Source organism: Hyaena hyaena, unplaced genomic scaffold (genome assembly GCF_003009895.1).
Source record: "Hyaena hyaena isolate Hyena2069 unplaced genomic scaffold, ASM300989v1 scaffold_536, whole genome shotgun sequence".
In the NCBI taxonomy this organism is placed as follows: Eukaryota; Metazoa; Chordata; class Mammalia; order Carnivora; family Hyaenidae; genus Hyaena; species Hyaena hyaena.
The window spans coordinates 157,049-229,137 of NW_024081168.1; the positions used below are offsets into that span (position 1 = coordinate 157,049).

The 72,089-nt window shown below is 38.3% G+C and overlaps 1 protein-coding gene across 2 annotated transcripts; it reads left to right on the top strand.

Annotated features, from left to right (window-relative positions):
* The first annotated feature begins 19,592 nt into the window (after positions 1-19,592).
* Positions 19,593-47,076, top strand: YIPF6 (Yip1 domain family member 6). Of its 2 annotated transcripts, none has more exons than XM_039255636.1 (7): positions 19,593-19,668; positions 32,750-32,878; positions 33,839-33,917; positions 37,295-37,337; positions 40,996-41,121; positions 41,749-41,906; positions 43,933-47,076. In XM_039255636.1, the coding sequence occupies exons 1-7, from the start codon at positions 19,612-19,614 to the stop codon at positions 44,049-44,051; spliced, it is 711 nt and encodes a 236-aa protein (XP_039111567.1). In that variant the 5' UTR covers positions 19,593-19,611; the 3' UTR covers positions 44,052-47,076. The 2 variants fall into 2 exon arrangements, with proteins under 2 accessions (XP_039111567.1, XP_039111568.1); XM_039255637.1 differs by lacking the exon at positions 19,593-19,668 and adding an exon at positions 19,675-19,775.
* The last annotated feature ends 25,013 nt before the right edge of the window (positions 47,077-72,089 follow it).

The window sequence follows — 72,089 nt, forward strand, 5'->3', positions numbered from 1 at the left end:
CACTTAATCAGAAAGAAATCAGAAAAAGAAGAGAGAAACAAAAATCAGATAGAACAAAGAACAAATTTTAAGATAGTATATATAAAGCCAACTATATCAATAATCACTTGAAATGCAAATGGCTTAAATATATCCATTACAGTAGAAAGATTGGTTGGGTAAAAAAGTAAGGTCCAACTGTATGCTGTTTACAAGAAACATACTTTACATATAAAAGGTTTTATGTTAAAAGTTAAAAGATAGCAACAAATACCATGAAAATACTAATGAAAAGAAAGCTGGAGTATCTTTATTAACTTCAGTAAAACTAGACTTCAGAACCAGGGATATTATCAGGAATAAAGAGAGATATTACATAATGATAAAAGTATCAATTCTTTGAGAAGACATAAAAATCCTAAATGTGTATGCACCTTGAAAATATATAAGGCAAAAACTGACAAATATGAAAGGAGCAATAGATAAATTCACAAGTATGGTTGAAGACATCAGCACTCTTTTCTTAGTACTTGATAGAAGAAGTAGGCAGAAAATGTGTAAAGAATATAGATTACATAAACAACACAATTAATCAACTTGACCTAACTGATATCTGTAGAGCACCCCATTCAACAACAGCAGAATAGACATTCTTTCCCAGTACACTTGAAACGGTCACCCAACATAGACAATATTCTAAGCCATAAAACAAACCTTAACAAATTTAAAAGGATACAAATCATACAAAATATGTTCTCAAACTATAATGGAATTAAATAAGAGATTGATAACAAAATATCTTGAGAAATTCCTAAATATTTGTAAATTAAACAACATATTTCTAAATATCTTGTGCATCAAAAGGAAGAAGCAGGGAAATTTAAGATATTTTGAACTAAGTGAAAATGAAAATAAAACATCAAATTTTGTAGGATGCAGTTATCATAGTGCTTAGAAAGAAAATTATAGCATTAAATTCTTACATTAGAAAAGATTTTAAGTTGGTAACTTAAGCCTCGAAATTAAGAAATTAGAGGAGCCTGGGTGGCTCAGTCGGTTGAGTGTCTGACTTTGGCTCAGGCCATGATCTCACAATCTGTGAGTTCAAGCCCTGCATTGGGCTCTGTGCTGACAGCTCAGAGCCTGGAGTCTGCTTCAGATTCTATTTCTCCCTATTGCTCTCTGCCCCTCCCCTGCTTTCTCTCTCTCTCTCTCTCAAAAATAAACACTAAAAAATTAAAAAAAAAAAAAGAAATTAGAGGAAAAAGGGCAGAAGAGAATTGAACCTTAAGCAAGCAGAAGGAAGAAAAGAATATAGATTGGAGGAGAAATGAATAAAATCAAAATTGGAAAAATGATAGTAGAAATAAATGAAACCAATAAGTAGATTTTTCAAAAGTTCAATACTGAACTTGCAAACTTGAAACAAGTCTGAATAAGAAAAAAAAAATGATACAAGACACAAATTACCAACATCAGAAATGAAAGAGCTCTCTACTGATAGCCCAGACATTAAAAGGATAATAAAGAATTACTATAAACAACTCTATGCCCATAATTTAACAACTTAGATAAAATGGACTGATTCCTTAGAAGATATCAACTATCAAAAATCACTCAAGAAGAAATAGATAACCTGAATAGTCCTGTGTCTGTTAAAGAAATTAAATTTACAGTTAAAAAAAAATCACAGTCTTCCAAAAAAGAAAATTCAGGCCTAAATTGTTTCACTGATGAATTTTACCAAATATTAACAAAGAAATTATACCAATTCTAAACACCTACAGAAAATAGGAGATTGCACACTCACTATCTCATTTTATGAGGCCATCATTTCTCTAATACAAAAAGAAAAGATCAAAAGAATACTACAGATCAAAATCCTTTCTTTTTTTGTAAAATTACATAGTAAAATTTACCATTTTTTAAAAATATAATTTATTGTCAAGTTGGCTAACATATAGTGTATACAGTGTCTCTTGGTTTTGGGGGTAGATTCCCGTGATTCACCACTTACATACAACACCCAGTGCTCATCCCAACAAGTGCCCTTCTCAATGCCCATCACCCATTTTCCCCTCTACCCCACATCCCCATCAACCATCACTTTGTTCTCTGTATTTAACAGCCTCTTATGGTTTGCCTCCTTCCCTCTCTGTTTGTAATTATTTTTCCCCTTCAAAATTCTTTCAACAAAATCTTCAATAAACCATTAACATCAAATCCAGCAATTATATACTCCTTTACATAAGTCGAACTTTATATAAGTGGAAAATACAATACCACTAGTAGGTTTCATCCTAGGATAACAAGACTGGTTCAACATTTGGAAATCAATCAATTTAATTCACCATTTAACAGACTAAGAAAAATCATATGATCATATCATATGGTATGTATTTTCTGGAATTGATGCAGAAAAAAATATTCAACAAAATTCAATACCCATTACTGATAAAAAAAAAACTCTCAGCAAACTAGAAATAGATAGAAACTTCCTTAATCTAATAAAAAGCATCAGTGAATAATCTACTACAATGTCATATTTAATTAGATTAAGAACCAAGCAAGGATGTCCTCTCTCACCATTCCTGTTCAGTGTCATACTGGAAGTCCTATAATGCAAAAAGACAAGAAAATGATATGAAGCATCCAGATTGGGAAGGGAGAAATAAAATTGTCCTGTGAATTCACAAGATTCACATGATCCTTCACCCAAAAATCCCAATAAATCAATGAAAAATCTCCTAAAACTTATAATGAATTTAGCAAGATCACGGGTTAAAAAGTCAATATACACCCTGCGATGAACAGGTAGAATTTGATATTTTAAAAATACCATTTACAATAATGCTGTAAATAAAACAAAATGCTTAAGTATGAATCTAACAAAAATATGTATATGTTTTGCTGAAGACAACAAAATATTGATGAAAGAAATCAAAGATGCAAATAGAGAGATATATTCTATAGTCATGTGTTTTAAGACTCAATATTGTTAAAATGTCAGTCCTCCCCAAGTGTACGTAGAGATTAATTGCAATTCCAATCAAAATTCCAACAGGATTTTTGGTAGACATAGACAAGGTGTTATTATGCCAAAACTAAACAAAACAAAATAAAACAAAACCAATCTTTAATGTCATCAAAAATATCATCAGTATTGAAATTATCCAGGTTGTCTCAAAAGTGTTTTTTTTTAACTGTTTCCTTTTTTTGAATTACAATCCAAGTAAAATTCAGACATAGCAATTGACTTTTGCTCTTTTAATTTGTATTCAAAGTCAAGACTGAAGAGGAGATGTGGAACTGTTGAGGATACACCACAACAAGTTGTTTGTTTGTAGGTTAGAGTTTCCCTCAGTTTGGATTTGGCTGATTGTATCCCTGTGGTATCATTGAATATGTTCCTCTACCAGAAGGTATATATCTTGTAAACAGGTACCCAGATCTAAAGCAAGAATTGGCAAACTAAGGCCGGCAAGTAAAATCCAAGCTGCAGCCTGTTTTCTGTGCTGCCCCATAAGTTAAAAATCGTTTTCGTGTCCTATGGTCTGTAAGTTTGTGTTCCCTCCCCCAAATTTATATGTTGAAATTCTGACCTCAAAGGTGATGGTATTAGTAGATAGGGCTTTTGGGAGGTTATTAGGTCATGAAGGTAGAGCCCTTATGAATGGGATTCACTTCTAGAAAAGAGAGCCCACAAAGCCTTCCAGCCCATTTCACTATATGAGGACTTAGTGAAAAGGTGCCAGCTCTGAACTAGAAAGAGGGCCTTGGTGCTGGTGCCTAAAGCTTGGACTTTGAGTGCCCAGACCTGTGAAAAAACAAATTTCTACTGTTTATAAGGACTCCAGTCCGGTATTTTGTTATAGCAGTCCAACCAGGCTAAGGCACACTTTTAAAGATCTGTAAAAATTCGGGGCACCCAGGTTGCTCAGTTGGTTAAGTATCCAACTCTTGATCTCAGCTCAGGTCTTGATGTCAGGGTCATGAGTTCAAGCTGGGTGCTGTGCTGGTCATGAAGCCTACTTAAAAAAAAAAAAAGGAGTTGTAAAAATTCAAAACAAAACAAAAGAATACACAACAGAACCATTAGGTCTTCAAAGCCTAAAATATTTACTATCTATCTTTTTACAAGTAATGTTTTCCAATCTCTGATTTAGAGAACTCATTCTCTGACTATTTAAAATATATATATTTTTTAAAAGCAGGGGACTGATATTATATCAGACAATATTAGATAAATCTTTAGCCAAAATCATCAAGAAAAAAAGAGAAAGGACCTAAATAAATAAAATAAAATAAAGACAAGATGCGCACCTGAGTGGCTCAGTTGGTTAAGTGTTCAACTTCATCTTAGGTCATGATCTCCCAGTCTGCGAGTTCGAGTTCCGCATCGGGCTCTGTGCTGACAACTCAGGGCCTGGAGCCTGCTTCAGATTCTGTGTTTCCCTCTTTCTCTGACCCTTCCCCACTCACACTCTGTCTCACTGTCTTTCTCTCAAAAATAAAATAAATAAACATTAAAAAAAAAAAAGAAAGAGAAGAAGTAACAACTGAGACCACAGAAATGCAAAGGATTATAATAGAATACTACAAAAAGTTATATGTCAGTATATTGGACAACCTAAGATAAATGGATAAATTCCTAGAAACATATAATATTCTAAAATGTAATCAGGAATAAATATAGTATCTGAACAAACCAATTAGTAATGACAGAATTGAGTCAGTAATAAAACCCTACCAAAACTTAAAAGTCCTGGACTAGATGGATTCACAGATGAATTGTACTAAACATTTAAGGAACAGTTAATACTTATTTTCCTCAAATTATTCCAAAAAAAAAGAGAGATAAAGGGAAGGAAATCTCCAAATTCATTCTACAAGGCCAGCATTACTTGTATACCCAAGCAAAAAAAATCACAAATGGGTTTCATTCTAAGGATGCAAGGATGATTCAATACCTGCAAATCAGTCACTGTGATACACCACATCAACAAAACAAAGGATAAAAATCATAAGACCTTCTCAATAAATGCAAAAAAAGCATTTTACAAAAGTCAACATCTGTTCATGATAAAAACTCTCAACAAAAATGGATTTAGAGGAGGGGCGCCTGGGTGGCTTAGTCGGTTAAGCGTCCGACTTTCGCTTAGGTCATGATCTCGCGGTTCGTGGGTTCGAGCCCCGCATCGGGCTCTGTGCTGACTGCCAGCTCAGAGCCTGGAGCCTGTTTCAGTCTGTGGTTCCCTCTCTCTCTGACCCTCCCCTGCTCACGCTGTCTCTCTCTCTCCTAGAAATAAATAAAACATTAAAAAATTTTTACATTAAAAAATTTTTTAAATAAAAAAAATGGGTTTAGAGGAAAGGATACCTCAACATCATAAAAACCATATGTTAAAAACCCACAGCTAACATCATATTCAATAGGGAAAAACTGAGAGCTTTTTCTCTAAGATAAGGAACAAGACAAGGATGTTCACTCTATTTTTATTCAACATAGTACTAGAAGTCCCAGACTCAGTAATCAGACTAGAAAAAGAAATGTGGCATCCATATTGGTAAGGAAGAAGTTAAATTGTCACTATTTGCAGATGACATGATACTATACACAGAAAACCCTAAATCACACACACACACACACACACACACACACACACACACACACACTATTAGAAATAATAAGTATAGTAAAGTTGAAGGATACAAAATTGATTCCCAGAAATTGGTAGCATTTCTATGCACTAATAATGAAGTAGCAGGATGGGAAATTAAGAATACAATTCCGTTTACAATTGCACCAAACAGGACAAAACAGCTAGGAATAAAACTTAACCAAGGCGGTAAAGGCCTTACATGCTGAAAACTATAAAGCATTAATGAAAGAAACTGAAGATGACACAAACAAATGGAAATATAGTATATGCTTATGGATTGGAAGAATTAATATTGTTAAAATGTTCATACTACTCAAAGTAATCTGTAGATTTAATGTAATCCCTATCAAAATACCAACAATATCTTTCACAGAAGTACACACAAATAATCCTGAAAATTGTATGGAACCACAAAGCAGTCTTGAAAAAGAATGAAGATGAAGGTATCATAATCCTAGATTCAAGATATACTAAAAACCTATAGTAATCAAAACAGTATGATACTGGTACAAAAATAAAAACATATATCAATAAACAGAATAGAGAGCCCAGAAATAAACTCATGCTTATATTTTCAATCTATGACAAAGGAGGCAAGAATATATAACGGGGAAAAGGCAGTCTCTTCAATAAATGGTGTTGGGAAAACTGAACAGCTGCATGCAAAAGAATGAAACTGGACCACTTTCATTACATTACATTACTGAATGGGAGAAGATATTTGCAAATGACATATTCAATAAGGGGCTAATATCCAAAATAGATAAAAAATTTATACAACTCAACACCAAAAATCCTCACAAATAATCCAATTTAAAAATGGCAGATGAAAGGGGCACCTGGGTGGCTTAGTTGGTTGAGCGTCTGACTTTCGCTTAGGTCATGATCTCGTGGTTTGTGGGTTCGAGCCCCGCGTCGGGCTCTGTGCTGACTGCCAGCTCAGAGCCTGGAGCCTGTTTCAGAGTCTGTGACTCCCTCTCTCTCTGACCCTCCCCTGCTCACGCTGTCTCTCTCTCTCTCTCCTAGAAATAAATTTTAAAAAAATGGCAGATGATGTAAATAGACATTTTTATAAAGAAGTCATATAGTTGGTGAACAGATGTATGAAAAGATGTTTCATATCACTAATCATCAAAGAAATGCAAATTAAAACCACAATGAGATATCCCTTCACACCTGTCAGATTGGCTAGTATCAAAAAGATAAGAAACAAATAGTGTTGGCAAGGATGTGGAGAAAAAGGAGCCCTCATGCACTGTTGGTGGGAATGTAAATTAGTTCAGCCACTGGAGGTTCCTCAATAAATTAAATATAGAAATACCATACGATCCAGTTATTCCACTACTAGGTATTTACCAAAAGAAAATGAAAACACGAACTTGGAAAGATATATTTGTATCTGTCTCTATCCCTATATCTATCTATCTATCTATCCCTCTATTTTTATTGCAGCATTATTTAATAGCCAAGATATGGACATGATCAAAGTGTCCATTGAAATACATATATATATATAACATATATACATAACATGTATATATATAAAACACAGCCCTAAAAAGGATGAGTTCTTGCCATTTTCAACATCATGCACGGACCTAGAGGGTATAAGTTAGACTGGGAATGACGAATATGTCACATGATTTCATTCAAATCTGAAATCTAAAAAACAAAACAAATGAATGAACAAAGAAAAAGTAGAATCGGACCTTCAAATACAGAGTATTGGTGGTTGCCAGAGGGAAGGGGGAGGGGGAGGTGTACAAAACAGGTGAAGGGGAGTGGCAGATATAGGTTTCTATTTATGGAATGAATAAGTCACGGGAATAAAAGGCAAACCATAAGACATGCAGTCAATGATATTGCAATAGCATTGTACAGTGACAGCTGCACTTGTTGTGAGTATACCATAGTGTATAGATTTGTTGAATTACTATATTGTATACCTAAAATTAATGTAACATGTGTGTCAACTATACTCAAGTAAAATATTTTTTAAAAAATAAAATAAAAGGGGCACCTGGGTGGCTCAGTCGGTTAAGCGTCCGACTTCAGCTCAGGTCATGATCTCATGGTTCGTGGGTTCGAGCCCCGCATTGGGCTCTGTGCTGACAGCTAATTCAGAGATTGGAGCCTGCTTGAGATTCTGTATCTCTCTCTCTCTGATCCTCCCTGCTCATGCTGTCTCATCTCTCTCTCTCAGAAATAAATAAAACATATAAACAAATTTTTAAAAAAATGTGTTATTACATAGTTATTGCTCTGATAAGGTTTTCTAAATCTTTCTGGAGCGGTTTTGATTTCTATTTTCTTAAGAATTTTTCCATCTCTTTGATATTTTTAAACTTGTTTGCATGGATAAGTACATAATACTCTGATATAAATAAGAAAAAAACTTTATTATTACTCTTGGCCTTAGTTTTAATTCCACTTCAATCACTAATGAAATTTCAGAGCAATTTGAAACAAATAACTTATCTTCTTTTAGTCTCATTTTCTCATAAATGAGAAGAATAACAAAACTTACTTCACAGAATTTTTATAAGGATCAGATGCAATAATATATGTGAAACTGGTTTCTAAAACAGTAGAGCCTAAGCAGAGGCTAGTTGTTATTTCTAACCTGCTAGGCTATTTTAATCAACTCATTTCATTTATGTGGACCTTCCCTTTTAACCTTTACATGTTATTCTTGAGTGGGAAGATAGGGGATTCGATCTAGTGCACAAGTGAAGGGGTTAGCCTTATATAGTAATGTCATTTATCAGGAGCAAAGACAGAGAATGTGGTTACAGATGCTTATAAATAAGTGGGTAGATGTAGTGGTGAAAGTCTGTAGATGTTCTCTTTTTATTGCTTTTACGTTAGTGAAGTTGAAGGCAAAGTTGTCATGTGAAATTCAGGACTAGAGAGAAAACGTTGAGGAGACAGAATGTATAATATAATCTTCTTCTAGGCAGTGGGGTGAGTGAACGGATTTACAAAATATGTGTGATCACAAAGCAGCATTAACCAAACCATAAAAGCTTTGTGGTCATTTAAAGTGAGTTCTTTCTGTCCACTGAGCCTAGAAATTATCCCACAGTAGTCCCATGTCCTCTTTCTTCCTAGCAACAAAAGAGGAGGGCATTGCTACTAAGAAGTAACATAGTGAAGGACCAGAAAAAGAGAAACAAGGAATAACCAAAGGAGGTGATGGAAAGAACACCTCTCCTTAGCTAGCGAGATACTTAACACTTATCATTCAATTTATCTGCTTTACATTCCACTCCTCAATTTCCCTCAACTCCTTGGCCTGACATTGCTGACGTATAGTTTTATGTCACCTTCCAACTGCCTAAGCCCAAGCCTTCCTATCTCAATATCCTTGTTCTCTCCAATCCCTCACTGGCAGTGTGGTTTGATTTTCATTCACTTGAAAACAAAAGCATTCTAACAGATACAGGACACTTTGTGTTTTATATACTTACGCATTTTAATTCTTTACAACAAACATGTATTTCTATTGTAAGTATTGACAGCTAATGTTTGACTCATAGTCCTTACAACTCTATAAGGTAGTTATTGCTATTATCTCCATTTTATAGATGATGAGATTGAGGAACAGAGAGGTTTAGTAACTTGACAAAAGTCAAGTAAAAAGTACATGGTGGAATTCAGCTTCATACCCAAGTGTTCTGGTTCCACAGTTTGTACTCTTATTCAATTCACTAAATTGCCTCTCTTTTTATAATTGTAAATATAAAAGATAAAGAAACACTAAAAGCAAAATTGCTTCCTTGAAACTCCTACTGCCACCACTGCTTTTCAGATGTCTATTATCTTGTGTTTAGGCTAGGCATCAACCCCTCTCAATCCCTGCCTGCTTCACATCATGTTAGCCGTCCATTCTGCCAGGTTGAACCTGGAAGCACTTGTCCATGCTGTGCTATATCTCATGTTCTGTCATAACCCTGTGGAAATCTCTTCTGGCATTCTGGATGTGCACAAGTTTGGAGATGCAAGAGAGTTAACACTCCACACAGCGATCCTTGATAAGAAATGTTTGACTATATTATTTACACTACTACTTTCTCATTTAAGCCTCAAAACTCTATTTTGAATTAAGTTAGTGTTGATAGTATATCTCCATTTTAATAGAGATATACTTATTCATATATCACAATATATGTGATGATTCCTTTTTTAAAAACTACAAAAAATTAAAAAGACCATCCTTAGCACATCAGCTTTTGTCCTTATCTTTGTCTTTTCTTCATTGCAAGATGATGGCTGCACCTCCAAACATCATATCTGTATTCAAGGAAAGAAGATTGGCTGGGGGTGGGGGGAAGCCATGCAAGCTGAATCTGTCTTTTCTATCTAATAAAGGAAATGCTTTTCCAGAAGCCTCCCTGGATGACTTCAGTTTTGTTCTCATTAGCCCAAACTGGGTCATATATTCATCCCTGTCTACAAAGGAAGTTGGAAAATTGGAGAACAAGATTGCCATGATGGACTTGAAATGATCAAGTGGAGTATTAAAGTCCCCTGCTATTAGCACATTCTTATCTATAAGCTTGTTTCTGTTTGTGATTAATTGTTGTAAGTATTTAGGTGCTCACATATTCGGTGCGTAGACATTTATGATTGTTAGTTCTTCCTGATGGATAGACCCTGTAATTATTATATAATGCCCTTCTTCATCCCTTGTTACTGCCTTTACTTTGTTTTTTTTTTTAAATATTTTTATTTATTTCTAGGAGAGAGAGAGAGAGAGACAGCATGAGCAGGGGAGGGTCAGAGAGAGAGGGAGACACAGACTCTGAAATAGGCTCCAGGCTCCGAGCTGGCAGTCAGCACAGAGCCCAACGCGGGGCTCGAACCCACGAACCGTGAGATCATGACCTAAGCGAAAGTCGGACGCTTAACCGACTAAGCCACCCAGGCGCCCCTTTACTGCCTTTACTTTAAAGTCCAGTTTGTCTGATATAAGTATAGCTACTCCAGCTTTCTTTTCACTTCCAGGAGCATGATAGATATTTCTCTATTCCCTTACTTTCAAACGGAAGGTGTCCTCCAGTCTAAAATGAGTTCCTTGTAGACAGCAAATAGATGGATTTTGTTTTTTCACCCATTCTGCTACCCTATGTCTTTTGATTGGGGTATTTAGTCCATTTACATTCAGTGTTATTATTGAAAAATATGGGTTTAGAGTCATTGTGTCCTTTGTGGGATTTATGCTTGTGGTGGTGTCTCCCATATCTTGCGTTCCTTGCCATCTTTCCCTCAGAGAGTCCCCCTCAGGATTTCTTGTAAGGCTGGTTAGGGGTGACAGGCTTGCTGGATAGACAATTCTTGGCTGCATTTTTTTTTCTGTTCATCACATTGAAGATCTCCTGCTATTCCTTTCTGGCCTGCCAAGTTTCAGTAGATAGGTCTGTCACCACTCTGATAGGTTTCCCTTTTGAGAGCAACCCTCAATAAATATAAAAGAATTGAGATCATACCATGCACACTTTCAGATCACAATGCTATGAAACTTGAAATCAACCACAGGAAGAAGTCTGGAAAACCTCCAAAAACATGGAGGTCAAAGAACACCCTACTAAAGAATGAATGAGCCATTCAGGCAATTAGAGAAGAAATTTAAAAATACATGGAAACAAATAAAAATGAAAATACAAAAATTCAAACTCTATGGGATGTGGCAAAGGCAGTCCTAAGAGGAAAGTACATTGCACTCCAGGCCTATTTCAAGAAATTAGAAAAAGTGCAAGTGCAAAATCTAACACTGCACCTAAAGCAACTAGAGGGAGAGCAACAAGAACACCCCAAACCCAGTAGGAGAAGAGAAATAATAAATCAGAGCAAAAATAAACAATACAGAAACCAAAGAAACAGTTAAACATATCAATGAAACCAGGAGTTGGTTTTTGGAAATATTAAACAAAAGTGACAAACCGCTAGCCAGGCTTCTCAAAAAGAAAAGAGAGAGCACCCAAATAGACAAAATCATGAATGAAAATCAACTTCTTACAACCAACCCCCCAGAATCATAAGCAACTAACAGGGAATACTATGAAAGATTATATGCCAACAAAAGAGACAACTTAGAAGAAATGGACAAGTTCCTAAACACACACACCCACTACCAAAATTCACACGGGAAGAGATAGAAAATCTGAACAGACCCATAACTAGTGAAGAAATCAAATCAGTTATCAAAAATCTCCCAACAAATAAGAGCCCTGGGCCAGATGGCTTCCCTGGGGAATTCTACAAGACATTTAAAACAGAGTTAATACCCATTCTTCTCAAGCTATTCCAAAAAATAGAAATGTAAGGAAAACTTCTGGACTCATTCTCTGAATCCAGCATCACTTTGATTCTCGAGCCAGACAGAGACACAGCAAAAAAAGAACTACATGCCAATATCCTTGGTGAAAACGGATGCAAAGATCTTCAACAAGTGAGTTGCAAATAGAAGTTAACAGCACATGAAAAGCATTATCCAGCATGATAAGTGGGATTCATTCCTGGGTTACAGGGCTGGTTCAGTATTTGCAAATCGATCAATGTGATACGTCACATTAACAAAAGAACAGATAAAAACTATATGATCCTGTCGATAGATGCAGAAAAGCATTTGACAAAATACAGCATTCCTTCTTAATAAAGACCCTTGAGAACGTCGGATAGAGGGAACTTATTTAAACATCAAAAAAGCCCTCTATGAAAAGCCCTCAGCTAACATCATCCTCAATGGGGAAAAACTGAGAGCTTTCCCCGTACGATCAGGAACATGACAGGGATGTCCACTCTCATCACTGTTCTTTAACAGAGACCTGGAAGTCCTAGCTTCAGCCATCAGACAACAAAAGGAAATAAAAGGCATCAGAATGGGCAAAGAAGAAGTCAAACTTTCACTTTTCGCAGACAACCTGATACTCTACATAGAAAACCCGACAGAGTCCAGCAGAAGCCTACTAGAATTGATCCAAGAATTCAGCCAAGTTGCAGGATACAAAATCAACAAACAGAAATCGGTTGCATTTTTATACACCAAAAATGAAGCAACAGAAAGAGAAATCAAGAAATGGATCCCATTCACAATTGCACAAAAACCCAGAAAATACCTAGGAATAAATCTAACCAAAGACATAGGAGATATGTATGATAATAACTATAGAAAACTTACGAAGGAAATTGAAGAAGACACAAAGAAATGGAAAAACATTTCATGCTCATGGATTGGAAGAATAAATATAGTTAGAACATCATTACTACCCAAAGCAATCTACACATTCAATGCCATCCCAATCAAAATTATACCAGCATTCTTCTCAAGACTAGAACAAACTATCCAAAAATTTGTATGGAACCACAAAAGATCCCAAATAGCCAAAGTAATATTGAAGAAGAAAACCAAAACGGGAGGCATCTCCATCCCAGACTTTAGCCTCTACTACAAAGCTGTCATCATCAAGACAGTATGGTATTGGCACAAAAACAGACACACAGACCAATGGAATAGAATTGAGAACTCAGAATTGGACCCACCAATGGATGGCAAACTAATCTTTGACAAAGCAGGAAAGAATATCCAATGGAAAAAAGACAGCCTTTTAAACAGAAAGTGCTGGGAGAACTGGACAGAAACATGCAGAAGAATGAAACAAGATAAATTTCTCACACCATACACAAAAATAAACTCAAAATGGATAAAGGACCTGAATGTGAGACAGGAAACCATCAAAACCCTAGAGGAAAAAGCAGGAAACAACCTCCTTGTCCTCAACTGCAGCAATTTCTTACTTGACACATCCCCAAAGGCAAGGGAATCAAGAGTAAAAATGAACTATTGGGACCTCATCAAGATTAAAAGCTTCTGCAGGGCAAAGGAAACAATCCATAAAGCTAATAGGCAACTGACGGAATGGGAAAAGATAGTTGCAAATGACACATCAGATAAAGGGCTAGTCTCCAAAATACATAAGGAACTCACCAAACTCCACACCTGAAAAACAAACAATCCAGTGAAGAAATGGGCAGAAGACCTGAACAGACACTTCTCCAAAGAGGACATCCAAATGGCCAACAGACACATGAAACGATGCTCAGCATCCCTCCTCATCAGGGAAATAAAAATCAAAACCACACTGAGATACCACTTCACCCCAGTCACAGTGGCTAAAATGAGGAAATCAGAGGACTCTAGATGCTGGCGAGGATGTGGAGAAACGGGCACCCTCCTACCCTGTTGGTGGGAATGCAAACTGAGGCAGCCCCTCTGGAAAACAGTTTTAGGTTCCTCAAAAATTAAGAATAGAATTCCCCTGTAACCCAGAAATAGCACTGCTAGGATTTTCACCAAGGGATACGGGAGTGCTGATGCATAGGAGCACATGGACACCAATGTTCATAGCAGCACTCTCCACAATAGCCAAAATGTGGAAAGAGCCTAAGTGTCCATCAGCGGATGAATGGATCAAGAAGATGTGGTATATTTATACAATGGAATACTACATGGCAATGAGAAAGAATGAAATCTGGCCATATGTAACAACATGGATGGAACTAGAGGGTATTATGCTGAGAGAAATAAGTCAGGCAGAGAAGGACAGATAACATATGTTTGCACATATAGGTGAATTAGGAGGAACTTAATGGAAGACCATGAGGGAGAGGTAGGGAAAAATAGTTGGGGAGAGGGTGGGAGGCAAACCATGAGAGACTCTTGAATGCTGAGAACAAACTGAGGGCTGATGGGGGTGGGGGAGAGGGGCAGGGGGGTGATGGGTATGGAGGAGGGCAGTTGTGGGGATGAGCACTGGGTGTTATACGGAAACCAACTTGACAATAAACTATTTAAGAAAAAAAATCAATCGCACGATTGCCTTGGTGGATCAGTTTAAGTCTCCGACTTCAGCTCAGGTCATGATCTCATGGTTCATGAGTTAGCGCCCTGCAGAGGGCTCTCTGCTCTCAGTGCAGAGACCACTTCAGATCCTCTGTCTCCCTCTCTCTCTCGAAAAAACATTTAAAAAGAAGAAAAGAAATAAATAAATTGTAATATTATTTATTTTGTTATAAAATTACAATTAGTATACATGCTAGGTGTGTGAATGTAATTATAGTAATAAAAAATCAAATGTCAACTGCCCTTGAAATTTCAACTACCATTGAAAATACCCATGCTTTGAAAGAGAATAATTCATGTCTGTATACACAATTATAAATGTTGCTGGATGTGCTGTTAACTAAAAAAAAAAAAAATACCATGTTTATTCTTATTCTGTGAGTTATTTATGTCCTTTACATCTTTTTACCTTTAAAAAGAGGCACTCCGGGATTTTGTGGAGTGCCTAGCCAAATTACAGAGCACTGTACTTCATCTCATACCAATCTCCTACCTTGTTTGTTAAACAGGGAACAGGTATGTGTGGCCTGAAATGGCACCCAGGTAATAATACTGACTGAACATATAACTGCTTTATAATCTAACCTCCTCCTAGCCCAGGGGCAAGGCAATCCTGAGTCAGAAGTGCTGAGAAAGCCCAAGAATGAGGTACAGGTTGGAGGAGTTAGAGAGATAACTTAGTTTGGAGATAAGTGTGGAAATAAAACTCATAAAAAGCTTCAGGAAAATGGTAAAGGACCAGAGGATGGGGTAAAGGAAGAGCTGGGCTAGAGCAGCAACTGGAAAAGAGGTGGAGGCAGAGAGATTAGGGAGGGGTTTATTAGTAATTCTTTACAACAGGAGAGAGGAGAAACTATGTTTACAACGGGAAGGGTGGAGTGTTTTTATAGAGAAGTACTATGCTTTGGGAGGGCAAGTGCCACCAAAAGAAAATACTAAAAGCAGGAAACATGCCTGTATTTTACAGTGCTGGAATGTTGCTTGTGTGTTAAAGAGAAAAGGTTAAGGTGGGGTTTATGGGTGAGAATATTCAGGGGGAAACAATGGCCTTAGAGAGAATGAGCCAGGCTTCCTCTGGCCCCAGAGAAGGAAGAGTCTAATTGCACTGTCTAGCACTTCCAGAACAGTGTCAAAAGATAGTGGTGATAATAAGCGTTGTTCGCTTGTTCTTGGCTTAAACGGGAATGCCAGGTATAGCAAGATACTGACTTTTGGTTTGAGATGGATTTTTTTTCTTTTCTCTTCTTTTCTCTTCTCTTCTCTTCTCTTCTTTTTTCTTTTCCTTTCCTTTCCTTTCCTTTCCTTTCCTTTCCTTTCCTTTCCTTTCCTTTCCTTTCCTTTCCTTTCCTTTCCTTTCTTTTCCTTTCCTTTCCTTTGTTTTTTGAGAGAGAGAGAGCACATGAGCACTGGAGAGAGTGGGGAGGTAAGGGGCAGAGGGGAAAAGAGAATCCTAAGAAGGCTCCACACCCAGTGCAGAGGAGCTTGATCTCAGGACCATGAGATCATGACCTGAGCTGAAAATAAGAGTTGGATGCTTAACCGACTGAACCACCCAGGTGTCCCTGAGACAAATGTGTTTGTTAGGCATCCTACTACTTTATTATGTAGTTATTACTATTAATGTCTTCATTTTCAGGAATGAAGTTGAATTTTCAGCATCAAGATGATGGTTTTTCTCTTTGACCTGTTAAAATGATCATCATTGCATTTCTTGCTTCTTTTTAAAAAAAATTATTTTAACATTTATTCATTTTTGAGAGATGGAGAGAGACAGAGCATGTGTGGGGTAGGGGCAGAGAGAGAGGGAGACACAGAATTTGAAGCAGGCTCCAGGCTCTGAGTTGTTTAGCACAGAGCCCAATGTGGGGCTTAAACCCACAGACTAGGAGATCATGACCTGAGCTGAAGTCAGATGCTTAACCGACTGAGCCACCCATGCGCCCCTGCATTTTCTGCTTCTGCATGTAATTTACATTTCTGAGAAAATCTTTACTTGATCATGTAATATTATTATTGTATTATTTTGCAATATTTGATAATAGTTTAGGATGCTAATAGTTTAGGATGTTTGTACCTATATTAATAAGTGAGACTGGTACAAAATTTTTGTTTTTACTACTATTTTTGTCAGCTTTCTAGTGACTCATGTTTACACTGAATCACTAGAATAAATTGGCAAACTTTCCTTTTTCCTCTCTGTGGAAAATTTTATATAATGTAGACATGACCTGCTCCTCAAAGGCTTGAATGAATAGTCTGTAAAAACATCTAGCACTCTGGGAGTGGGATGAAAGGATAGATCTTTGGCAACTGGTTTTTGATGTAATATATGTACATGATAAAAATTTCAAATTGCCTAAAAAGTCATGTAACAAATAGCCCTCTCTTAAAACAATAAGTAGTCCTCCCACCTCTTATTGCCAGTCCCTCAGTTTTTCTCCCGAGGCAACCACTGTTAACAAGTTCTTATATAGCACTTAGGACACAGTCTGTGAATATTCAAGTATATGAATATACATTCCCTTCACCTTACATTTTTACCCAGACGGTAGCATACCATACAAACTTTTCTCTACCTTGCTTTTTATATATTTGATTTTTTAAAGTTTATTTTATTTATTTTGAGAGAGAGAGCAGACACGAGTGAGTGGGGAAGGGGCAGAAAGAGAGTGGAGAGCATCCCAAGCAGGCTCTGAGCTAACAGCATGGAGCCCAATGCGAGGTTCAATTTTCATGAATCAAGAGTCGAATGCTCAACCAACTAAGCCACCCAGGTGCCCCGATATTTTTTATTTCCAAAATGTTGCCCTAATAAAACTCCTTACTTCCTTTTTGAATTAATTTTTCGGAAACTACCTGTTTCCTCAATATTTTCTAGTTGTTTTCTTAGAGTTGTACATTATATTGTCCTGTAATTTAGAACAACTAAATGAGTTCTCCATATCTATTGGCCTAAATGTTAATCTCACTTCCACCACCACTCACAAATTTTCTAAGCAACTTTGGGCATGTCATGTGAGTCTTGCTGCACTGTAAATGTTTATGGTCTAACCCAGAGTAATGACTCTAAGTATATTAAAGAATACTGAGTTTTGCAGGGCACCTGGGTGGCTCAGTTTGTTAAGCATCCAACTTCAGCTCAGGTCATAATCTCATGGTTCGTGGGTTCAAGCCACGGTGTGGGGCTCTGTACTGACAGCTCAGAGCCTGGATTCTGCTTCAGCGTCTGTGTCTCCCTCTCTCTCTGCTCCACCCCTGATCAGACTGTCTCTATCTTTCAAAAATAAATAAATGTTAAAAAAAAATACTGAGTTTTGCAATTTTGAAAGATACATTTGCAAATAAATACATAAAGTATTTCCTATTTTAGGAGCTTGTCCCTATGCCACCCCTTCCTCTACAACGTTTCCCTGACTTTTGTCTTCATAGCATATTACCTCCTATTCAACCTGTACCCTATTAGTTAAATGAGGAAAACTGACATTTTATTCTGAAATAATGTCTATGTAACCTGAACACTGACTGTCTCAAAATTGTTTAATGGTCTGTCCTCTTCTTAACCCAGTGTCAAGGCTGTCTTGAAACTACTAGCAAAGAGGAAAAGGGATGAGATTAGATGGCAGAAGTTGGAGTGTGGGGTTAGGAAGAGATAACTAATTTTGGAGGTTTTGCAGGAAATGGAAGAGATTATCAATGGCCGCAGGAAAGTGGCTGGAAATATGGACTGGGGTTAAAGTGGGAGGGGTAGAATGAGTGATGAAGTTGGGGCTGGGGAATTGTACATTATATTCTCTTGTAATAAAAAAGTTTCATATCCAGTAGTCTCAATTTTAATATCACTCCCATCAGTACCTGACCAAACACTGAAAATGTGCTTGGTCTGAAGAATTCTGACAATATTTAAACAAAACAAAACCATACAACTAGCACCCTACATACACATCACCACCACCACCACCACTCTTTTGGGAATTTCCCACCACATTCCACATTCTTTCTCCTCAAATTTAAGACTTGATGCCTTTCTGGATTGTTTATCCAAAAATATAAAGCACTTCATTTCACACCCATCTCTACCTAGTTTGTTAGAAAAGGAAACTTGGTATTCACATCTCCCCAAACCACTCAGCATGCATCGACAATGTATTACCTGATCGCATTATAACCTGGGGCTGAGGTAAAGAGGAGTAAGAAACACCGAGAAAGACCCGGAATTGGGGAAAAAGAGGTTGGCACATGCAGGGTTCCATGCAGGGTTCTTTCTTTTCTCTCTCTCTCTCTTTCTTTCTTTCTTTCTTTCTTTCTCTCTTTCTCTTTCTCTCTCTATTTTAGTTATTCTCACAATAATCACCCTTTTTCAGACCTTGAACTTTTTTAGTACTTGCTCCAAATCGCTTAGCAATTTTGGAAGCTGTACTGGGATTAACATTTCGGCCAACGTATATAGAGAAGCTAGCTTCGCCTCTCCTCCAAGGGGGTGAGGGAGAAAAGTTATCTTGTATATAGTTTACAAAAGTTGAGAAACGGTAACTGGCTGGTAGCGGCGGGGGATGGGGGTCGCGCAAGAAATCGTCCAAGCAGGGGCGAGGGCGGAGGGAGCAGTTGGTCACGCAGTTGCTTGATCGCTTTATTCGTGAGCACGGAATCCTGAATTTTTTCTGCGGCCCCGGGGAGGCGCAGGCTTTTTCTGTTAAGTGCTGGCTTGGAGAACCGGCACCGAGAGCAAGAAACGGGTGCGTGGGTGCGGTGGATTAAAAAAAAAAAAAAAAAAACAGAAAACAGAAAACAAAAAAGGGGTCAGCAAGGAAGCGATCTCAGGATCGGTGTTGAGTATTAACGAGGGAGCTTGTCTTACAGGGCCAGTGGCCCCAAAAACCCGAGGCGAGGCAACTCGGATCTCTTCCCCAAAGCCGGAGGACAGGGAGAGCAAAGGACCGGCACCGCCTGCAGTTGCCTGGCGCTTTACGGTGACGCGATAGCTTGCGCTGACGCACTGAAGAGGCGCGGCTTCCACGTCTCAGGTTCCGCAAAGGCCTGTGGGAGCGATCCGGGAGAAGGAGGGCCAAGATGGCGAAAGCGGCAGAGTCTTCGGGAGAGCTGGGGACAGCGTCGCCCAGGCCCATGGTGAGCTTGTGTTCTGCGACGAACGGGACTGAGGGTGTGGCAGAGCGCCCTTAAGGAAGTCGGGTGACAGGCTCCTGGCCTGCGAAGGCCGGAACTCCTTTCTCCCGGTAGGCCTGCCCTGCACCCGATGCCAAAACCAGCCCCAACACTGCACCTGCTTTTTGGGCTCACCACTTTCCCCCTGCTCTCCTCGTTCCTTCAACGCCTTCTTGGGAAACTCCTTTTCACTTTGCTTTCCCATACTCTGAGGCAAAGTCCTCGTCCAGTACATTGTGTTAAATGCCGAGCTTTAGGTGATTTCTTCAGAATTTAGGTGTTCTGTTGTCCTTCATGTTATCAAAATCTGTCATTAGTTCTTGACGGAGTAGCAGCATTCTTGGATTAATGAGATTGCTTCCCATAGGACGTTATAACTTGATTATTGATTTGTTCAGTGACCCCAGTAGTTTTGGTTTCATCCCTGCCCTCCCGGTTGCAGCTCCTTGCAGTCCTCTTCATGATGCTGTCCTGCTCCTGTCATTACAGGCGATACGATTTCTGTTGCAAGTACAAGCCCAAAGCCTGGACAAGTATTTAGGATCAGAGGTGTTGGAGTTAAACGTACCTGGGCTGGAATCACCCACTCACTCTGCCTCTTTTGAGAGTTTGGGCAAATCATTTCATGGAGAGTGTTTTCTTCATCTGTATAATGGTTATAAAAATACATGCCTCAGGGAGCTTTTAGGAAAATGAAATGATATGATTTATGTAAAGTGCAGAACACAATCAGCGTCATGAACTAAGGAGTGTAATTGATTCAGTGTTCTGCTCTAAGATCCCTCTTCTAAACAGTGTTTAGTTCTATAGCAGTTGTTTAATCAATGGTACATCCTTTTCCTCTGTTTTAAATTGGCAACTTAGCAGAGGATTGAACTGGGAGTTCAATCAAGCACAAGAAATTGCTTCTAGTTCAGCTTACTTACTTATTACTTACTATTGCTTACTAGCATTATTTATTCATCTCTTCATTCATTCAACAGATATTTTTTGAGCATCTGTTGTGTTCCAGGCACTCCTTTAGGCACTGAGGATGCAGCAATGAAAGAGAGTGACTAGGTCCAAGTTCTTATGAAACAATTGTGACCTTGAGGAAATACTCTCAACCCCAGTTTCCTCATTTGGAAAATGAGGATAGTAACTCAACACAGAACTAATGAGAGTACCAATGAGGTAATATACACATAGCGCCTGGTGTGAGATAGTTACAGGTGTTTAGCTGTTTTTGGTTGCTGTTACACCTCTCTTTTATGAAGTTTTCCACAATTAAATTTAGTGGTTCTGGTCCTTCGTTGCTCAAAGTCTGATCCACTTCTATTCAGTAATGCTTATTGAACTCCCACAATGTGCAGTGCACTATGCTAACTGCTTTAGGAAATAGAGATGGCCTGCCTTTTTTGGTGCTTACAGTCTAATAAGACAAATGTGCAATGCTAAGATAAGATAGTAAATCAGAGAGAGTTACACGTAAAATATTAACAAGATTTAAAGGAAGATGCTATCATGTCTAGCTGGGGTGACAAAGCGAGCTACATTGTACAAGTTATATTTGAGAGGGCCTCAGTGGATGGGTAGGATTTGAAATTTCAGGTGACCATAAGAGCTGTCAGTGATTGAACACCTGCTATGTGCCAGGATTGTATTAGACATCTTCCACATACTTTCTAAATTTCACACCTAATTTCAGTTAGGTGGTTTTTAAACTGTGTTTTACTTGCAGATGAGAAGATGAGACTCAGAGAAGTTTGATGATTTCCCTAGGGTCTTAGAACCGGTTAGTGTCCAGGCCTGAAAGTTGAAGCTGGGTCTGCTTCTGAAGCCCAGATTATTTCCATTAATACTGCACAACCTCTCATGGGCAAATGTACAGAAGTGGGGAATTGTTAATGTCTTTAAAGGACAACAGATAGATCACTTTGGCTAAAGCACAGAGAAGTATTAGGAAGTAAGCCTTAAAAGTTAAGGCTACTGAGTTAGGAAGGCAGTATGGAACCGTGGTTAGGAATTTGTGTGCTGAGGTCAAATTGCCTAGATTTGATTTTAAGCTCTGTCATTTAACCTCTGTGCCTCAGTTTTCCCATGTAGAATGAAGATGCTCATAGGGGTGTTAGGTGAATTCAATGAGTTAATGTATGTAAGACACTTGGTAGAGTGTCTGGCACATAATAATCATGCAATAAGTGCTATTTCTTCTTATTGACTACTGAGCTTGGAGGTGTAATAGGCAATGAGGAGCCAGTGGAAATTTTTGAGAATGGAAGGACTTAAAATCATGACTTTGACAAAATAATAGAGGAAGGGTTACCATGAAGAATGTCTGGAATCTAGACTAGTGAAACCAGTAGTTCCAGGAACAAGTGATTGCTACCTGGACTATAGCAGTGGTGGGGGTCACGAAGATTTGAGAGAGGCAGGACCTTTGAGGGTTTGTAGTGCTAGGAAGAATGTGTCTTACATCAGTGTTTTTCAAACTTCAATGTGCATAGCAACCATCTGGGGAATCTTGTTAAATTGCAGATTCTGATTTGGTAAGTGTGAGATGAGACCTGACATTCTGTGTTTCTAACATTTTTCCAGGTGGTGGTGGTGGTGGTGGTGGAGGAGGAGGAGGAGGAGGAGGAGATGGTGGAGGTGGTGGTGGTGGTGGTGGAGGAGGAGGAGGAGGTGGTGGAGGTGGTGGAGGTGGTGGTGGTGCGCTGCTGCTGCTGCTGCTGCTGCTGCTGCTGCTGCTATTGCTATTGCTATGAGTCCCAATACCACATTTTGAAAAGCAAGGCTGTAGACAAATGGGGGGATAGTGATGCCCTGAACAGATATATGTAAGACAAGGATGAGGACCCTAAATGTTGATTAAATCACTTTTGGACATGTTTAGTTTGAGATATTGGCAAGCCATCCAATAGATATCCGGCAGGCAGTTTGTCTAAAACCTGGACGTCAGGACTCAGAAGAGGTCAGGATTAGAGGTGTTTATTTAGGAGTCATTTGTATAGAGTTGGAAAGACAGTCTTTGGTAATGCCTATCTATTGCTTGTCTGTTTGGGGAGCAGGAAAAAGAGCTATAATAATGGCTTTAGCCTGAGGTTCTTGGAAGCATGTTGATCCCAGGTAAAGGGGCTGGCTGGAGACCATGCCATTAGCTACCTCCTCCCCACTTCTTGGAGCCAAGCCTCTTGGACTCAGCTGGCTGCTGCTTGATGCTTCTCCACTTGTTGACTCTTTGCTCCAGGGTTTTGATCAATAGTATAACCTAGCTGGTCCCAGCTGCTTTCTTAAGGCTGCAATCCCTGCTTTTACTGTATGTTTTTGGCCCTGCCTCTACCTGATCCCCTCATTGACCCAAGCCAGGCAATGAAGAGTGCATGTGGGTTTCTGTGCACACATGTACATATATGTGCATGAACTCACCTGCACGAGAAGAGACATGGGATCCAAGTCACCTTCCATCCCCACTGAGAGGCTAGTCAGAGAGAAAGGTCCACTAGCTCTGAGGACCTGGAAGTCCTTTCTGTCTTATGTGGGGCTAGAATGCCACAGATCCTAGCTTAGCTTGCTGAACAATGTCTCTCATTCTCCTGAGAAGAGATATTGAGGAAATGTTGGGATAGGGAATAGGGTGGGAATCACATGGCACTTCAGTGACTGTAGTGACTTCCAAAACCACTTATCTGGAGTTAGGCCACAGGTTAAGGATACAGTCTTCTACAAGGCTACCCTTATTTCAGGCACCAGTTACAGGTTTGGATGTTCCTAGGACCACTCTAAATTCTGAACTACTGGCTTCAGAGGGGTTCCTGTGGTCCCCCTCAAACTCCATACTTCACTAGAATGATTCACAGAATTGAGGACATCACTATACTTAAAATTACAGTTTTATTATAGCAAAAGGATGCAATGAAAACCAGCGAAAGGGGGTGATATGTAGGATGAAGTCTGGAAGGGTCCCTAACACAAAGTTTTCTTGTCTTCTCCCTGTGGAATCAGGACCCTATTAACCCCCTGAGATGTCAGTGTGTGACAATATGCAGAATATTGCCAATCAGGGGAGTGCACTCATGTATCCAGAGTTTTTATTGGGGTTTCTTTATGTAGGCATGATTGACTGGATCATTGGCTCCTCCCCTCCCCACCCCAGAGGCCAGGTTTATATCACACACTCAAAGCTTCAACCCTCTAATCTTGTGTTTGGTCTTTCTGGAATGATTAGCCTCCATGCTGAGCCATCTCATTAGCAGAAACTGTTTAGGGAACTATCATGACTTATCTGTTAGCTAAACTGTTATGGCCCACCATGAATAACAAAAATACCACTCTCATTTGGGAAATTTCCAGGGTTTGGAGGAATGGGAGACAAAAGCTAACCAAATTCTTTATTATACAATGGTGACAAAACTACAATTGACTCCCTGGGAATCTTGAAGTAGAGCTAACATTTATCTAGACCCTGCTGTGAGCGTCCTACTTAAAGTGCTGTACATATAGTAGTACATTTCTTCCTCACAACAACCCTGTGATGATACTGTTATCTCAATTTAACAGATGAGGAAACTGAGGCACACAGAGTAAGGAACCTGCTCGGTGTCACATAGGTAGTAAATGATAAAGCTGGTATTTGAACCCAGGCTGTCTGGCTTCAGCAATTCTGCACTCTGCACTCTTAACCAATACTCTCCAAATCTGTATGTTGCGCATTGACCAACTATGTGCTAGGTGTAATGCTGGTGTTACCTAATTCTTAAAGCACTTTGTCTCCAAGTGAGAGCAGAGCTCAACTTGGCTTCAAAGCTCATTCCTTCTGTACTGCCTTGCCTTCCCTAGCCCTTGCAGGCAGTGAGAAAACTTAAAACAGCAGTTCTGGAGCTTGAAATGTCAGTGTCATAGTAGTGAGAGAATACAGCTTCAAAAGGGGTGGTTTACATGGTCAGTGCTGAAGAATATTCTGAGGGTGATAGGATCCTGTACTTCTTGATTATGAGCCATGTCAGTAAAGTTATGGGGAAGCCAGTGCCAAATGACAAAGGATTAAGGGAGTGGGTGAGTGCAGAGCAATTTAATCAGGGAAGAGGAGAGGAAGGAGAGTATGAGGGAATGGCAGAAACAAAGAAGTGATATATTTAAAAGTTCTATTACAGAAGCTTTCTTTTTTTTTTTTTTTTATTATTTTTTTTTTTATTTTTTTTTTTACAAATAGTTTATTGTCAAATTAGTTTCTACATAACACTCAGTGCTCATCCCCAAAGTGCCCTCCTTCATGCCCATCCCCCCCTCCCCCCCACATCCATCAGTCCTCAGTTTTTGTCAGCATTCAAGAGTCTCTCATGGTTTGCCTCTCTCCCTTTCCCCCACCATTTCCGCCCTTCTTCTCCCCCTTGGTCCTCCGTCAAGTTCCTCCTAATCCTCCTATACGTGCAAACATATGGTATTTGTCCTTCTCTGCCTGACTTATTTCGCTCAGCATAACACCCTCAAGGTCCATCCATGTTGCTACACATGGCCAGATTTCATTGTTTCTCATTGCCATGTAGTATTCCATGGTATAGATAAACCACATCTTCTTGATCCATTCATCCGTTGATGGACACTTAGGCTCTTTCCATGTTTTAGCTATTGTTGAGAGAGCTGCTATGAACATTGGGGTACATGTGCTCCTATGCCTCAGCATTTCTGTATCCCTTGGGCTATTACAGAAGCTTTCAATATGTAAACAAAGAGTGGTATAATGAACCGTATGCACTTATCAAAATTCTATTATTTCATCTTCCCTACCACATTTTTTTTAAATTTAATCTTTTTTAAATTTATTTTTTAAGTTCAAGTATAATTAACATACAGTGTTATAATAGTTTCAGGTATACAGCATAATGATTCAACCATTGTATACACACCTCAGTGCTCGTCACGATATGTGTACTTTTAATCCCTTTTATCTTTTTCACCCATCCCCTCAACCAACCTCTGGCAACCACAAATTTGTTCTCTGTATTTAAGAGTCTGTGTTTTTTTGTCTCTTTTTTTTTTGTTCATTTGTTTTTGTTTCCTAAATTCCATATATGAGTGAAATCATATGGTACTTGTCTTTCTCTGACTTATTTTACTTAGCATTACTTATCCTCAAGATCAATGCATGTTGTTGCAAATGGCAAGATTTCATTCTTTTTTTATAGCTGAATAATATTCCATTGTACATATATACCACATCTTCTTTATCCATTCATCAGTTGACGGACAGTTGGGTTGCTCCCATATCTTGCCTGTTGTCACCAGTGCTGCAATAAACACAGGGATACCTATATCTGTTCAAATTAGCGTTTTGGTTTTCATTGGGTAAATACCTAGTAGTGGAATTACTTGATCATATGGCAATTCTATTTTTAATTTTTTGAAGAACTTCTGTACTGTTTTCCACAGTGGCTGCACCAGCTTGCATTCCCACCAACAGTGCATGAGGGTTCCTTTTTCTTTGGAGTATGATTTTTAACCTTTTTACTTTTAACTAATTTTATACTTACAGAAAAGGTGCCACAGAGTTCCTATATGCCCCTCTCCTAGCCTCCTCTACTGTTACCAATGTATATAACCATAGTAAAATGATGAGAGCCAGTAAATTAACACTGGCATAATGCTGTTAACTAAATTACAGATCTTATTTGGATTTTATCAGTTTTCTACTAATGTCCTTTTTTGTTCCAGAGTCTTAATCAGGATCTCACATTGCATTGAGTTGTTATTTTTCCCTTGATTCCCTTGGATCTTTAATCCAAGGTATTTTGTTGTCTTTCATGATCTTTTTGAGTGTTTTAAAGCAAATCCTAGACATATCACTTTACCCGTAAATACTTAAGTATGTTTCTCTAACAGCTAAGGACATTTTCTTTGTTATCACAGTAACAAAACTAATAATTCCTCAATATCATCTAATCTCTGCTCATCATCTCACAGTTTTCTAAAAAGATGTGTTTTTAGGGGCGCCTGGGTGGCTTAGTTAAGCGTCCAACTTTCGCTTAGGTCATGATCTCACGGTTCTTGGGTTCGAGCCCCGCGTCAGGCTCTGTGCTGACTGCCAGCTCAGAGCCTGGAGCCTGTTTCAGTCTGTGTCTCCCTCTCTCTCTGACCCTCCCCTTCTCACGCTGTCTCTCTCTCTCTCTCTCCTAGAAATAAAAAAAAAAAAAAAAGATGTGTTTTTACAGTTTGTCCAAATGAGGATCCAAAGGTTAGCAAATTGCATTTGGTTAACGAGTCTCTTAAGTTTCTCTTATTATATAAATGTTCTTCTGTGTTTGTTATTTATTTGTTTAAATTCAGTTATTTGTCTTGTAGAATTCTCCACCTTCTGTATTTAGCTGATTGTATCCTCATACTATTTTTAGTGTGTTCTTATATCCATATATTTTATGTAAACTCTTAAGATATAGAGGCTTGATTATATTCAGGTTTATTTTGGCTGAAGGTGGGGCAAGAATAAAAAAGAACTTAGGTGGCCCCTAAAAATAGGAATGTTTGTTTTTTAACTATTTATTAAGTTTAAAAATATACAAAAGTACAATGGTAAAATCTACCTTCATGTACCCAACCTTCAATAATTATCAATTTATGGCCTATCTAGTCACTTCCCTTGTATACTATTTTGAAGCAAATCTCAGGCATCATTATATTAATAGATATTATATAACTCTAAATGAAAAGGATTGTTTTTAAAGAATATAACTATAATATCATTGGTACATCTAAAAAATTAGTAATCCCCTACTATAAAATATCCTGTCAGTATTCAAATGTCCAATTCTATCCTAAATGTCTTATTTTTTAAAAAAAGTTTAATGTTTTTTATTTATTTCTGAGAGAGAGAGAGAGACAGTGTGAACAGGGGAGGGTCAGAGAGAGAGAGGGAGACACAGAATCTGAAACAGCCTCCAGGCTCTGAGCTAGCTGTCAGCACAGAGCCCGACGTGGGGCTTGAACTCATGAACTGTGAGATCATGACCTGAACCGAAGTTGGACGCTTAACCAACTGAGCCACCGAGGTGCCCCTAAATGTCATATTTTTAGAATTTAAAATCTGGCCCACTACCTATTTTATTAATACGATTTTATTGGAATATAAGTCACACTTAATTGTTTGTGTATCATCTTGAACTGCTTTCATGCTATAACAGTAGAGTTGAATAGTTGCAACATGGCTCTCAAAGCCTAAAATATTTACTTTTGGGGCCCTTTACAGAAAAAGTTTGGTCACCCCCTGCTTTAGGGAATCATCTTTTAGAATAATCAAAAATAAGAAAAAATATTTTTTATATTTATCTTCATTTTAACCGCTTCTGCAGATCTTCTTTTCCTGTGTCAATCCAGGTTTCCTTCTGATATCATATTCCTGAAGGTATTTCCTTTTTTTTTTTTTTCAGGAGTAGAATTCAGTGATTCATCACTTACACACAACACCCAGTGCTCATCACAAGTGCCCTCCTTAATACCTATCACCTGCCTAGCCCATCTCCCACCCGCCTCCCTCCATCAACCCTCAGTTTGTTTTCTACCTTTAAGAGTCTCTCGGGGTGCCTGGATGGCTCAGTCGGTTAAGTGCCCAACTTCAGCTCAGGTCATGATCTCACGGTTCTTGAGTTCAATCAAGCCCTATGCTGGGCTCTGAGCTGACAGCTCAGAGCCTGGAGCCTGCTTCAGATTCTGTGTCTCCCTCTCTCTCTCTCCTCCGCTGCTCATATTCTGTCTCTCTCTGTCTCTCTCTCTCTCTCTGTCTCTCAAAAACAAATAAAACATTAAAATTTCTTTAAAAAGAGTCTCTCATGGTTTGCCTCTCTCTCTCTTTTTCCCTTTGCTCATTTGTATTGTTTCTTAAGTTCCACATATGAGTGAAATCATATGGTATTTGTCTTTATCTGACTACTTCTTTCACTTAGCGTAGTATACTCTAGCTCCATCCACATGGTTTCAAATGGCAAGATTTCATTCTTTTTGATGGCTGAATTATATTTCATTGTACATATATACCACATTCCTGAAGATCTTTCTTTAACATTTCTTGTAGTGCATGTCTCAATTTTTGCTTGTCTGAAAAAAGTCTTTATTTTGCCTTCGTTTTTGATAGCTGTTTTTGCTGGGTTTAGAATTCTGGGTTGACTTTTTTCAGCATTCTAAATGTCTATTTTTTTCTGGCTTGTGTAGTTTTGGGTGAGATGTCTGTTACTTATCTTTTTCCTCTGCATGCAGTGTCTTTTTTACTCTGGCTGGCTTCAGGATTTTTTTTAATTTTTGGTTTTTAGTAGTTTGAATTCAGTGTTCGGGTTTGTGGATTTGGGTTTTGTTTTGTCTTCAGGTATGTATCTTGAGTGGGGTTCTCTGGGATTGGATCTATCAGTTGATATCTTTTATTATTTTTGGAAAATGTTCAGCCATTTTTTTTCCAAATATTTCTTCAGACACCTTTTCTCTCTCTTGTTCTGGGATTCCAAGTATATCCATATTAAACCCAGAGCTCTTCGATGCTTGTTCTGTTTTGGGTTTTGTTTGTTTTTTACAGTTTTATTGAGATATAATTGGCATAGTAACACTGTATAAGTTTAAGGTATACAACAATGATTTCATTTTTTTTCCTTCTGTTTTTGGTTTAGTCTGGATAATTTGGACTGACCTATCACTGATTTCTATCTTTGGCTGTGTTGAGTCTATGGATAAAGCTGTTGAAGGCATTCTTCATCTGTTACTATGTTCATTTATTTCTGGCATTACCATTTGAATCTTTTTTTTTTTCAATATTGTTATTTATTTCTAGGAGAGAGAGAGAGAGAGACAGCGTGAGAAGGGGAGGGTCAGAGAGAGAGGGAGACACAGACTCTGAAATAGGCTCCAGGCTCTGAGCTGGCAGTCAGCACAGAGCCCGACGCGGGGCTCGAACCCACGAACAGAGAGATCATGACCTAAGCGAAAGTCGGACGCTTAACCAACTAAGCCACCCAGGCGCCCCTACCATTTGAATCTTAAGTTTCCATCTCTTTGCAGGAATTCACCATCATTTGTGCATATACCTTTTCTACTAGAGGCTTTAACATATTAATCATAGTCCTCTTAATTTTTTCTGATAATTCTAACATCTAAGTCATCTCAGAGTGGGTTGTTTTTTCATTGGGAGGGGGTATAATTTTTTGAATGCTGGCCATCATGTGTAGAGCAATGGAGACTGCCTGGAAGTAGTGCATCTTTTCTGCCAAGTTTTTACTGTGGGGATTAAGTCAGTCTAGTCAGGAGTTGAACTGTGTTTGGGTTTTATCCTTGCAATGGGAACCTTCAGTGTGTCACCAGCTTCAGATTCCTCTAATACTACATTGTGCTTAGGATGGGTGCTAGATCTTCCTGGTGTTCTTCTTAATGTCCCTTTGCCCTAGCATAAAATAGTGGGTCTCTTTCCAACCTCTATCCCCTTCCCTAGCAGTAGACTGCTCTTGGTTTTGATTCCATATTTGCTAGCCTGGGAGAGGGGGATTCTTTGCTGTTTTGGTCTAGCCTCAGCCTTAGGTAGTCCATGTATCTCTGTTTCTACCCCAGATGAAGGAGACTGTAGTGGTCTGGCTTCAGAATGTTTTCCTATCCCTCTCCCAGGAGTAGACACATTTGTTTTTTCCCTTTCCCCAACCACAGTGGCCTTCACCTGTGCCCTGGAGACAGCAGAGTTCCCCTAGTAGCTCTAAGACTCCTGTTCTGTAGGAGAGAATGGTCTGAGCAGGGCTCTTTGCTTTTCTCAGAATTGGCAGCTGCTCCCCTCCCCAACACCAAGACCCAGTGGAAGTCTGTGGTGTAGAGCCTGCATGTGGGTGTGAACTCCCCTTGTGTCTGATGCTTCCAGAGGCCCTGTACTCATATACTAGTCCATGCTTGGCCTTTGACGATTCCTTTTAAGTTTTAGCTGAATTCTTAGGCATCTGTGTAATGCCTTATATTTGCTACAAGGTACAATGTAGTGCTTATGTCCCATCTTTTCCTGGAATCACCTCTCCTTCCTTAGATTTTATTCAGGCTACTTGGTTGCCCTACAACCTCATCTGTCTGATGGGTTCAAGGAAAGTTATGATTTTGTAGTTTATCTGACTTTTCCTCATTGTTCTATTCAAGCAAATTACGGTTTTCTAAAGTCAATTGAAATAGTTGGCTCTCTGCCTGGTTGTGCATTTAATTCAAGATACAGTAGATTCATTTGTTTAATTTTTCTTTCAGTTTTAAGGACTTCTTTTAAATTTTCAAAAAAAATTTAATGTTTATTTATTTTTGAGAGAGAGAGAAAGAGACAGAGTGCAAGCAGGGGAGGCGCAGAGAAAAGGAGACACAGAATCTGAAGCAGGCTCCAGGCTCTGCTAAAGCTCAGAGCCCAGCATGGGGCTTGATTGAACTCATGAACTGTGAGATCATGACTTGAATCAAAGTCAGCTTAACCCACTGAGCCACTCAGGTGCCCTGGGCTTCTTTTAAATTTTAATTTTGTTTCATGATTATGTGAACTATTAATATGACTTCAAGTCCTGTATATAGAACAACTTGTATTTGCAGAAACCTATCTTCTCTATCTCCTCTACCTTATTCCCTCCTTTCCTTAATGGAAGTCGCTCTAAAAAAATCATATGACTTATTTCTTACATTATATATGACTTAAATCATACTGCATGATTTATTTCTTACACATTTCTTACATTTAGAAGGTAACATTCAGGTGTGAGTGTGTGTCCCTTTGTAGCCCCTCCATTCTCATCTGAATGGTAGCATATTATACAGACTTCTCCACATTGCTTTTTTTATTTAATACTCCAGAAATAGTTCTTTTTTTCCTCCCATAAATAGTTCTTTAGAAATATTCCCATTCCTTCTTACAGCGGCACAGTTATCCGTTATGTGGATACCATACTTTGTTCAACTAGCTATTGATGCCATTTATGTTATTCGCAGGTTTTTGCTTTGACAAGTAACAGTGTAATAAATAGCTTTGTGTATATGTCCTTTTGTGTTTTTGCTACTCTATCTTTAGACTCCTAAAAGTGACGTTGCTGTCAGTGGGTGATCCATATATAAATTTGCTAGGTATTGCCAGATTCATCTTCAGTAGAATGTAGTACTATTTTGCATCCCCACCACAAGTATGTGAATACTCTTTCCCCACAGTTTCACCTGCAGAGTATGTTGTCAAACTGTTGGATTTTTGCCAGTCTCAACAGGTAAACATTTTTATTACGAGTAGTTTTAATTTACATTTCTTATTAAAAGCATGTTTGAGAATTCATTTTTCAGAAGTTCTTTGAACAACTTTATTCTTCCTAAAATTTCAGTATACTGTCTTGTACTTCCTTTACCTGCAGCTGCTACCCTCTAAATATTTTGCCCATTGGGCCAAAAACCATGGGAGAAGGGACCACATTTGTTTTCTTAGGAACTTCAAGACTCCCGAGTTTTAGTTACAGTAATCAAATTTGGTAGATGAACAAAAGAGTTTAAAAGCTTCTAGTCTTGTAATTCACTCTGGAAATATTATTTGATCTGGTTTTCCAGATAACCTGTAAAAAGAGTATAGATCAAGATTTATTTTGCTATTTCCCTGTTCTTCTCGGTTTCCCTTTAGGCTTCACATAATGTTCCTTTCTAGCCAGCAGAGGCCACCAGAGCCTATCAGTGAGCAGAAAAGCTACAGAATTTGGCTGTGCAAAGATGTGATTGCTGAAAGGTCACTTTTAAATAGCTTTGCAATCTTGCTAGCTTGTGTGTGCCCTGTGAAGATTTCATGCGTGAAAGAAACCAAATAGTTGAGGGCAAGAAAGTGTCTGTGCCATTTACTTCATACTTTTTTCCCATAAAATGCCATCTCCTTCTTTAAAAGAAATAAGCATTTGAGAATTTTAGTTAACCACATTGTTTATTGTCTGGTAAACTAATACCTTGCTTTCAAAAGTGTATAAAGCCCTACAAAAAGACATAGTCCCTACTCACTAGGAAATGATGTCTTTGAAGAATGCTGCAGTTGAGTACAGGCTTTAATTTTTTTATCAACTCTTCTCAGTTTGCAGGCCTTTCTGATATATCCATCTCACAAGACATCCCCGTGGAAGGAGAAATCACCATTCCTATGAGAACTCACATTCGGGAATTTGATAGCTCCACGTTAAATGAATCTGTTCAGAATACAATTGTAAGTGAGACTAGTTGAGAGAACTTCTGTTCAGTATCATGGGACTAAATAACTAATAGCACTTTGTAATATTTCTTTTGTTTGGTTCACTGATTTTCAATATAGTTTATTGAAATTTAAGATTTTCCTTTAGAGAATAATTGGTACAGTCTTTTTGGAAAGCACTTTGGCTATCATCAGTGTTAAGAATCTTCAGATGTTCAAATATTTTTAAGCTGATAATTGTGCTCCACATAGAATATATGGGAAATTTTTAAAAAATATGTTTTTAAAATACAGAAAAATATTAATATACAAAAATGTTCATCCCAGCAGTCTTTATAGTAGGGAAAAATTGAACACCAGAGGGGATATCAGTTAAATAAATTATGTGGCAGAATACTGAACAGCCATTAAAAATGTATTTACAAAGCTCTGTTTAATGACATGAAGAAATTTCTAGGTGAAAAAATTAGGACAGAATTATCTCAACTGTATTTTGAAAGGTTATGTTTGTATTAGTATACTCTTCCTCAAATGTCTTGATTCTTAAAAATCTGACTTCCAGGCTTCATTTGCCAGTTAAATTGGGAAAGTTGGAAACATTGTGAATAATGTGGTAGCTAGGAAGCAGGCTAATTGGCCCTTGGGACTTCACCTGTTTTTTAGTAGTGCTATTATTACTTTAATTTCTTTAAGGTATTAGGACGGGTGTATTTCTCTTTTACAATGCTAAAACTCAAAATAGAACTGGTGGTTTTGGTAAAGAGTTAAATGTTAGCTTAAGGGGTTAATAAAAAGTTAATAGAAAAGCCTTCCTTCTGTGGTTTGTTTGTATTGTGAAGGAGTTAAACTGGAATTGTAGTTCTAAAATTCAATGAAGGACTTCCAGGAAATTAAAATAAATTTTAGCAAATTAAGTAAGGGGACTACTTAGCAACCTTGGTCATGACACTGTAACAAGCTGTTTATGTCTTTCAGATGCGTGATCTAAAAGCTGTTGGGAAAAAATTCATGCATGTTTTGTACCCAAGAAAAAGCAATACTCTTTTGAGAGATTGTAAGTATATGAGGTTTTGGAGAATTGGCTGTTTTCACTGTATCTTATCATAAGCGCTTTATACGGCTAAATTTCTGTAGTAAGAAAACTGGATGAAAAAATATATAAATGAATATGCACATAAAATTTTGGAAGAATTAAAAAACTCAAAATGGAATTTCAGAGATTTAAAGATTTTGCTTAATATATTGTCTTCATCAATAAAAATAGTCTATATATCCTTACCTGCTATAGTGGACACTGCAAAAAATATTTCTGGAAGTTGTAAACACATACGGACTTTGTTCAACCAAAGAGCTGACAGTCTCCAAGGGAAAGGCAAAATGTTTAAATATTAAGTGAGAATAACAGCTAACGCCCATTAAGGATTAACAAAATTATTAGTACCTTTATTGACATTTCTGTTTTCAGAAGTATTACTTAGTCTGATGACTGCATTTTTTTTGTTCAAGAGTTCTATCAAAACAGTGTTTGCAGTAAATATGCTCTTATTTAGAATTTATTTTTAAAATTGTTAGACCTTTTAGTGTTATTTTCATGGTACTCTTTATCAGGAAAATTGAATCAGTTGTGTGAGAATAGTAAAATGATTTTGTACATGAGTGTACCTTCTATTTTGGTGGCATTTCAGCTATAATGTAGGGATGTCAGATATGACAGCATATCTGGAGATATGGATGTAGTGTCATAATCTTTTTCAACATAGTACATTGTGGATTGGAGCTGACATGATTGGCTACTGCTGCTGTGTGGTGGAAAGAGCATGGATAGATCTGGGTTTGATTAGTGGTTCCATCCCTACCTGTGTGATCTTGGATAAGACAATTAACTTTTCTGAGGCTCAAGTTTCTTTCTCTTTTAAAGTGGAGTTAATAACACATACCTGCTGGTGAGGATTAGAGATCATGCATACCAGCCACCTTGCACAACATCTGACATTTAGTAGGCACTCCGTAAATGGTAGCTATTATTCTAATGCCTTGCCCTCCCCCTACACACACACACCTCTTTTTTAATCCTAACAACAACCTTATGAAGAGTTATGGCTCCTGTTTTATAGATGAAGAAAACGAGTCTCTGAGAAGGTGAGTGTTTGGTTAGGATGACACAGGCAGAATTAGAACCCAGTTTTCAAGTTCAGTGCCCTGTCCGTTCTACCACTGCTATCCCACATGTGAAGATACCCTTTCAATTGTTGCTGTGGCTCAGTTCAGAGCAAGGTTGCTTCAGTGACGATGCAGAACCAATGTGTTAACTTGCTGATTAGTGATGATTATTAGCTATGTCATATGTTAAGGTCTATTCCCAGACCTTGGGGGATACACAGATAGGCTGGCACAAAGTGTGAGTAAGTGATGGCCCAAGTTTGCACTTCTGCCCTGCCCTGTTAGCACAGTCCTTGGCAAAGTGGCAAGGAAAAAATTCACCACTTAAAAATAATCTTTAAAACTCTCACAATCCAATATCACTTTGCACCCATTAGGATGACCATTATGAAAGAAACAGAAAATAACAACTACTAGTGAGAATGTGGAGAAACTGGAACCATTGTGCATTGCTGGTGGGAATGTAAAATGGTACAGCTGCTATGCAAAACAGCATGGTGACGCCTCAGAAAATTAAGCATAGAATGACTATATGATCCAGCAAGTCCACTTCTGAGTATATACCCAAAAATTGAAAGCAGGAACTCAAACAGATATCTGTACACCCATGTTCATAGCAGCATCATTCACCTTAGCCAAAAGGTAGAAACAATTTCAAATGGCATCAACAGATGGATGGATGAACAAATTGTGGTATATACACCATGTCATATACCATGTACTAATGGAATATTGCTTAGTTTTGAAAAGGAGTGAAATTCTGACACAGGCTACAATGTGGATGAACCGAGAAGACATTGTGCTAAGTAAAATAAGCCAGTCACTGCAAGAGGGTGTATATTATATTTTTTAACTTATATTAGGTACCTAGAGTAATTGAATTGATAGAAAGGAAAATGATGATTGCTAGAGGCTAAGTGGGGAGATATTATTTCATGGGTTGGAGTTTTAGTTTGGGAAGATGAAAAAGTTCTGGAGATGGGTAATATGAAGGTTGTACAATGATGACTGTACTCTCAAAGCCTGTACACTTAGAGTGACTAAAATGGTAAATTTTGTGAGATATAGATCTATATATATATATAAAGATCTATATCTCACAAAATTTATATATAGATCTCTATATATATAGAGATCTATATATATAGAGATCTATATATATAGATATATCTGTGTATTCTACTAAAATAAAAGTTTTAAAATACAGTTATAGAATTTTATAAATTAAAAAACTTCAGTGTATTTTTTAAAAGCCAGTGTATTAAGTCAGTTGTACTTGAATTAACTTTTCAATTGATAAGTTCAAAAATTTAACAAGAACAACAATATTTTATGAGTGGGAGGATTATGATTTTTTAATATCTTCCTAACTTGCCACAGTGATGTCAAAATTACTTACATAATGTGAAAAATAAAACAACGTAAGTATGTACATATCCATACTTCTTTAAAGTTACGTACATATGAGGTTAAAGTTAGACATGGTATACGTATCTTTTTTCATATTTGTTGAGGAAGGTAACTTTGCTCTAAGGTGTAACTCAACTGTTGGCATATTAATTACCTAACAGCTATTAATTGAGAACCACTATGCTTAGAACGTTGGTAGAGCCTTTTATCCTTTTCAAAAAGCTTTCATGCTATTTGCTAAGGTTTAACCTTATAAAATCACCAATATTGGGTTGTTTTTTCACGTATAAGAACAGCAGTTCTATACTAGCTCAATGTAATGATTATAAAAGGGAAGCAATGTGGCAGAGTGGAAAGAACTTTGGAGTAGGAATCAGAAGACCTAGGTTGTGGTCCCACCTCCATACCTAATAAGTATTTATATAAACTCGAGCAAGTCACTTCTTAGCTTTAATTCTTCTTGAGGTGAGCCTGATTATACTTGCCTTGTCTCCTGTAGTCTCAGTTTGGTGGGATGAATTGAGTCTAGTGTTTCTGAGGGTGGGACACCTAAGTCTCTTGACTCCTGGCCCATTGGTCTTTATAGTATGCTGGAATGTGGCTTAGTAGATGGGAGAGGGGTGAGTTGTGGGATATGGATTTGTGGGATATAGGAACAGAATTTAAAGGATATATGAAGAAGGGCATACATAATCAGGGAGCAGGGAGGGCAGGTAGACAGGTAAGAGAGGTGGGAAGGCTTGGGCAGGGAGAGCCTTGATGTCAGAATTCCAAGAGTGGGAGAGGCAGATATTGGAATAAAGATAGAAAATACTACATGATTGTTTCTTAACAATCTTCTGTTTTTTGCTTGCGTTGTAGGGGACTTATGGGGCCCTTTGATCCTTTGTGTGACACTTGCATTGTAAGTACTTACATTTCCTTTCTTTTGTTATTTGAGATAGACTATACATTTTTGTGTGGAGTTTCAAAATTGAGGGAAATATTGAATATTTCAGTTACGACTTCTGTGACACATTATACTCCTTATGATTTAAATCTAAAAAGTCAAGTAGGTTTCCAGACCAAAGAGTGATAAAATTAAAGATGTGAAGATTATGCTCACTTGTTTACCAATTTCTTAGTCTGCTTTAGCCATTTCTGTTGAACAGATATTTGTTTACTCTCACGCACTCCTCATCATTAAACTAAGTGAATTAAATATATATAGGTTTAAGCAATGTTTCTTTGCAAACATAACTCTTTAAAAAAAATTTTTTAATGTTTGTTTATTTATTTATTTATTTATTTTAAATATTTTTATTTATTTCTAGGAGAGAGAGAGAGACAGCGTGAGCAGGGGAGGGTCAGAGAGAGAGGGTGTCACAGACTGAAACAGGCTCCAGGTTCTGAGCTGGCAGTCAGCACAGAGCCCGACGCGGGGCTCGAACCCACAAACCGCGAGATCATGACCTAAGCGAAAGTCGGACGCTTAACCAACTAAGCCACCCAGGCGCCCCAATGTTTATTTAGTTTTGAGAGAGAGAAACAGAGTGCAAGCAGGGGAGGGGCAGAGAGAGGGAGACACAGAATCTGAAGCAGGCTTCAGGCTCTAAGCTGTTAACACAGAGCCTGATGCGGGACTTGAACCCATGAACTGTGACATCATGACCTGAACTGAAGTCAGATGTTTAACTGACTGAGCCACCCCGGCGCCCCAAGCAAACATATTCTTTTTAAATCTTAATAATAATATGAATGAGGGGCGCCTGGGTGGCTTAGTCGGTTAAGCGTCCAACTTTCGCTTGGGTCATGATCTCGCGGTTCGTGGGTTCGAGCCCCGCATCGGGCTCTGTGCTGACTGCCAGCTCAGAGCCTGGAGCCGGTTTCAGTCTGTGACTCCCTCTCTCTCTGACCCTCCCCTGCTCACGCTGTCTCTCTCCTAGAAATAAATAAAATATTAAAAAAAAAAAAAAAAAAAAATAATATGAATGAGAATGACAATGAGAATAAATTAGAGAGATGAGTGGAACAGTTCAAAGCAAGATCAAGTTTCAAAGTGTTAGGTTTTCTATACACATAGCATGTAAAGGGAGAGGACAAAGGAAGAATGAAGTTCCATTGGAGAGGGGAATATAACCAACAGCAAGGAAAAAAAATACTGCATTAGGTTTCAGTTCTGGGTTCTTATCCTGACTGTGCTATCAGCAAAGTGATTTTGCGCTGCTTAGAACTAAAATGTGTATAATGATTTTTCCCAGTTTACAGAAAACTTTTAAATACCTTCTTTTATTTTACCCTCATAGCAAGAATTGTTTTTTTTGACAAACTTATGTTCAAAGAGATTTAGGACTGAACCAAGATCAAATAGTGGTAGACCTGGGATTCAACCTCAGGTTTCCTTGACTGCCCGTTCTCTACCTCTGTGATTATTATACCTCTCTTCCCACCTAACCCCTCTGAGTCTCCTCTTCCATATCTGTAAAAGGAAATGGCTGAGGATCCTTTACAGGCTTGACCTTTTATGATTCTATATTCAACTAGTTTCTTAATGGCTTTTCTATCTATTTTTTTTTAATTTTAAAGTTTATTTATTTTGAGAGAGATGGAGGGAGGGAAAGAGAGCGTGAGAGAGGGAGGGGCAGAGAGAGAGAGGGAGAGAGAGAATCCCAAGCAGGCTTCATGGGGCCCGATCCCACCAACTATGGGATCATGACCTGAGCTGAAACCAAGAGTCGGATGCTTAAATGACTGAACCACCCAGACTCTCATACCCATTTTTTAATGTAAATTGAACATTTGGTGATTTAGGTAATAACATATAGTGCCATTATGCCTTTAATAACCACATCAACAGCAATAACCCAGTGCCTTGATGGACAGGCTTATATTAGAATCTCTGAGCATGTACTTTTTTAGTTTTAAAAGGTTAACATTAGAGATTATGTAGTTTAACCGAATTTATTTGCAGAGAGGAAAACTGGAATCCCAAGACATCAAGTGATTTACTCTAGTTTATGTACCTAGTGACAGAACTAGGATCACTTTCTGGATCTGCCTTCGAGGCCAGTTGATGTTCTTCCATCATACCGTGCTGAAGCAATAGAGATTCCAGACAACAAGTGATGAGTGCCAGCATTCCTTGCATTGGATTGTGAGGACTGAGAATGGAGTATGTACAACTGTAGAATACAAAAGCCTGTATTGGCAAACACTGTACAAAGGGCAAGACTTACTATGTGACATCTCTATACTATGTAATGAAAAGAGCTTGTGAGCTTGGTGTTATTTATTATTTTTCTGAAAAAAAATGACACTGAATCCAGGTGTTCTAGTCCAAAGTTCAAAACAGTATACGTCTGTAAAATTCTTAGGCAAAGAGAGGGCATTTAAGTGACTGTTCAACTACTCCATTTTAAAGCAAAGTCTCTTAGTAATAATCTGTATGCTTTGATTTTTAAAAGTTCACAGCTAAATAGACTTATATAGACTGTTTCCAGTTTTGAATGTCAGAACGGAAGCCTTAACCCCAGGATTACATCCAAATGTGTCTAATGGCTAGAAAAGTAACCTAAATGTATTCATTGTGAATCGGTGACCTGAAGCCCCTTGTGAAGGGAGCTGCTGCTATGTCAACTGCTTCCAGTTGTTGCCATGTAGGAATGTAAGCCCAGTGTTAGACATTCTTCTGGTTTCTCAAGAAAATCCAGAAATACATATGTTTTTGAATGTTTACTTATTTTTTGAGAGATCAAGAGAGAGAGAGAGACAGACAAAGTGCAAGTGGGGGAGGGGCAGAGAGAGAGGGAGACAGAATCTGAAGCAGGCTCTAGGCTCTGAGCTGTCAGTGCACAGCCCAGTGTGGGGCCCAAACCCGCGAACCACGAGATCGTGACTTGAGCCGAAGTCAGAAGCTCAACTGACTGAGCCACCCAGATGCCCCAAGATATACATATTTTTACGTGAAACCTCCCAACTTTAATGTTTTTTTTTTGTTTTGTTTTGTTTTGTTTTCTGAGGGAGAGAGAGAGTGTGAGCAGGGGAGGGTCAGAGAAAGAGGGAGACACAGAATCCGAAACAGGCTCCAGGCTCTGAGCTAGTTGTCAGCACAGAGCCTGATGCGGGGCTTGAACCCATGAACCGTGAGATCATGACCTGAGCGGAAGTTGGACGCTTAACCAACTGAGCCACCCAGGTGCCCCAAAACCTCCCAACTTTAAAATACTGTCATCTTGGATTTAAACCCTTCTTAAGCCATGTATGGACTGACAACCTCATGTCTGTGAGCTACATTTGGCCCTTTAGTTTATAACATCTACTTAACCAAAACGGTCTTCAGTGATCGTCTAAACATCTTGACAAGGCCGTATGAGGCAGCACTTGTCATCCTGAGGCATTTGGAATTTGAAATAAGGGAGCCTTGCCAAATATGTCTGACATCTTCCTTTCGTACAACCTACATATTACGGAGCTCCAGGTGAGATTTCAGACAACTCTCTGATTCAAAGTTTGAGAACCCATGCCTTAACTTTATTGTTCTAAATAAAAGCTGAAGCATTTCTCATGCCATTTCCTTGTCACAGAATGCTTCAAAGAAGCTCTGTAGATAGTGAAAAGGATGGAGGGCCCCAGTTTGCAGAAGTCTTTGTCATTGTCTGGTTTGGTGCAGTTACCATCACCCTCAACTCAAAACTTCTTGGAGGAAACATGTGAGTATTATTAAAATGCACTTTTTCCCTTGGCAAGTAGCATCTCTTAGATTTTTAAGGAAGTCTGACTATTTTGTTTTTTGTTTTTTTTTTAAGAAAAATGTATATAAATGAGGGCTAAACAGAAAAGTCTCTTACAACCTCTGAACAGAGATAATTTAATTAACTTACCTTAAATTATCTACAGTCCTTTGATAAGCTTCAGATGTTCTTTCCAGCTCCTGAAATCATATGGAGAATTTTTTGTATTAGAATATTATGTCCGTTTTGTGTTAGAATATTATGTCCGTTTCCAGTCTTTAAACTGGAAAAAATTAAGAACCACAATCTTAGAGGTTCAGTGGGAGAAGGAAGTCTCTAGGAATTAGAGTAGATCATCTGGTATCCTAGATGATTGATTGACTCTTAAGGAGTGTGAGAGGAAAGGAAGAAGAGTATGGGGAGAGAAAAATGAAAGCATATGATTAATACAGAAGCCTATCCTCATAAAATCAATGTTAAAGTATAGGTATTATGTATTTGGAGGAAGATAACGATCCATGCTACATAGAAATCCATGTAAGAAACTATCTCATGATACAGATCAACTATATTTATGATCTTTATGGTTGTATATTATTTTTTTAGATCTTTTTTCCAGAGCCTCTGTGTGCTGGGTTACTGTATACTTCCCTTGACAGTGGCAATGCTGGTTTGCCGGTTGGTGCTTTTGGCTGAGCAAGGACCAGTAAACTTCATGGTCCGGCTTTTCGTGGTGATCCTGATGTTTGCCTGGTCTATAGTAGGTAAGACTCTATTTATCTCTATAGTAGCAAAACAGACAAGGACATGAGTTAAGAGATAAATACGAGATGAAGAGCAGTGTACCTCCTAAGGCATACATGAGTGATATGATTCTTGCCATTGTTGTTCATAGAACCCTCTTTTCTGAGTAGGCATTTGATGGGGATGGTGTCCACCTTATGCAGGTTGGGTATATTGAGTTCTGAGATGTGGACAGTCACATCCTTTTTTTAAAAAATTCTTAAATAATGGATAGGGTTGGGAATCGAGATTATACTAGACCTAGCTCAGTTCCTGGCATATAGGAGGCATAGGTGACTTGGGAAATGACTTGGGACTTTTCCTGTGAAATTCATCATAATAAAAATAGTAGCTAGCATTTATAGATTGCTTATTACAGACCAAGCACTGTGGTGAGTGCTTTGTTTATATGGTCTGACTTAACCCTCACAACAGCCCTAATAAAGAAAAACTATTAATATTACTCCCATTTTTACAGATGAGGAACAGGCACAGCGAGGTTAAGCAACATGCCCTAAGGCACATAACTAGTGAATGGGGGAATTAAGTTTCAAACCCAAGCAGATCTCACACCTCTTTAGAAATGTACTATACAACCTCCCAGTATAAGTTGTTAGGTATCATTATATAGTACTTTTCTGCTTCAGTAGAAAATTCTGCTAAAGATTAGGAAGAGCCCGCAAGGGGCAGTGAATGCTATATGCTCATTGGTTTTGCAGTCCTCAAATTTTTGTAAAATTCTACCTTCAACTAGAAGGTAACTTCTTATTTCAGGGGATAGACAGCCTGCTTCATATTTTTTTTTTTTTACTATATTCATTTTGAGAGAGAGAGAGAGAGAGAGAGAGAGAGAGAGCATGAGCGGGGGAGGGGCAGAGAGAGAAGGAGACACAGAATCTGAAGCAGGCTCCAGGCTCTGAGCTGTCAGCACAGAGTCCTGTGCGGGGCTCGAACCCACAAACCATGAAATCATGACCTGAGCTGAAGTTGGATGCTTAACCAACTTAGCCCCAGGTGCCCGAGACTGCTTCATATTTTTAAGTGCATTATCATATCTTTTCTCGGGACCATGGTTAAAATCCAAGAAGTAATCCAAAAGTAAGGTCCAAGAGTGCTAGAAGTGATACTACAGAGACTGTATATTAAGCTTGAGCACTTTACCCATGGGAGGACTCCTCATACCCTCACTTAGAGTCTGGTAAGTTTTCATAATTGTAATTCTAAATATCCAGTGTCCAGGCTCATAGCAGTTCAGAAAGTAGAATCTTAGAAGAAGGGAGAGAGGCTCCTATAAGCATTCCATTTTTTAATTCAGCAAGTATTTCTTAAGCACAAACTCTACATTAGGCATTGTATTAAGCATAGTCTCCATCCTCAGAGTTCCTAACTTAGTGGAACAGCTGGGCAGGTAAACATTTAAGGGCTATAGGTATCTCAGGTGGAAGATGGAAGTCTGTGCAGGGTATGGTGAGGACATAGAGGAGGTGCGTGGGCAGATCTGCTTGGGGTGGCAGGATAACAGATGGTTGTTCAGGAAAGATTTCCATGAAGGGTGGTCACTGATGAGTAAAAGGATCAATCTCCTTTTCTGGGTGGACAAGACGGATGGCATCATAACAGAGCTGATAACTTAAAAATAAGAACATTTACTCAGAAAGCAGAGCAGTATGAGGTCATTTACCATAGGAGCAACTAGCCTTAGACATCTTTGTAATAAGCCTACTCAGCATAGTCCAGTAACTTCTGAGAATAGGGTAGGAAACCCCTTGTAGAAAGGTTTTCACGTAAAGTGGTTGAAAACGTAATACTAGAAACAAGTAGCTCTCAACTGTCTGGGAAACTATGCTGCAGAATGCCTTTTTCTCTGAGAATATAAAATATAACTGAACTTATAGTATAATTGTTTGTTCTAGACTATGCCAAGCACATTCAAGTTTAGTAGTTGTTAGTGGTTGTGATAATCTTATTATATTAAAGATTCCATTTTGTTTCATTTGTTTTGTTTAGCCTCTACAGCTTTTCTTGCCGATAGCCAGCCTCCAAACCGCAAAGCCCTCGCCATTTATCCTGTTTTCTTGTTCTATTTTGTCATCAGTTGGATGATTCTCACCTTCACTCCTCAGTAAATTAGGAAATGGAAATTAAAAACCAGTGAATTGAAAGCTCATCTGAAGGATGCAATTCACCATGGAGCTTTGCCTCTGGCCCTCTTTTATCTAATTTTGGAGGTATTTGGTACGTGAGGAGATGAAAAGGGAGCTATAAAGCACCATCGCCACTTATGTGAGGAACTGATATTTGAAAGGTTGTCCTTTTCCTCTTAATGTCATTTCTTGAAAATACATAGTATAGACAGTATAGTGCTGCCTTAAGGCATGATAGGGTCACCATGGTCCATTTGAGTGACAACCAATGATTTGGGAAGCACATGGATACATCCTGCAAGTTAAGTGGAATTAGTAACTGTATTTTCAGTTTTGAGAGTACCAGTACAGGTGCAGCTCTTAAACAATTGCCTTATGACTATTAGAATATGCCTCTCTTTTCATAAAAAAAGAATGGATAGTCTATATCCATTTTTTAAATTTCTCTCTTAGTCTTAAAAAGGCAATGACAGACGTTGGGGAGGGGGTTCATAACTGGGTAGGAGAAAACTTGCATTAACCAGTATTCAGATTTTGACGGGGGAAAATGCTACCCTTGTTGCTTTTTTAAAAAGCAAAGGACAGCTAAAGAATTGACTTCTTTAGTTTTTCCATATAATCACCTTTCTGCCATGCTTAATAGCACTTCAGTGATACTCTAGTTTTTAATCTTACCCCCCCAGCTCTGAATATGCAAGCTGTTCACAGTTACCATGTAATTTTCCTTTGATTAAAGCTCTCAGTGGACCAATGCTTGAACTTATCCAGGTGGAAGACCTCAAAAATTTAGATTGGTCGTTCCATCATGCATATTATTATATGGGCACTTTTTTCTTAACAGTAGAATGAGGTAGTTTGGATACAGCATAACTCTAAAGAATTATTCTGTGTAGTCTGGCCTCTAACTAGAAACTAAAGCCAAATCAGAAGCCTGCATTTAACCATGTGAACATAGAGAGATTTTAGTGTTCTGCTGGCTGGTTCACAGAACAGCTAGATGCTTAGAGCATGACATAGGATGAATTGGGTTTACAGCTGCCACCTTTTCATAGTGGGCTTAGCAGTGTTTTCATTAGATGGTGCTTCTCGGGTTGGGGAATAGCAATGTATTTTCTTAGTTTTAGACTATTTGTAAAGCTAATTAGCTCTTCTTTAGACAAGTACTTTTTCTGCACATGTGCACCTGCTTGTATTCTCAGCTATTTATACATACAAGTGTGAAGGATTTTCAGGGAGCAGAGTGTCTGGAAATGCTGATTTCTAAGCTAAACTCGGTTCCTTTATGGTAATATGAGCTACTGCCTTCTATAAATTGCACATTGAAGAACTCTTAATAGACAAAAGATTAGGAGTCAGGCAGACAACATCCATTGTATATACAGTTAATTATAAAAATAGGAATTTATTCCACATTTTTTCTTTATCACGGAATTGAAATATTTATTCATTTTGTATCTAAAGACTACACATAGATATGTAATTTTAAAAACATATTTTCTCCGTTCTCAGCTTAACCAAGAACAATACTAGGACAAATGTGTTCTTGGAGTGATATTAAATTACAGAGCATTACAAAGTTGGTCCCCTCTGTCCCAGCCTTTTTTTGGTTATATCTTTATTTCAGTTTCCCCTCTAAATTTTAAAATAAACCCTGTGCGCACAAAGCTAATGTTACATTCTTGAAGTGGTAAAGAAAGTATTTTGAAACTGGTTCCGATTGGTCCAAAAGTATTTCCATTGTCTGAAATTTTCTAACATCTTACCAAAACATCTCTCTTCCAAAGTGATTTCATACTCTGTCCCAATGGTTATAAAGCAAAATTAAAGAAATAATCATATTTCTCAAAAGGGAATTGTCTACTGAATTTTACTCAGGCTAAATATTTTGGTCAGAAATTTTTAAGGCCACAACTGGAGTAGGGGTTGTGTGTGCAGGGAGAGGGGTTATACATATTACGTGTTAAGGCAGCTTGTTCTGTGTATTAACCTGTTGGTCTTTGGTGACTTGAAGAATGGCTTTATTTTATTTAAATAAAGGTGGGTAAAATGGAGATTATCTTTCTGAAAATGGTCAGTTTTATGGCATAAATTATATTTTCTTAATATATGCACAAAAAAGTGCATTGCTTTCTGTGGCAGAAGACATGATTATCTTGAAGTTGTAACCCTCAACACAGCTTTCCCTGATTTGCTGCAAAGGCACATGGCTAATTATAGAAAGAAAGACTATAAGAGAAGGGGATTTTTAATAAAGGAAACCCTGTTCCAGGAATTGAGAAGTGTCATACTTTAGATGAAACTCAAGTGTGTGAGCCTCATTACCAAATGTGGTGCATCATTGTCGGAATGTGGTGCATCATTACTGTTGTGGCTTATCATTTGCTGCTCCTGCTTCTGAGATTGAACCTCCACTGTCATTCTTTAGCAATAGGAAAGGTAAAGACTGGATTTAATTGCTGTTCAGATCATAAAAACTCAACTGATGCAAACATATTTGAATGTGCCGTGTAGTCATAAATGTCAACCATACCTTTAGTTGTCAAGTCTTTTGCCTCTTAAGAGGCTTATTACATGAATTCAGTTGGATCTTTTTATTGTGATGGGGTTTTTCTTTTGTTGGACAAGGTGGTCCTTTCACAGAGCATGGGACTAATAAGCATTTAACTGTTTACTATATTTGTCTTTTTATAAAGTATCCCCCAGATGTGATAAGATGGTTAGCAAGCCTGTATTTGAAGATTTAATTGTGTACTTCTTATAATCTAACTACTTACTGTACCTGGACTTTCTGTTTATTCCTGGAGATTAAAATGAAAATCTCCTGTCATTTCAAATCTTTGTGTAACATCAAGTCATTGAAATTTATTTAAATGCTATCATGATATGATCAGACGACATCCATTGCATGCAGCTGTTTTATTCCAGAGTAAAATACTGACATTGTTATTCTTTATTAGATTGTTAATTTTTGAGACAATATGGATAGAAATAAATGTGTGAATGTTAATTAACGTATGTAAATTAGAAATACTTTTCTAGATTCTGTGGGCTTTTATTGAAAATAAAGAATTTCTAGTGACTTAATCAGGCCATGGGATGGCCAAATAATAATGACAGTAATATTACTACTAATAATGGTTAACATTTATTGGGCACTTACATTGTGCCAGGCAATATTCTATTTTTTTAAGAAATTTTTATAACAGCTTTATTGAGACATACTTTACCATAAAATTCACCCTTTTAACGTGATACACAATTCAGTGGTTTTTCAGTATTTTCATATAATTGTGTAATTATCACCACTCTCATTTTAGAACATTTTCATCACTTCGCAATAAAGTTCCATATCCAGTAGCAGTCACTTCCTCTCCCCCTTCTCCCCATCCTCTGGCAACCACCAGTCCTGCTTTCTGTCTCTGTAGATTTGGCCAGGCACTATCTATAAGTGCATTTTATGTATCTCCTTTAGTCCTTAACATAAAATGCTACAGTTCTCATTTTACAAGTAGAAAATTGAGTCACAGAAAGGTTATGTACATTTCCCAAGGTCACGCAGTAAATTGATTTAAAATAGGAAAACACCTGCTGCTCCTGGGTGGCTCAGTCGGTTAAGCGGCTGACTTTGGATCAGGTCCTGATCTCACGGTTTGTGAGTTCGAGCCCTATGTCAGGCTCTGTGCTGACAGCTCAGAGCCTGGAGCCTGCTTTGGATTCTGTGTCCCCCTTCTCTCTGCCCCTCCCCTGTTCACGGTCTGTCTCTCTGTCTCTCAAAAATAAGTATTAAAAAAATTTTTTTAAAAAGGAAAACACTGTAGATGAGAACATAGTAGGACACAGTTTTGAATTGCATTGTTATGTACATGAAATGAATGTATCCCTTGCCCAGGCTCTGCTCCCTATCATTAGCCATTATACCCTACAACTGACTGGAGATAGATAACTCATTCTTTTTCCACCCCCCTGAGTAATAGAACACTATATTAGCATCTGATAAAAACACAAGAGCAGTTGTACATTGGAAAGAGGTAGGTTTGATGCCACCCCCCACCTTGAATCCCTTTTTTCTCTCTTTTCCCCACCAACACACACACACACCCCTCCTCTCAGCCCCCAAAGTCTTAAGAGTCAAGACTTCTTCTTCTTTCTGCCTCTTTCATTTTACCTCTTTCACAGGGATGGTTAATGCATCAAAATTTAACCTGTTTATTCAGGTGTTTATAGTCTAGGGATCCATCTAGTCACCTGTAGTACCATTTATATTTCTAAGACTTCAGAAAGCAGTACTGTGAGAATAAAATCCTTTTTTATTTGGGTTAAACTAGGTGGGGGAAATAACAGTAAGGGCATTGCCTTAATGAAGTCAGTGGTTCTGCCTGGTAGGACGTGTCCACATGCCGCTCTTGTTCACTCTGTTCTCTTCATTTCAGAACCTTTTTAACTGTATGCCATCACTGCTGGTAATTTCTTGGTCCTCTTCAATACTCCATTTTAATCCTGATCTTTCCTATAAATAATGAATCTGTGGAAATAATAAATCTGTAAAGTGATTTGTGAATGGTAAATGTGCAAATAAAAACACTGGAGAAGGAGATTTTGTATGTGTCTCTTGTGCTGAAAGATGCAGACATATTTGCTGCATACTAATTTTACATGTAATGTATTGTCATCAGACAATATCGAATGCTGTGTAGGATTGCACAGGCGGCAAGTTAGTAAGATAAACCACATTTACTGAGCCAATAATATATACCATATGTTATATTAGCTACTTTATAAACAGCATTTCTAATCATAGCACCCTTTTGAGGTTAGTGATATATTATCCTTAATGTTTTGGAACCTGGGAATTTGAGGAGTTTAAATAAATCGCCTAAAGTCACAGTGAGCACAACCAGGGTTCAAACTCAGGTTTTATGACTCCACAGTCTTCTATATTGGTTCTTTGCCCTCATACCTACCCAATTAAACTAAGCCACATCAATCAGGTATCTTAATAACATGGTGAGAAACTGGGTTTTCACACATCTGATGGGAACTATACCTGTTTCTGCTTTCAGTTTGCAATCTACTTGGAGAAACTAAACTCACCATCCTTGCACACTAATAGTTGAAATGCATTGTGGTTCTTATTTTTGGTACCACGTAAGGTCTCAGAATGGGCAGTAAGAACAGGAGTACATCTGAATTATTGGGAGAATTTGTATCATCCAAGATGGGGGGTGGCATTCCAGACGGTAGAGAATACTTATTAACAAAGGTGAGGGAGCAGGCAAGTCTAAAGTCATCTACGTGCACATATGCAAGTGTGTCCCATTGTCCTGTACATAATTATAATGCTTTGTGAAATTTTTCTAGCTGCATTTATTTCACTTTGCAAGGTAGGTAAAGCTTCTAAGCTCATACCTAAGGAAATGGGCTCAGATAAGTGAAGCGATAGGCCTTGAATTCTAAAGTTGGTCTCAAGAACACAGTTGGAAAGTTGTTCTTAATGTTAATATTGACCCTTTTCTAATGATAGCTCACATAGTGAAGTGAATTCAACTGACTTTGGAAAATAAAGTTGGTTGGGTAAGATGAGACCAAATTATTGAGGGTAGATATTGAAAAGTAGGAAATTGTGAATAGGTCTTCCTGTGGTAGGAAATAGGATGTTTTCAAAAGTTCTGGAGCAGGGGAATATTTTGAAGAAAGATACTTTAATGGAATAAATGGCGTTGAAAATTTGGATTGCAACTAGGGTAGAGAAGAAAGGAATGCCAATATATTTCTAACCACGGGCCTGGAAGAATGGTGTGTGTTTGAGAATAGTTGTAGAGGTACTACTGAGTTTGGCCATCAAAGTGATGAGATCCTAAAGACAACTGGAAATATGAGTCTGAATTCTAGTAAAACTCATAGCTAGCAATGTAAATTTGATCTTGCAGATGTGATGTGTATTGAATATATTGTTTCAGTCTTGTTGACAAATGTAGTTGCTAAAGGGAATGACAGATTCAGAATCAGAAAGATGAGGAAAAGAAAGAAATGAAACTATTACTTATGTGCCACAGATTTCTACATGCTACCTTCATATTACACTTAACCTTTTGAGGGAGTTTCCTTCACTTTTACAGAGGTGGAAGCAGTTTGGATTCAGTAAGTGGCAAAGTTGGAATGTGAACACAGCTCCATTTCAACTCAAAAGCATATGCACTTCCTGCTATGCTCTGCTACCCTTACAGAAAGTTTTATAGTCTGAAAGCCTAAAAATGAATGTCTTGCAGAAAGTAGGTGTTCAGGAAATGTGTTGAATTAGTTGAAAAAAAAAAAAAAGTAAATAGGTATTACATGCTGAGTGTGGGGACATGATGAGAAATAAGAATTGAGAAAATATATTTTGCCAGAGGCCAGCTCTGGCCGGGTCCAGGGGTCCCTGAAGGATGGACCGTGTCGGCAAGGGAGGGATGAGAGAGCCACGAGAATCTTTCTGGTCACCAGGCAGCCATCTCTGTCCTGACTGGGGCTCAACTTTATTTTATAATTAAGTGTTTGGGGGATGGCACAGAAATGGCATTTGCCTTAGACAATGATTTCTGATGATAAACTTCTTTGATATGTAAGAATTTCCCAAAACATAGATTTGTAGAAGACTCACGCATAACCTTTATCAATAGTGATTGAGGTAGCTGATTTAGATGCTTATCCTTTGGAGAAGGAAGGTATCTTTAGCATATAAGACAATGTTTTTAGCATGAAAAGCGTGAAGTTAGTTCTTTGTGAGCAGGGGTCAATAGCTTGTTTGTTTAAGGAGAAGTGTTAAGAAAAACAGGTCTTTCAGGAAACACAATGTTTGCTCCCATAATCACAAAAGAAGTTCCTCAATAGGTTCCTTCAGGGTGCAGTCAGCATATTCAAGGCCAGAATAAGTCACTGCGAATACTGATCACAAGATGCCTTGGGGGGCTGGTCCTCTAAGAAGAAACAATTGGGTGGGGGTGGATATTTGTCCTTAACTCTAAATGAGGCTCTTTGTCGAGGCTCAGTTGTAACTCTTGTGTTCTTAACCCCCTTTATTACCTAAGTCTTGGATCTGCAAGGCCCATAGGAAGAGCCTTTTGATAGTCATCCACAGTGCTTTCATCTAATAAAATCTCTTTTGAAAAGGCAGGAATATGCTTTTCCTTAGGAGGAATCTGTGTGGGGAATATCGGTCTGATCTGGAATATTGTGAGACCTGGTCAATACCCGCAGGCTCATTTCCAACATGAGCCAGTAGTAGCAGAAGGAGATACCAGTTTTTGTTTCTCGTGGCAGGAGCTGTGCGAACGCTGCCATTTCCTCGCTGTGACTGTCATCCAGCGAGGCCGGTGCGGCTCCCAGCAATATTTGGCTAGAAGCCTGTGGAAATTTGATTGCATTAGTGTCTCAATATTTTATCCCTCTCTGAAGCCCTGCCTTTTGCAACGTGACTTTGGAGTTCTCAGTAAAAGGCAGAACCTATTCCCCACCTCTTCTTTCTTGGTGGTCCTTATAGCTTGCTTTGCCTAATAAAATCTGGCAAAAGTATTGGTGTGCCAGTTCTGACCCTGGAACCTGAGGCTTTGTGTGTTTTTATTTATCTCTCATTTCTCTGCCATATCTGTGAGAACATGCCTGAATTAACCTGCTGGACATACAGAACATAGCCCAGTCATCCCAGCCATAGCTATTCTAGATTACCCAACACCAACTGTCAGACAAATAAGTGAACGCTGTAAGACTAGAACTGCCCAGCTGTACCCAACCTAAGTTATCAATATGCAGATTCAAGAACTAAATAAATCCTTATTGTTTTAATCTACTGAATTTTGAGTGGTTTGATATGCAGCATTATAGTGGCAATAGATGGCTGGATACAAAAGCCATTATTTCTTTTTTTAGGTTTCCAGAATTATTAGAAAAGACACTGAGTATTGGTGTCTTATTTGTAGTCATATCAAGCACAGATAATTAAAGATGAAAGGAATCTTAGAGACAATTGATCCCGTTTGCTCATTTTACCAATGAAAAGCTGAGGGCCAGAGAGGGAAGATTACTTACCCAATGCTAATGGAAGGAACCAGAATAAAACTTAGTTTTCTTCACTTCCAGTCCACGGCTCTTTATATAACATAACACAGTAGAGTAGCTGAAAGGGCCATAACCTAATGCAAAAAAAAAAAAAAAAATCGACACTTTGTCAGTGTACAGTACATATTGCACAGATGTAACTGAAAAAAGGAGCTGTCATAAGAAAGAGTGATAGGCTCCAAGGAAGAGGGTTTATTAAGGGAGTAACTACCCAAAGGAGATGGAAAGTACTGTCATTCTGAATATAGGTGGTAGATTAGCTTTGGTGAAAGTAGAGAAACCTCTTGTGAGGTGAAAATGAAGAGTGAGTGGTTAGATAAATACATGAATGATTAATTGTTATACACTCAGCAAGCTGGTTGACTGTTACATTATGCTAGATTTTGAAAATTCAAAAATGCCTCAGGGGAGTGATATCACCAAGATGGTGGCATAGGTTACTCCTAACTTCGCTCCCCCTCACAAAAACAACTAGCAACTATTCAAGAACAAGACACCACTGAGACAATCCTAGAACATAGTGGTGAGGCTGAAGCACCTCGCTGTTCCACAGAAACCAAGACAGACGGAATTAGAATGGCAAGAGAAGTAGCTACATGTTGACGACATTGCTCCTCCTCCAGGCCGGCACAATGCCATGTGGAGAGGTCTCTCCTAAGCTTCTAGTTACTCCAATGGGACGAGATAACCCAGGGGAGGCAATCAGCTCCTCCAGCATTGTGGGTTGCTCTGCAGGAGCCCCTACTCTGTTCTCACACCATGGGGATTGTAGGGAAATGTATGGGGCTCAACCACTGGGAATCTGATGGAGAAGAGAGAAGCTTGCAACAACTAGCCACATGGATCTTAGCAGATCAAATTCATACCTACAATGCCAGTGTAGTCCCAGCTAGCAGATTTGCTCATCTGCAAAACCAAGTTGGGGGCACACTCTGACTAGTGAACTTGATGAGGTGCAGATGTTCTTGATTCAGATCCTCAAATGAGATATGCTGGACTTAGTACCCATGTTGCCTATACTGAGGCAAGAAACTGAATCACAGATCCACCTACTATGGAAGGTCACCCGGCCCCATCCAACCAAAAGGGCTGGCAATAATTCCTGGAAGCTGTGCTGGCCCGGTGTTGATTGAGCTGAGAGGTAGGCAAGCAGAACTGATCACCCTCAAAGCAAAGCCAGTACTGGACATGGAGCATTCATGGATTAATTCATAGCCAAAGCTGAGGGTCGCTCCTAGCTCCTTCCAATCCAAGAGACTGGGAAATTGAGAGTAGACTGGAGCTCCCCTACTCCCAGCCAGATAAAGGAGCTGAGACCTAGCCCCCCCACCTCCCACTTGCTGTGAAGAGTGTCTTCTGGTCTCATCTGACCAGAAAAGCTGGAGACAACTCCTGGAAGCTGTGTGGCTCAGCAGTACTTGAGCCAAGAGGTAGGCATGCCAATAGTTTTCAGAGGAAAGAGTGGCCTTGTTCTATCAGGGAAATGGGGTGTAAGTTGGCTTGAGACAACAAAGAGTTTTATTGCCTTTAGAGGTGCTTCTGCTGTGCCAAGGCAGGGAATCTAATTCATAGCCCTGCTTATCACTGAATATAGCCCTCAGCCCATCTGACCAGGGAACCTAACAAGAGCACACAATTGCATAGTCCATTCAACAGCCCCATATGTAGTAGCACTTGAAAAGAGACCACAGCTCATGGCTTATCCCATTTGCAAAGCAAACTAGTGGCCTCGGAAGATGGTGGCAGAGTAGGAGGATTCTAACTGATGAAGGTCCCACAAATAAAATGATACCACTATCAAATAATCCTAAATACACCGCAAATTTACCTGAAGACTGACAAAGCAAATTCCACAACTAAAGGGAAAAGAGGCCACACTGGAGACGGTAGGACGTGTGAAGACGTGGTTTAGGGGGAAACTGATCATGGGTGTTGTGGAGGGAAGAGAGCCATGGTCACAGAGAAGGAACAGAAACAGAAGAGCACACAGGGGAACACACAAGAAGACAGTTTCCCCAAAGCCACTGGCTGGGAAAATGAGATGGGTGAATTTCTGGAGTCTTGCAACCAGCAGGGCTTCAAGTAGAGTTTTATTTTTTTAATTTTTTCTTAAATAATTTATTGTCAAGTTGGTTTCGATATAACACCCAGTGCTCCTCCCAACAAGTGCCCTCCCCCATGGCCATCACCCCCCTTCCTCTACCTCCACCCCATCAGCCCTCAGTTTGTTCTCAGCATTCAAGAGTCTCTCATGGTTTGCCTCCCTCCCTCTCCCCAACTATTTTTCCCCTTCTTCTCCCTCATGGTCCTCCGTTAAGTTCCTCCTAATCCACCTATATGTGCAAAAATATGGTAACTGTCCTTCTCTGCGTGACTTACTTCACTCAGCATAACACCCTCAAGGTCCATCCATGTTGCTACACATGGCCAGATTTCATTCTTTCTCATTGCCATGTAGTATTCCATTGTATAAATAAACCACATCTTCTTGATCCATTCATCAGTTGATGGACACTTAGGCTCTTTCTATGTTTTGGCTATTGTTGAGAGTGTTACTATGAACATTGGGGTACATGTGCCCCTGTGCATCAACACTCCTGTATCCCTTGGGTAAATTCCTAGCAGTGCTTATTTGGGTGATAGGGGAGTTCTAGTGTTAATTTTTTGAGGAATCTCCACACTGTTTTCCAGAGGGGCTGCACCAGTTTACATTCCACCAACAGTGTAGGAGGGTGCCCATTTCTCCACATCCTCCCAGCATCTATAGTCTCCTGATTTGTTCATTTTAGCCATTCTGACCGGCGTGAGGTGTTATCTCAGTGTGATTTTGATTTGTAGTTCCCTGATGATGAGGGACACTGAGCATCATTTCATGTGTCTGTTGGCCATTTGGATGTCCTCTTTGGAGTAGTGTCTGTTCATGTCTTCTGCCCATTTCTTCACTGGATTGTTTTTCAGGTGTGGAGTTTGGTGAGTTCCTTATAAATTTTGGATACTAGCCCTTTATCTGATATGGCATTTGCAACTATCCTTTCAGTTGCGTATTCGTTTTATGGATTGTTTCCTCTGCCGTGCAGAAGCTTTTAATCTTGATGAGGTTCCAGTAGTTCATTTTTGCTCTTGATTCCCTTGCCTTTGGGGACGTGTCAAGTAAGAAATTGCTGCAGTTGAGGTCAAGGAGATTGTTTCCTGCTTTCTCTTCTAGGGTTTTGAAGGTTTTCTGTCTCACATTCAGGTCCTTTATCCATTTTGAGTTTACTTTTGTGTATGGTGTGAGAAAATGACAAGCCGAGTTTTAAACGTCAGCAGGCTTAGCTAGGATAGTGCCCTCTGGACACTGCCCTGCTCCTAGAGAGGAGATGGGCAAATAACCCAGTGGCAGACGGCATGGAAACAGCAATCAAGCAATGCCTGGGGCACACAGGGAGAGATTATTTGCTCTGGAACCTGTCATTGAGAAGCAGTTTTCACCAAAATACCTCTAGGAAAGGAAAGAAGTTGGCAGGTGCCATTTCCCTCCTCCATTCTTCATCATAAACCCAGAGCCACCTGCTGGAAGCAGCACACTGCAGACAGGCCCCAAATCCCTGCACTCTTGGTGGAACTGCCCTTTTCAGTCATGCTAGCCTCAGTGGTTCCCTTGCCCAGAAGACCAGTACAAATCCCTGCTCACACATCTCCCAACTTCTTCAGGGCTTCAGTTCTACTGGAAGAATTATGGGGTTTCATTTCACAAGAAGAGCAGAGCACACATATTTAAAACCACATTCAGACCAAGGACCAAACACTGCCCACTACAGGCAAAGTGGGTCTGAAGGATAGAGCAGCTAAAACTCAACAGAGTGCATGCAACACACACAACAGATACTGCATGACCTCTTTTTCATAAAGCCATTCCTTTCAGAAGCAGGAAACTGGCTTTTCTAACACACAGAGGAAGGCAGATGCTTAGATAAAATGCAAAGATGGAAGAATTTATCCTAAATGAAAGAACAAAATAAGGCCTTGGCCAGAGATCTAAGCAAAACATAAGAAAATGTCTGAAGGATAATTTAAAGCAACAATCATAAGGATGCTCCCTGGGCTTGAGAAATGAATGAAAAACATCAGTGAGACCCTTACCACTGAGATAAAAGAGTTGAAAAAGAGTCAGTCAGAAATGAAGAATGCAATAAATAATATTGGAAACCTACTTGATGCAATGAACAGCAGGCTGGAAGAAGCAAAGGAACAAATTAGTGACCTCTAGGTCAAAATAATGGAAATAGACCAAAAAAAAAAAAAAAAAAGGAAAAAAAAAAAAAGAAAAAAAAAAAAAGAAAATAACAGACTCTTAACTCTTTTCTCTTTAGAGAACAAACTGAGGGTTCCTGGAGGGAGGTGGGTGGGAAGGTGGGTTAAATGGGTAATAGGTGTTAAGGAGATNCCTACTTGATGCAATGAACAGCAGGCTGGAAGAAAAAAAAAAACAAATTAGTGACCTCAAGAAAAAAAAAAAGAAAAAAAAACAAAAAAAAAAAAAAAAAGGAAAATAATGAAGATGAAAAATAAGAAAAGAAAATAACAGACTCTTAACTCTTTTCTCTTTAGAGAACAAACTGAGGGTTCCTGGAGGGAGGTGGGTGGGAAGGTGGGTTAAATGGGTAATAGGTGTTAAGGAGATCATTTGTGATGAGCACTGGGTGTTACCTGTAAGTGAGAAATCACTAAATTCTACTCCTGAAACTAATATTACACTATATGTTAACTGACTGGAATGGAAATAAAAATCTGAAATAAAAAAATAAGAAAATACATGGAAACATGAAAATAAATCACAATGGTCCAAAAATTTGGGATACAGCAAAAGCAGTGATAAGATGGAAGTATACAGCACTATAGGCCTACCTTAATAAGCAAGAAAAATCTCAAATAAACAACCAAACCTTATATCTAAAGAAGGTAGAAAAAGAATAATAAATGAGGCTCAAAGACAACAGAAGGAAGGAAATAATCGAGATTAGAGAAAAAATAAAAGACATAGAAAGTAAAGAAACAACAACAATAGAACAAATGAATAAAACCAGGAGCTATTTTTTTGAAAAAAATAATAAAATTGGTAAAACTCTAGCCAGACTTATCATAAAGAAAAGAGAAACGACCCAAATAAGTAAAATCACAAATGAGTGACAAGAAATAACAATGAACAGTACAGAAATACAAATAGTTCTAAGAGAATACTATGAAAAACTATATGACAACAAATTGGACAACCTAAAACAAATGGATAAATTCCTAGAAACACATAAACCACCAAAACTGAAACAGAAAGAAATACAAAGCTTGACCATACTAATAACCAGCAAAAAAAAAAAAAAATTTTTTTCAATTGGAACAATACTAAAAAACTCCCAACAAACCAAAGTCCCAGGCCAGATGGCTTCTTAAGGCCAATTCCACCAAATATTAAGAAAAGAGTTAATACCTATTCTCAAAGTACTCCAAAAAACAGAAAAGGAAGGAATACTTCCAAATTCATTTTATGAGGCCAGCATTACCCTGATAAAACCAGATAAAGACTCAAAGAGAGTACTACAGGCCAATAGCCCTAATGAACATCAATGCAAAAAATCTCAAGAAAATGCTAGCAAAATGAATCCAACAATACATTAGAAAATTTATTCACGGGGCGCCTGGGTGGCTTAGTCCGTTAAGGGTCTGACTTTCGCTTAGGTCATGATCTCTCGGTTCGTGGGTTCGAGCCCCGCGTCGGGCTCTGTGCTGACTGCCAGCTCGGAGCCTGGAGCCTGTTTCAGTCTGTGACTCCCTCTCTCTCTGATCCTCCCCTGCTCGCGCTGTCTCTCTCTCTCTCTCCTAGAAATAAATAAAAAATATTTAAAAAAAATGAAAAAAAAGAAAATTTATTCACCATGATCAAATGAGATTTATTCTGAGTTGCAAGCGTGGCTCAATATTTACAAATGAATCAGTGTGATACACCACATTAATAAAAGAAAAGATAAGAACCCTATGATCATTTCAATCGAAGCAGAAAAAAACATTTGGCAAAATATAACATCCGTTCATGATTTAAAAAAAAAACCCTCAACAAAGTTTGTTTAGAGGAAACATACCTCAACATAATAAGGGTCGTATACAAAAAAGCCACAGCTAATATCATCCTCAGTCAGGAAAAATGGAGAGCTTTTCCTCACACTCAGGAACAAGACATGGATGTCCAATCTCACCACTGTTATTTAACACAGTATTGGAAGTCCTAGCCATACCAATCAGACAACAAAAAGAAATGAAAGGCATCAAAATAGACAAGGAGGAAGTAAAGCTTTCACAATTTGCACATGACATTATATTCTATATAGAAAACCCAAAAGACTACCAAAAAATTGCTAGAACTGAGACACGAATTCAGTGATGTCCCAGAATACAAAATCAACATACAGAAATCTGTTGCATTTCTATACAACAATAACAAAGCAGTAGAAAGAGAATTTAAGGAATCAATCCCATTACAATTGCACTAGAAACAATAAGATACCTAGGAATAAAGCTAACCAAAGGGGTGAAAGACCTATACTCTGAAAACTACAAAACACTGAGGAAAGAAATTCAGGATGGCAGAAAGAATTGGAAAGACATTTCATAATCACAGATTAGAAGAACAAATATTATTAAAATATCTACATTACCAAAAACAACCTACACATTTAATACCAAAATGTCAATAGCATTTTTCACGGAGCTAGAACAAACAATCCTAAAATTTTTATGGAACCACAAAAGATCCCAAATAACCAAAGGAATTGTGAAAAGAAACGCAAGGCTGAAGGTATCACAATTCTGAACTTTAAGTTATATTACAAAGATGTAGTGATCAAATCAATATGGTACTGACACAAAAATAGACACATAGATCAATAGAACAGAGTGAAAAACCCAAAAATGAACCCACAAATATATGGTCAATTACTCTTCCACAAACCGGGAAAGAATATCCAATGGAAAAAAAGAGTCTTTTCAACAAATAGTGTTGGGAAAACTGGACAGCAACTTGCAAAAGAATAAAACTGGACCAATACTCTTACACCATACACAAAAATAAATTCAAAATTAATTAAAGACCTATATGTGATACATAAACCATAATAATCTTAGAGGACAACACAGTCAGTAACCTTTTTGATATTGGCCATGGCAACTTATTTCTAGATATGTCTCCTGAGGCAAGGGAAACAAAAGCAAAAATAAACTATGGGGACCACAGCAATAAAAAAAAATGTTTCTGCACAGCAAACGAAATAATCAACAAAACTAAAAGGCAGCCTACTAAATAGGAGAAGATATTTGCAAATGACATATCTGATAAAGGACTAGTATCCAAAAAAATATAAAGAACTTATAAAACTCAGTACCCCAAAAAGAAATAACCCAATTAAAATTGGGCAGAAGAAATGTATGGACATTCCCCAAAGAAGACATCTAGATGGCCAACAGACAAATGAGAAGATTCTAAACATCAGGGATATATAAATCAAAAGTACAATAAGTTATCACCTCACAGCAATCTGAATGGTTAAAATTAACACAAGAAACAACAGGTGAGAATGCAAAGTCGTGTAGTCACTCTGGAAAACAGTATGGAAGTTTCTCAAAAAGCTAAAAATAGAACTACCCTACAATCCAACAATTGCAGTACTAGGTGATTACCCATGGAATACAAAAATACTAATTAAAAGTGATACATGAGCCCTGATGTTTCTAGCAGCACCTTCCACAATAACTAAATTATGGAAAAAGCCCAATGTCCATTGACTGATGAATGGATGAAGATGCCATACACACACACACACACATATACATACAGTGGAATATTACTCAGCCATAAAAAAAAAATGAAATCTTGCTACTTGCAATGACATGGATGGAGCTAGAGAGTATTATGCTAGGCAAAATATGTCAGTCAGAGAAAGACAAATACCACATGATTTCACTAATTTTGAATTTAAGAAACAAAAGAAATGAGCAAAGAGGAAAAAAAGAGAGAGAGAACAATGTGAACCATGAAACAGACTCTAAACTATAGAGAACAAACTGATGGTTACAAGATGGCAGGTGGATAGGAAAATTGGGTTAAGTGGGTGATTGGGATTAAGGAGTGCACTTGTTGTGATGAGCACCCGGTATCGTGTGGAAGTGCTGAGTCACTATATTGTGCAAATAAAACTAATATTACACTGTTTGTTAACTACCTGGAATTTAAATAAAAACTTAAAGAAAAAACTAGTGGCTTCACCTAACCAGGGAATTCAGTGGACAGTCTGGCCCGATTCTGATCCCCAGACATCATGCTGCACAGTTTCTGGTACCTGTTCTACTGCCCTGCTAGGGCAGGCAAGCTAATTCATGGGCCCACTAACTATTGAATATATTACCAAGTCCTGACTTTCTAGTAAGCTTGAGCAGAGAATCCAGGCCCATCCTGCAGAATCACATAGGGAGCCAAGTCACAAGTCCTGTCAAACTGTTCTTAGGCAGTGGCTCCCCTCCCATCCCACTCCTCAGAGATCAAACTGTTGCCTTGCTCAAAAAAACAAAATAAACAAAAAACCAAAACGAAACAAACAAACAAAAAAACCAACACACACACACACACACCATAATAGCAGGTTCTACCTGCCCAAGGACATTATCGCAGACACACCCAGAAGTCAAATTTGAGCTCCCTGATAAAATACTGTCTCTGCCAAAGGAAACCTATAAAATCTGGAAGAGAAACCCAATGACTCAAATGCAGATACTAATGTAATAAATTAAGGATCATACACAAAAAAAATCAGGTAAATGTGACACCACCAAAGGGAACTAATGAAGCTCTAATAACTGACCCTAACGAAGGAGATCAATGAACTGTCAGGCAAAGAATTCAGAGTAAACCTCTTAAGAAATTTTAGTAAACTACAAGAAAACACAGATAAGTAAATAAAATTAGGAAAACAATGCATAAATTAAACAAGTTTGACAATAAAATACCAACCATCAGAAAAAGAAACCCCAGAAATCCCAAAGTTGAAAACTATAATAAATAAAGTGAAGAATTCAATAGTTTCATAAGAGGACTCAAACATGCAGAAGAAATAATCAATGACCTGGATAAGAAGATATTGGAAATTTCTGAGTCTAAGGAGCAAAAACAAAAAAGAGTGACAAAAAGAAAGTCTATGTGCTGGGTGGCTGGGTGTCTCAGTCAGTTAAGCATCTGACTTTTGGTTTCAGCTCAGGTCATGATCTCATGGTTTCTGAGATCTAGCCCAGCATCAGGCTGTCAGTGCAGAGCCTCCTTGGGATTCTTTCTCTCCCTCTCTCTCTCTCCCCCTCCCCCATTTATGCTTTCTGTCTCTCAAAATAAATAAATAAACAAACAATAAAAAAAAGAAAATCTGAGTTATGGGACACAATGAAAAGGAACAATATTCTCATTATGGAATTAACAGAAGGAGAAGAGAAAGAGACAAAGTATATTTAAAGTAATAATGGCTGAAAGTTTCCTGAAACTGGAATGAGAAATAAAAATCCGAAACTATGAGGCCCAGAAGACCCAAAATAGATTGAACCAGAATAGGACAACACCAAGAAGCACTATCATTGAACTCAAAAGTCAAAGACAAAGAAAGAATTTTAAGACCAGCAAAAGAAAAGAGAGATTACATACGAAGAAAATAAGATGAGCTAACCAGTGGACTTCTCAAACTTTACAAGCCAGGCCAGAATGGTATGACATATTTAAAGTATTTAAAGAAAATGCCTGACAACTACTAATTCTATTCCTGACAAAGCTGTTCTTCAGAAACAAAGGAAGGATAATGACTTTTTCAAACAAACAAAAGCTGAGGGACCTCGTTACCACCAACCCTACCTTTCAAGAAATGCTAAAAATTGTTATCAGAATGGAATGAAATCATGCTAATTTACATCATTTAGAAAAAGGGGTGCTCTGGGTGGCTCAGTTGGCTAAGCATCTGACTTCAGCTCTGGTCATGATTGAGATGTGTGCGGAGCTCTGTGCTGAAAGCTCAGAGCCTAGAACCTGCTTTGGATTCTGTGTCTCCCTCTCTCTTCCCCTCCCCCACTAATGCTCTGTTTCTCTCTCTAAAAAATAAATAAACATTAAAAATTTAAAACATTAAAAATTGGTGTAAATCTTACTGGTAATAGTAGTCATAGATTCTACAATATGACAGTACTGACAATTCTAGTTTGAAAATTAAAAATGGATGTATAAAAATAATCATAACTACAATAATCTACTATTAGTTACACAGTGTAAAAACATATAGGGGCACCTGGGTGGCTCAGTCGGTTAATCATCTGACTTCGGCTCAGGTCATGATCTCACAGTTTGTGAATTTGGCCATGTAGGGCTCTGTGCTGACAGCTCAAAGCCTGGAGCCTGCTTCAGATTTCTCTCTCTCTCTCTCTCTCTCTCTGTCTCCCCCCGCCCACTTATGCTGTCTCTATCTCTCATAAATAAATAAACTTAAAAAAATGTAGAGAGGAGTTAAGATGGAGGAGTAGTAAGGGGACCTGTCCCTGAAACACAATTAGATCAGCATCAAACCATTTTGAACATCTAGGAAATTGATCTGAGGATTAACTCAACAATCTGCATAATTTTCTCGAGAGATCTTGGCAGGTGCACAAAGTGGGGAGGTGCATTGGGGGAGAGAAAGTCGCAGTGCCTCAGAAGGTAGGGAGCCATTTTCACAGAGAGGACAGAGAGACAGAAAGAGAAAGGAGGAGAGAGTGCAGCGCATGTGGATTGCGCAAGAAAAGCACTCTCCAGGGGCGCCTGGGTGGCTTAGTCCGTTAAGCGTCCGACTCTCGCTTAGGTCATGATCTCGCGGTTCGTGGGTTCGAGCCCCGCGTCGGGCTCTGTGCTGACTGCCAGCTCAGAGCCTGGAGCCTGTTTCAGTCTGTGACTCCCTCTCTCTCTGACCCTCCCCAGCTCACGCTGTCTCTCTCTCTCTCTCTCTCTCCCCTAAGAAATAAATTTAAAAAATTAAAAAAAAAAAAAAGAAAGAAAGAAAGAAAGAAAAGCACTCTCCTGAAAGTAGTTGGAGAGAAAGAGAGAAAGAATGAAACACTCACAGGGGACTGGACAAGAAATTTGTTCCCCAAAACCATGGACAGGGATAAAGGCAAAAGTTTCAACACTGCCAGTTTTCTATAACAGTGGAGCTCAGAGTCTGAGGTTCTGGACCTCAGTGCCTGGCAGTGCTCTGGTGAGGACGCAGGGCTAATCCCCAGGGAGCAGGCAGCAAGGTCCAAGGGGCCCATGTGTCACATGGGGAGAAGCGGTTCCCCTTGTTGGAGTGCATCTGGTAGAGGCAATACAGTCTCTCTGCCAGTCAAAGTCTTTGCAGACACCAGAGAGCTGCCACATTTACTGATACTGGAATAAAGACACCAGCTGAGTGCAGCAAAACCTGGTGCTGGGTGTGTGATGCTATTTACCATAAACTGAGCCTTTGTCACTGTGGGAATGCACAAACGTCTTGTGGGACAAGTTGGTACCCAGCCATTGCTCCAGGAGACCTTCCGCCAGAGGATCAGTGCAGGTCCAAGCCACAGTCTCTAAACTGGGGTTTTGAAACCAACCAGTTTTATCAGAGATAAAACTCTGGCAGAAGGAGGCAGGCATTACCTGGCAGGCAGGCAGCTTAGACACATGGAGGGTAAAGGCAGGGAGTGGACAGAAGTTTGAGACAAAGGAGGGGTGATTTATCATATAACTATGAGGTGAGGATTGAAGGTGAAGCCATTTTCGCTTCTACCCCACCCACACAGATAGACCCCAGTGAGCTAAGTAGCGCCACCAAGTGGAGAAAAGAGCCATTACACCATGCCCTACCTAACTATGCTCTTAGGCACAGCCCCTGGGAAGACCAGCATTAATCCCTTCCACCCATGTAGTCTATGGAATGTAGTGTGATGCAAACTTTCAGTTCTAGGAGAAACTGGATCTAGCTTTATTTGGGTTTCATTTTATTTGCTTCTTCGTTTGCTCATTTTCTTTGCTTCTGTTTTTATATTGTTTTCCCTTTGTTTTTTTCTAGATACAGAAATAGCAATTTTTTTATTCTATTTTATTTTCTTTCCTTTATTTTATTCTATTTTATTTGAAAATATTTTTAAATATTTAATTTTTAATTAAATAATTTTTAATGAAAATTTTTAAATTTTTTCTTTATTCTTTTTTCTCCTTTCTATCAAGTTTCTCTCAACAAGCAGACAAAACATCTAGGATCTAGCTTCCTTTATTTGATTTTTTTTGTTTTGTTATTAATTTTTTAATTTTTATTTTTTATTCATTTTATTATATTTTTCTTAATCCAAAATGACAAGACAGAGAAATTCAGCTCAGAAGAAAGAACAGGTAGAAATAACAGCCAGGGATTTAATCAACACAGAAGTAAATAAGATGTCTGAACTAGAAATTAAAACCACAATTGTAAGAATACTAGCTGGGTTGAAAAAAAAAAAAAAAGCACAGAAGATCCCATAGAATCCCTTTCTGCAGAAATAAAAGACCTAAAAGGGTGCCTGGGTGGCTGAGTCATTTAAGCATCTGACACTTGATTTTGGCTCAGGTCATGATCTTGGGGTTCATGAGTTTGAGCCCTGCATTGAGCTCTATCTATGGTGGCAGTGCAGAGTTGGCTTGATATTCTTTCTCCCACCCTTCATCTCTCTTTGCCTCTTCTTGCTTACCCTCTCTCTCTTAAAATAAATAAATAAACATTTAAAAAAAAAAGAACTAAAATCTAGTCAGGCTAAAATTTAAAATGCTATAACCAAGATGCAATCTCCAATGGATACCATGGTGACAAGGATCGAACAAAACAGAGCAGCAAATCAGTGATATAGAAGATAAATTTATTTATTAAAAATGTTTTTCTTAATGTTTTATTTATTTCTGAGAGAGAGAGAGAGAGAGAGAGAGAGACAGCATGAGCAGGGGAGGGTCAGAGAGTGAGGGAGATACAGAATCAGAAACAATCTCCAGACTCTGAGCTAGCTGTCAGCACAGAGCCTGATGTGGGGCTTGAACCCACGAACCGTGAGATCATGACCTAAGCTGAAGTCGAATGCTTAACCGACTGAGCCACCCAGGCGCCCCAAGAAGATAAATTTATAAGGGACATCTAGGTGACTCAGTTGGGTTACTCATGGTTAATGAGTTCAAGCCTGGCATCAGGCTCTCTGCTATCAGCACAGAGCCCACTTTGGATCCTCGCCCCACCCCCCTGCCTGTGCTCTCTCTCTCAAAAATAAATAAACATTTAAAAAGGAAGAAAATAAAATTATGGAAAATAATGAAGCTGAAAAGAAAAACAAGAACAAAGGCAAATGATCACAATACAAGACTTAGAAACATCAGTGACTTATCAAAGATGAATAACATTCATATCATAGGAGTCCCAGAAGATGAAGAGTGAGAAAAAGGGAGAGAAGGTTTATGTGAGCAAATTATTGCTGAAAAATTCCCTAATATGGGGAAGGACACAGACATCAAAATCCAAGAAATACAGGGAACTCCCATTAAATTCAACAAAAACTGTCTATTACCAAGGCATATTATAATTAAATTCACAAAATACACACACAAGGAAAAAATCTGAAAGCAGCAAGGGTAAGAAGTCCTTAACTGACAAGAAAGGCAGATCGGCTTTGCAGTAAATCTGTCCACAGAAAATTGGCAGGCCAAAAAGAAGTGACAGGAAGTATTCAACATGTTGAATGGGAAAATATGTAGCCAAGAATTCTTATCCAGCAAGGCTGTCAGTCAGAATAGAAGGAGAGATAAAAGAGTTTCCAGGCAAACAAAAACTGAAAGAGTTAATGACCACTAAACAGCCCTGCAGGAAATGGTAAGGGGGACTCTTTGAGTGGAGAGAAAACAAAACAAAGACGAAAAGCAACTAAGACTAGAAAGGACCAGAGAACATTGCCAGAAACACCAAATCTACAGGCAACACAATGGCACTAAATTCATAACTTTTAATACTCACTCTGAATGCATACAGACTAAATGCTCCTATAAAAAGACATAGGGTATCACAATGAATAAAAAACAAGATCCATCTATATGCTGCCTACAAAAGACTCATTTTAGACCTAATGACACCTCCAGATTGAAAGTGAGGGGATGGAGAACCACCTATCATGCTAATGGATGTGAAAATAAAGCCAGACTAGCCACACTAAAATCAGAAAAACTACCTTTTAAGACAAATATTGTAGGAAAGCTGGGGTGGCTCAGTCGGTTAATTGTCCAACTTCAGCTGAAGTCATGATCTATGGTTCATGAGTTTGAGCCCTGTGTTGGGCTCTGTGTTGACAGCTCAGAGACTGGAGCCTGCTTCAGATTCTGTATCTCCCTCTCTCTCTGCCCCTCCCCACTCACTCTCTGTCTCTCTCTCTCTATCAAAAATAAATAAACATTAAAAATTTTTAAAACAAATATTGTAATAAGATGAAGAAGGGCATCATATTATAATTAAGGGGTCTATCCATCAAGAAGACCCAACAACTGTAAATATTTATGCCCCCAACTAGAAAACACACAAATATGTAAATCAGTTAATATTGAATATAAACAAACTCATTGATAATAATACAATAAGAGCAGGGGACTTTAACATCCCATTTACAACAATGGACACATCATCTAAGAAGAAAATCAGCAAGGAAACAATGACTTTGAGTGACACACTGGAATAGATGGACTTAGCAGATATATTCAGAACATTTCATTCTAAAGCAGCAGAATAAACATTCTTCTGAAGTGCATGTGCAACATTTTCCAGAATAGATCACACACTAGGTCACAAATCAGCCCTGAATAAGTACAAAACTATTGAGATTCTACAATGCATAGTTTCAGACGACAATGCCTAAAACCTGAAGTCAACCACAAGAAAAAACTTGGAGAGATCACAAATACTGGGATGATAAATATCATCCTACTAAAGATTGAATGGGTTAACCAGGAAATTAAAGAACAGATTAAAAAGTACATGGAAGCCAATGAAAATGAATTCAAACAGTCCAAAACCTTTGGGATGCAGCCAAGGTATGATGAGAGGGAAGTACATAGCAATCCATGCCTTCCTGAAGAAGGAAGAAATGTTTCAAATATACAACCTAACCTTACACCTAAAGGAGCTGGAAAAAGAACAGCAAATAAAGCCCAAACCAGCAGAAGGAGGGAAACTATAAACATTAGAGCAGAAATCATTGATATTGAAATAAAATAAAAACAGTAGAACAGATCAATTAAACTAGGATCTGGTTGTTTGAAAGAATTAACAAAATTGATAAATTCTTTGCCAGATTTAACGAAAGAAAGAAAGAAAGAAAGAAAGAAAGAAAGAAAGAAAAGAAGAAAGAAAAGGAAAGGACGCTCAAAAATTCATAAATGAGAAATGAGAGATCAAAACCAACACCAGAGAATTACAAACAATAATAAGAGAATATTATGAGCTACTACATGCCAAGAAGTTGGGCAAGCTGGAAGAAATGGATAAATTTCTAGAACATGAAAACTACCAAAACTGAAACAGGAAGAAACAGAAAATTTGAACAGACCCATAATCAGTAATGAAATTGGATCAGTTATCAAAAATCTCCCAACAAATAAGAGTTCAGGACCAGATGGATTCCCAGGGGAATTCTATCAAACATTTAAAGAGTTAAAACCTATTCTTTTGAAGCTGTTACAAAAAAATAGAAATGGAAGGAGAATTTGCTAACTCAATCAATGAGATCAACACTACCTTGATTCCAAAACCAGACAAAGACCCCACTAAAAAGAAGAATTACCGACCAATTTCCCTGATGAACATGGATGCAAAATCTCAACAAGTTACTAGCAAATCCAATCCAATAATACACTGAAAGAAGTATTGATGATGATCAAGGGGGATTTATTCCTCAGCTGCAGGGGTGGTTCGATATCCACAAATCAATCAATGTGATACACAACATTATTGATAAGGATAAAAACCACATGACCCTCTCAGTAGATACAGATAAAGCATCTGACAAAATACAGCATCCTATCTTGATGAAAAACCCTCAAGAAAGTATGGATAAAAAGAATGTACCTAAGCATCATGAAGGCCATATACAAAAGACCCACAGCTAATATCGTCTTCATTGGGGGGGAAACTGAGAGTATTCCCCCTAAGATCAGGAACATGACAGGGATGTCCACTCTCACCACTGTTGTTCAACTTAGTACTGGATGTCCTAGCCTCAGCAATAATACAACAAAAAGAAATAAAAGGCACACAAATTAGCAAGGGAGAAGTCAAATTTTCACCCTTCACAGATGACATGATACTCTACCTGGAAAGACTCCACCAAAAAACTGCTAGAACTGATATGTGAATTCAGCAAAGTTGCAGGATATAAAATCAACATACAGAAATTGGTTGAATTTCTATACACCAATAATAAAGCAGCAGAAAGAGAAATCAAGGAATCAATCCCATTTACAATTGCACCAAAAACCATAAGATAGATAGGAACAATCCTAACCAAATAAGTAAATGATGTGCATGCTGAAAACTATACAAGGCTTATGAAATAACTTGAAGAAGACACAAAGAAATGGGAAAACATTCCATGCTCATGGAGTGGAAGAAAAAATATTGTTAAAATGTCACTACTACCCAAAGCAATCTACACATTCAATGCAATCCCTATCAAAATAACACCAGAATTTTTCACAGAGCTAGAGCAAACAATCCTAAAATTTGTATGGAAAAATAAAAGACCCTGAATAGCCGAAAGAATGTTGAAAGAGAAAACCAAAGCTGGAAGCATCACAATTCTGGACTACAAACTGTATTGCAAAGCTCTAATCACCAAGAGAGTATGGTACTGGCACAAAAACAGACACATAGACCAATGGAACAGAATAGAGAACCCAGAAATGGACCCACAAATGTATGGCCAACTAATCTTCGACAAAGCAGGAAAGAGTACCTAATAGAAAAAAAATTCTCTTCAGCAAATGGTGCTAGGAAAACTGGACAGCAACATGCAGAAGAATGAAATTGGACCACTTTCTGACACCATACACAAAAATAAATTCAAAATGGATGAAAGACCTAAATGTGAGACAGGAACCATCAAAATCCTACAGGAAAAAAACAGGTAGCAATGTGTTTGACCTCGGGCGCAGCAACTTCTTATTAGACATGTCTCTAGAGGCAAGGGGAACAAAAGCAAAAACGAACTATTGTGACCTTATCAAGATAAAAACCTTCTGCACAGTGAAGGAAACAATTAACACAACTAAAAGGCAGCTTACAAAATTGGAGAAGACATTTGCAAATAACATATTGGATAAAGGTTTAGAATCCAAAATCTATAAAGAACTTAACAAATTCAACACCCAAAAAGTAAATAATCCAGTGAAGAAATGGACAGAAGATCCAAACAGACACTTTTCCCAAGAAGACATCAGATGGCTAAGAAGCACATGAAATGATTCTCAACATCATTGTCAGGGAAATGCAAATCAAAATCACAATGAGATACCACTTCACACTGGTTAGAAGGCTAAAATTAATGCCTCAGGAAACAGCAGATATTAGTGAGGGTGTGTTGAAAGGGGAACCTTTTTTGCCCTGTTGGTGGGAATGCAAACTGGTGCAGCCACTCTGGAAAACTGTACGGAGGTTCCTCAAAAAATTAAAAATAGAACTACCCTACAAACCAGCAATTGGACTACTATTTATTTTTCCAAAGATACAAAAATACTGATTTGAAGTAGCAATGCACCCCAATGTTTATAGCAGCAATATCAACAATAGGTAAATTATGGAGAGAGCCCAAATGTCCGTCAACTGATGGATGGATAAAGATATGGTGTATACAACAGTGGCCAAAAAGAATGAAATCTTGCCCTTTGCAATGAAGTAGATGGAACTAAAGTATATTGTGCTAAGTGAAAAAAGTCAGAGGTAAACAAATTATATCACTCATATGTGGGATTTATGAAACACAACAGATGGGCAAAGGGGAAGGGAAGGAAAAATAAAATAATATAAAAACAGAGAAAGAGGCAAACCATAGGAGACTCTTAAATACGGAGAACAAACTGAGGGTTGCTAGAAGGGTAGTAGGTGGCGTGATGGGCTAAATGGGTGATGGGCATTAAGGAAAGCACTTGTTGGGATAAGCAGTGGGCGTTCCAAGTGATAAATCACTAAATTCTATTCCTGAAACCAGTACTACACTATATGTTAACTAAGTTAAATTTAAACAAACAACAAAAACATGTAAATTGTAAGAGTAGCAACCTAAAATATGAAGGGGAGAAGAACTAATTCTTTTGATGTTATGAGTTTAAAACAGGATGGTAAAAGCTCAAGATATTTTATGTACAATTCATAGTAATGACAAAGGAAAATCCTGTGTTAATGATACAAAGGAACACAATAAAGAGGTCAGTGCATAGTGTTGCCAAAAGACATAAAAACAAAATAAAACAAAAGTAAGAGAGTAGGATAAGAAACAAGGATCTTCACAGCAACCAGAAAACAATTAGCATAATGGCAATAGTATGTACTTACCTATCAATAATTCCTTTAAATATAAATGGCTTAAATTCTCCCATTAAAAAGACATAGAATGGCTGAATGGATTAAAAAGAAGATCCAACGATATGCTGCTCACAAAAGACTCACTTTAATCTTAAAGACAAAATTAGACTGAGAGTGAAGGGATATAAAAGGATATTTTAAGTAAATGGCAAAAATAAAAACAAAAAAGCAGTGGTAGCTATACTTACACAGACAAAATGGAATTTAAACTAAAAATTTTAAATGAGACAAGTTTGGTATATAATGATAAAAGGGTCAATACATAAGTATATAACAATTATAAATATATATGTGGCCAACATCGGAGCACCTAATATATAAACTAACAGAGCTAAAAGGTGATATAAACAGTAATGCAATAACAGTTGGGAAATTTAATACCCTACTCTAAATAAAAGATGGATCATCCAGACAGAGAATCAATGAGGAAACAATGGATTTGAAGAATACTATAGACCAAATGGACATAACAGACCTTTACTGAATATTCTGTCAACAGAAGAACGCACATTCTTCTCAAGCACACATAACATTTTTGAGATAGACTATATGATAGGCCTCAAAATAACTCTGAGATAATTCAAGAAGTATCTTGAAGATGCCAAGTATCTTCTCTGATCACAAAAGCTTGAAAATAGAAACCAACAGCAAGAGGAAAAAAGGAAAATTTACAAATACATGGAAATTAAACAACACTTTCTTGAACTTTATCAATAGATAAGGGAGAAATTAGAGTGGGAATAATAATGTATCTTGAGAGAAATAAAAATGGAAATACAATATACAAGAACATGTAGGATGCAGCAAGCAGCTCTAAGAGCAACAAAGACCTACATTAAGAAGCAAGAAAGATCCTCAATGAACAATCTAACTCCACACCTTAAGGAACTGGGAAAAGAAAAACAAACTGGGGAAGATGGCAAAGTAGAAGGACCGTAAGCTTGCCTCTTCCCAGGGATACAATTAGATAACATATCAGCATAAATGACATAGAAAATGGTCTGAAGACTGATAGAACAAACTCTACAAGGAATAATAGAGAAGTCACAGCAAAGAATGTCAGAAGGACAAAGATGAGGTTTGGGAGCAAAACAGACGATGGGGAGGGAGCTGGTGGCACAGAGAAGGGCAAAAAACAGACTTTCCCCACAGGAAGCCCACCTCGGAGAAGATGAATCCCTATAACATTTGGTTTGGAAAGTAATACAGGCTGAATTTCATGAGTCCTTATAACTAGTAGGACTTAAACTTGGAA

Bases quoted from the DNA above. Each gene is read 5' to 3' on its own strand.
- YIPF6 (XM_039255636.1), top strand. From the start codon at position 19,612: ATGGCGAAAGCGGCAGAGTCTTCGGGAGAGCTGGGGACAGCGTCGCCC. The intron at 32,879-33,838 runs GTAAGTGAGACT...TATGTCTTTCAG, and splicing joins AATCTGTTCAGAATACAATT to ATGCGTGATCTAAAAGCTGT. The intron at 41,122-41,748 runs GTGAGTATTATT...TTATTTTTTTAG, and splicing joins AAACTTCTTGGAGGAAACAT to ATCTTTTTTCCAGAGCCTCT.